The 71,857-nt window shown below is 46.3% G+C and overlaps 5 non-coding genes across 5 annotated transcripts; all 5 read left to right on the forward strand.

Moving 5' to 3' along the window:
* Positions 1–37,759: 37,759 nt before the first annotated feature.
* Positions 37,760–37,832, forward strand: Trnak-cuu (transfer RNA lysine (anticodon CUU)). The gene has a single exon. It is a non-coding gene; the product is annotated as a tRNA-Lys (tRNA).
* Positions 37,833–39,296: 1,464 nt separating this feature from the next.
* On the forward strand, positions 39,297–39,369 carry Trnak-cuu (transfer RNA lysine (anticodon CUU)). Its single transcript has one exon. It is a non-coding gene; the product is annotated as a tRNA-Lys (tRNA).
* A 4,495-nt stretch (positions 39,370–43,864) lies between these two features.
* On the forward strand, positions 43,865–43,937 carry Trnak-cuu (transfer RNA lysine (anticodon CUU)). The gene has a single exon. It is a non-coding gene; the product is annotated as a tRNA-Lys (tRNA).
* Positions 43,938–46,894: 2,957 nt separating this feature from the next.
* Trnak-cuu (transfer RNA lysine (anticodon CUU)) lies at positions 46,895–46,967 on the forward strand. Its single transcript has one exon. It is a non-coding gene; the product is annotated as a tRNA-Lys (tRNA).
* A 1,425-nt stretch (positions 46,968–48,392) lies between these two features.
* Trnak-cuu (transfer RNA lysine (anticodon CUU)) lies at positions 48,393–48,465 on the forward strand. The gene has a single exon. It is a non-coding gene; the product is annotated as a tRNA-Lys (tRNA).
* The last annotated feature ends 23,392 nt before the right edge of the window (positions 48,466–71,857 follow it).

A 71,857-nucleotide genomic window follows, 5' to 3' on the forward strand; every position in this document is an offset into this window, starting at 1 on the left:
GTTACTTTATAGCACAGATCTTCCCACTACCGAAAATGATTGGAAAAAAGATAATGTCTACCATTGCCAGCTATCTTTGGAGAGGGGATATATTCAGAGTCGACGCAAAAACTGCGACCTTAGATCCCAGGAATGGAGGTTTGGGGTTAGTTGACATCAGAAATAAGGCGTCTGCGCTTTTTATAAAAAGGACCGCCACTATCCTTAGCGACCACGCTGATAGCATTACAACTAAATTATTTGAAGTTGTCAGGCCTGCCAGTTTACAGGCGCCGGTGAATGTGCAAAAAATAAATAACCGGCTCCAGTACGTTCGTGTATATTTTGTGGAATTCAGCTATCTCGGCGGTGTCATCATCAACTCACGACGGATCACGGCCCGCGATATTCTGTCCCATCGAAAGAAAATGGAGGGGAGAAACAAATTGGAAAGTAAATACCCACACACTGATTGGGACGCCATATGGAAAAATATTAATATGCGTGGTCTACCATCGGACGTCAAGTCTGCGTGGTATAAAACAGTGAATGAGACCGTAAGCACCAATGAAAGGTTACATGCAATCGGCGTTAGCGACACGAACCTATGTCTCAAATGTAAATTGATCGACACGTTAGTGCACAGATTCACGTGCGGTGGCAATCTACAACTCTGTAATTGGATTAGGGAACAACTGGCTTTTCTTACGAGATCTTCGGTGGAAAATTTTCCCCCTGTTACATTCCTCAGGCCTCAGACTTGCTATTTTCCAGCAGCAAAAAACAACTCGGTCCATTGGTTAATGGGACACTATGTGAATTACGTAATTAATCACCTGGGAAATGACAATTCCACTGATTTTTACATGTACTTGAAGTGTGCTTTTTATAACGCCCTGAAATATAAAGACCACAAGAAAAACTACGGCAATATGCTTAAAATTGTATTCGAGCGACTGGGCATTGGTTGACAAGCCAACGAGATAAACAAAAATCGTTTATTTAAGCGAAACGACGCTTAAACAAAAACAATTGGGGAGAAGTACACTTTTACAGTTTCATATTACAATCACTTATCTTCTGCTGGCAAAGAAGGCTATTTTGTTTATTGCACAGAAGAAGCCGAAGCCGAAAGCCAGTATCGCAGGGTTAAAGATAAATTGTTTTCTTATACACTCATTTTATGACTGAGAAGGAAGTCTCATTTGTTTCCATGGAAGGGAACATACTTTTTTATTATTATTATTAATCTCAAGAAGGAAAGGAGGCTATGGAATTAGTGCCTTAACATAAAATTCCTTCTTCACATTCCATGAAGATTTTTCTTTTACAATAAAAAAATAACAAACAAACAAAAATAATAATAATAACAATAAAAAAACTAAACAGAAATTTAAAAAAATAATATACAGGTTCAGGGTCCACTACTTCCCACAACTTTATTATATATTACAAAGAAGTATGCTAGGTTGCCGAGAAGCAGTGGATGAGAAAAAAAAAAAAAAAAAAAAAGCACTAAAGCTATAACCTTCAATCTCTATTGCCTCGGTATGACATAAATTTTTTGTTTCAAATGAAGCATCTTTTGGTTCAGGATTTCGAAGGCAAAACAGCATAATCTACGTATACACAAGTTGTAAAATTTCTTATTGAAAACTATGATAAAGACACGCCTCAGCAATAGGACTGGGTGGAGACATCGCGGCCAGGACTCGAGATTTTGACCCCTGCCCGCTTTGCCGCCGCCTGCCTCATGCTGCCAAGTTCCTTACAAAAAAAAAAAAAAAAAAAAAAAAAAAAAAAAAAAAAAAAATGGATAAGGCGTCGGACTTCGGATCTGAAGATTACAGGTTCGAATGCTGTCACGCTCGTGTTTTCCAGTTCTGAAAAAGAAACATACCGTTTTAATGTAGCAATTGAGCAGTACGAAACCGTCTGAATGTTGCTGTTGACCATTTTTTGCTTGGAGATGCTCATGAGCTTGAAACACACACAGCAAGACCGGTGTTAACTAGCGAAATGGTCGGCAGAGTGCCGACACAGCGAGTATTGACTGGCACTTGCACATCTAAAAAAAAAAAAAAAAAAAAAAAAAAAATGGATAAGGCGTCGGACTTCGGATCTGAAGATTACAGGTTCGAATGCTGTCACGCTCTTGTTTTTCCAGTTCTGAAAAAGAAACATACCGTTTTCATGTAGCAATTGAGCAGTACGAAACCGTCTGAATGTTGCTGTTGACCATTTTTTGCTTGGAGATGCTCTTGAGCTTGAAACACACACAACAAGACCGGTGTTAACTAGCGAAATGGTCGGCAGAGTGCCGACACCACGAGTTTTGACTGGCACTTGCACATCTAAAACAACGTAGGAAAGTAACTCGTTCGGCTTTTGAGTCACATAAAGTATGTGTGTTAATTTTGACGCCACTAGCTCTGCATGTTGTCATGCAATTTCTTTACCTCTCAGAAATGATTATGACATAAAAGTGAAGTACGTGACGAGTGTGACGTTAGGAAAACATTAGGCAGCATGGAGAGATTCTGTATGGGACCACCCAACCCAAGCGAGTATTGTGTGACGTGCTACCCGGCAGGTATTCACCGAGGTAGCCGGCTAGCTCAGTCGGTAGAGCGTCAGACTCTTAATCCCAGCGTCGTGGGTTCGAGCCACACGCTGGGCGTAACGGAATTTTGTTCCGCTGCAGATGTAAATTACCGTTTTTCAGATTAACGAGATGTAATGGAAATAGCAACTTTAAACTTTGCCTCCGTCTCTGTCAGTCGCAATGAAACTGTATTTGAAGGTGAAGGAGATTTTGTAGACATGTGTGAAAGACATGTTCTGAAATGCAAGTGTTGTTGTTTGGAGAGCATATCGGTTACGTGTCAGATGTGTAGCCAAGCAGTAATGGGTCGCCATATCTGCAAATATTAGAAGCTAATATGAAGTGTTGTCAGCAGAAGTCTGATGATGCAGGCGACCGTAAGGCCGAAGTACGCAAGAGTACCGCTAGGCCCCGCCTCTTTAGTTCAGTGATAGAGCACTGCTCTAATAAACCAGGTGTCGTAAGTTCCATCCTCACAGGAGAAAGATGAATTTTGGAAATCAGTAGCGCGTCGTGGCCGTATAGCAAACAGTATCTGTGATGACGAACAATTAGCGACAGGCGTTTTTTTAAGAATTACTCTCAGATGTGATTAAGGCGAATGGCGCAGATAAAGCATTTGCCAAAGCGGTACAGCATAAGGTGGGACGAGGCAGTCTGAATTACATTTTATAGATGTATTTCTCACATATCTCCGAGCCTCTCGCGGTCGTCGTCGTCGTCGTCGTCGTCGTCGTCGTCGTCGTCGTCGCCGCCGCTGCTTCTGCAGAAGTAGCAAATGGCCATCGTAGCAAATGCGGCGAGGGACGCCCTGCCTTCGATTCCGAATGCACAAAGTGTGTGGTCTTGTTTCTCAGTCTATATTTGGTCGGTCTCGTAAGAGGTTGAATGTAACGAATGGGTGGGAAAGAGCAAGGGGCAGCGGATGTGTAGAACGAAAACACAAATCCTCAGGGGTGTGAGCGTTTCGGGATGAGTCGTATACATGTTATAGTTGGTCGTCATTGACCGTGTGGCCTAATGGATAAGGCGTCGGACTTCGGATCTGAAGATTACAGGTTCGAATGCTGTCACGCTCTTGTTTTTCCAGTTCTGAAAAAGAAACATACCGTTTTCATGTAGCAATTGAGCAGTACGAAACCGTCTGAATGTTGCTGTTGACCATTTTTTGCTTGGAGATGCTCTTGAGCTTGAAACACACACAAAAAGACCGGTGTTAACTAGCGAAATGGTCGGCAGAGTGCCGACACCACGAGTTTTGACTGGCACTTGCACATCTAAAACAACGTAGGAAAGTAACTCGTTCGGCTTTTGAGTCACATAAAGTATGTGTGTTAATTTTGACGCCACTAGCTCTGCATGTTGTCATGCAATTTCTTTACCTCTCAGAAATGATTATGACATAAAAGTGAAGTACGTGACGAGTGTGACGTTAGGAAAACATTAGGCAGCATGGAGAGATTCTGTATGGGACCACCCAACCCAAGCGAGTATTGTGTGACGTGCTACCCGGCAGGTATTCACCGAGGTAGCCGGCTAGCTCAGTCGGTAGAGCGTCAGACTCTTAATCCCAGCGTCGTGGGTTCGAGCCACACGCTGGGCGTAACGGAATTTTGTTCCGCTGCAGATGTAAATTACCGTTTTTCAGATTAACGAGATGTAATGGAAATAGCAACTTTAAACTTTGCCTCCGTCTCTGTCAGTCGCAATGAAACTGTATTTGAAGGTGAAGGAGATTTTGTAGACATGTGTGAAAGACATGTTCTGAAATGCAAGTGTTGTTGTTTGGAGAGCATATCGGTTACGTGTCAGATGTGTAGCCAAGCAGTAATGGGTCGCCATATCTGCAAATATTAGACGCTAACATGAAGTGTTGTCAGCAGAAGTCTGATGATGCAGGCGACCGTAAGGCCGAAGTACGCAAGAGTACCGCTAGGCCCCGCCTCTTTAGTTCAGTGGTAGAGCACTGCTCTAATAAACCAGGTGTCGTAAGTTCCATCCTCACAGGAGAAAGATGAATTTTGGAAATCAGTAGCGCGTCGTGGCCGTATAGCAAACAGTATCTGTGATGACGAACAATTAGCGACAGGCGTTTTTTTAAGAATTACTCTCAGATGTGATTAAGGCGAATGGCGCAGATAAAGCATTTGCCAAAGCGGTACAGCATAAGGCGGGACGAGGCAGTCTGAATTACATTTTATAGATGTATTTCTCACTTATCTCAGAGCCTCTCGCGGTCGTCGTCGTCGTCGTCGTCTTCGTCGTCGACGCCGCTGCTTCTGCAGAAGTAGCAAATGGCCATCGTAGCAAATGCGGCGAGGGACGCCCTGCCTTCGATTCCGAATGCACAAAGTGTGTGGTCTTGTTTCTCAGTCTATATTTGGTCGGTCTCGTAAGAGGTTGAATGTAACGAATGGGTGGGAAAGAGCAAGGGGCAGCGGATGTGTAGAACGAAAACACAAATCCTCAGGGGTGTGAGCGTTTCGGGATGAGTCGTATACATGTTATAGTTCGTCGTCATTGACCGTGTGGCCTAATGGATAAGGCGTCGGACTTCGGATCTGAAGATTACAGGTTCGAATGCTGTCACGCTCTTGTTTTTCCAGTTCTGAAAAAGAAACATACCGTTCTCATGTGGCAATTGAGCAGTACGAAACCGTCTGAATGTTGCTGTTGACCATTTTTTGCTTGGAGATGCTCTTGAGCTTGAAACACACACAACAAGACCGGTGTTAACTAGCGAAATGGTCGGCAGAGTGCCGACACCACGAGTTTTGACTGGCACTTGCACATCTAAAACAACGTAGGAAAGTATCTCGTTCGGCTTTTGAGTCACATAAAGTATGTGTGTTAATTTTGACGCCACTAGCTCTGCATGTTGTCATGCAATTTCTTTACCTCTCAGAAATGATTATGACATAAAAGTGAAGTACGTGACGAGTGTGACGTTAGGAAAACATTAGGCAGCATGGAGAGATTCTGTATGGGACCACCCAACCCAAACGAGTATTGTGTGACGTGCTACCCGGCAGGTATTCACCGAGGTAGCCGGCTAGCTCAGTCGGTAGAGCGTCAGACTCTTAGTCCCAGGGTCGTGGGTTCGAGCCACACGCTGGGCGTAACGGAATTTTGTTCCGCTGCAGATGTAAATTACCGTTTTTCTGATTAACGAGATGTAATGGAAATAGCAACTTTAAACTTTGCCTCCGTCTCTGTCAGTCGCAATGAAACTGTATTTGAAGGTGAAGGAGATTTTGTAGACATGTGTGAAAGACATGTTCTGAAATGCAAGTGTTGTTGTTTGGAGAGCATATCGGTTACGTGTCAGATGTGTAGCCAAGCAGTAATGGGTCGCCATATCTGCAAATATTAGAAGCTAATATGAAGTGTTGTCAGCAGAAGTCTGATGATGCAGGCGACCGTAAGGCCGAAGTACGCAAGAGTACCGCTAGGCCCCGCCTCTTTAGTTCAGTGGTAGAGCACTGCTCTAATAAACCAGGTGTCGTAAGTTCCATCCTCACAGGAGAAAGATGAATTTTGGAAATCAGTAGCGCGTCGTGGCCGTATAGCAAACAGTATCTGTGATGACGAACAATTAGCGACAGGCGTTTTTTTAAGAATTACTCTCAGATGTGATTAAGGCGAATGGCGCAGATAAAGCATTTTTTTTTTTTAAAAAAAAAAAATTCTTTATTTCCATAAACAATGTTAATTTTACATCTAGCCCACTGCCTTATTTGATTAGTGGGCCAAGTTAGTTATACAAGGATAATTAGCAGCTAATTCTAATTTCTATGTAGTAACTAGTTAGTATATAAGTGAACAGTAAGCAATGGGCAACATTATTGTTAGTCTACTACAAACATTTAATCTTTAGACTAGTTACTAATCCTACTGCGTTACAGTTGTGTCAGCTAATTTATATAAACCTACTATAGAGCCTTGCTCATTGAGCTAACCCCAATGAGCGTGCCCCTGACACTGGGCAGGCCGAGATGGTAATCGCTGCAGGTTACTAATAATAATATCTAAAAACTAAGTCCTACAACTAACTTATCCTAATGTCAAGTCCGGTGCGTTGTCTGGTTTGGTAAGGCTGCACCCCACCCCCCCAGAATCCTGTGGCGCGGCGGATTCAGACTGAGGAAGTCGGCCTTTCCGCGCCCAGGCGGTTTGGGAGTAGGGTATCAAACTCTATCTGTGTCCTGGTTTATCTCTTTCTTGTGCTACTATAGGTCTTTCGGGTAGTCCTTTAGGACTTTCTGAGATACCGCGTTAGCCAGTTTGTTTATGATGTCGAAAGTGTCGCGATGTCTGATTAGTCTAAAAGTGTCGTTGTGTGGTAGTTGGTCCCGAAGTACTGAGGCCACATCATTGAAAAGGGGGCACTCGTAGACTACATGGTCAGGAGTACCCTCCGGAACACCACAGTCACACGCAGTTGTCGCCTTTTTACCAAATCGACATAGATATGTCGAGTACGGTCCATGTCCAGTGAGGAAGTGGATGAGTCCCCGGGATGGATCGAAATGTGACATTTCCATCCTTTCCCTAACATCTGGTAGGAGCTCAAAGGTTCGACGCCCTGTTTCTTCGGTTTCCCACGAAAGTTGCCATAGCAGCTCCCCTTTTTTCCTAATTTCTACTTTATTTTCTGTCCTGCTGCCCAGAATTTCCTCGGTTTTTTCCAAATTCCCCTTTTTAGTCCAGTACCAAGCGGCCTGCTCCCGAATTTTGATATCCAGGGGGCAAAGCCCCATAATAACTAACAGGGCTCCTCCCGGTGTAGTTCTGTATGCCCCCACTGATCTCAGGATCGTATTTCTCTGCACTCTCCTCACTGTCATGGCGGGCACCACCCTCGTGAGCCTGTGTGCCCAGACTCCGGATCCGTAACCCACTATGGATGTTAGTATACTGTTATGATAGAGTTTGATGAGATGTGGTGGAAGATGAAACCGCTTATGCCCAATGGAGATGAGGTTGTTGAGTACCTGTAAAGCTCTTTGAGTTACGGTTTCGATGTGTCTACTAAAAGTCCACCTTTCATCAATGATGATACCTAGATAGCGTGTCTCACGTCGCCGGAGAACTGGTGATCCATCTATCCTAACAGTTGGGTTACGAGCTAATTGTCCCTTTAGAAGAAGATAGGTAGACTTGGCCGGTGAAATTGTCATTTTTGTCTTGCGGCACCACAGTTGGAGTGTGTTTATTGCTCTCTCGATCTTAGGCTCTATGTCCTCTCGGCTACGGCCGCCGACCAGTAGGAGGAGATCATCTGCGTAGGCTATCACCTCCAGCACTTCGTCACTTTGTTGTAATGTATCTAGTAAGGGTTCCATGTGGATGTCCCAGAACAGCGGACCCAGTACGGAACCCTGGGGACATCCCTTGGTGATAGTTTTCCTTACTCTTGTGCTAGCAGATGATAGCCAGACCTCCCGATCTTCACAATAGCTCCTCAGACAGCCATATAGCAGCCCTGGACACTCCTTCTCCCTTAAGCAGGAGAAGAGCGAAGGCCACCACAGGTTGTCGAAGGCGCCACTTATATCCACCATGATGCCAACAACGTACTTGTACGGGGTAGAGCCGCAGACCTCGGCCGCCAGGGCGATTGCATCAGATGCCGATCGTCCAGACCTGAAGCCAAACTGCCTGTTGCTCATTCCGCACAGCACTCGGTGTGCCGCCAGTCTATCAGCCAGAAGTCTCTCCAGAATCTTCCCAAGCAGATCAAGCAGGCAGATAGGTCTATAAGATTTAGTTTCTGCTGGGTCTTTGTCAGCCCCTTTCTTTATAATTACCACATTTGCCCTCTTCCATATTCGAGGGAACTTTTTCTGCCTGAGGCATTCGTTATATAAATGAGTTAGAGGGGCGACTATCTGGGGGGCCAGGAATTGCACCACTTCCGCCACAATACCGTCTGGCCCAGAAGCTTTTCCTCTCTTCAGGGAATTTATGTGGGCAGCTACCTCTTCTTCTGAGAATGGGTAGACTGCCATATCATTTTCATACGCATTGTTGTTATTCTCCCTCAGCTGCCGTTGTTCATCTGTCTCATCCGCTGTATCATCAGGCAACAGGGAGTGGAGAAGGACCTCAGCAGTTTCCTGCCAAGACCCCGTCATCCGGTCCCCATGCCTGACGGTTGAAAGCTCCATCGGAGAACGGATCTTTTCCCGGACAAGCCTGTAGGGAACTCCCCATGGGTCTAATGCTAGTTGGTTCAGAACAAAGTGTTCCCAACTTTTTGTTCTAACTTCCCGTAGCTGTTTTTGGAAGTTATCTTTGGCTTCCCGGTAAAGCTGCAGCCATCTTTGTCTTTCTTGCCAGACGACACTGCGCTGGTAGTGCCTCCTGAGCCTTCTGACCGACCGGCGCATCTCCTCTAGTTCAGCAGACCATGGTGATGGAGAGGCCGCCATGGCCCTCCTCCTAGTAGGTACGGCTGCTTTGACTGCTCGAGTTATTACTGAGACCAGTTCTTCGGCTCTGTTGTCAACGTCAAAGTCTCTGTGGTCGTCACCTTCTGATATCGGAGGAATGTCGCACTCCCCAGCAAGTCTCTCCCAGTCGGCTCTATTGTAATTGTATTGTATTTCCCACCCCATGGCCCAGCGGCTCTCGCCATCTCCTATGTTGAAAGTAATGAGATTGTGGTCACTTGTAGTGGCATTCTCAACTACTTTCCATTGCTGGATTAGGTATGCTGCGTTTGGCGTAGCCAGGGTCACGTCGATGTTTGTGCCTTGGCCCCCTCCCGCCGCATAGGTCGGAGGGTTGCCTGGCTTGTTAGCCACTACAAGCTGCAAGGCCATGATGGCTTCTTCTGCCTTCTCTCCATTGGGATCCCTGGTGCCGCTGTACCATAAGGGGGATTTGGCATTCATATCGGCAGTCACAAATGTTTTCCGCCCCCGCAACGCCGTGATAGCTGTGGTGAGATGAGCTAGGTGTCTTTCAATATCATCACCATATTGGAAGTATGTGTTGATCATAATAATAGCTCCTGCTGGAGATTGCAGCTCCACGACGTTGCAGTGGCTGGTTGTGAACTGCGTTAGAACTGTAGCCCTTATCAGTTTGTTAGTGATAATAATTGCCGCTTTTGGGTCTTCACCTCTGCAGACGACTTGCCAGGTCGCAGCTGTGAAAGCTATCTTCCCGTTTAGGGAGTACGGCTCCTGCAGGCAGACCACATCCAGTCTCCTCTCCTCCACTTCCCTTCGCAACTCCTGCATGACAAGTCTGCTGTTATGGGTGTTGAGTTGGCCAATGGTGATTTCCGTCATGTAGTTGTCTATGGAGTGTATGTGTGAATTCTGTCATGAGGCCATGTTTTGTTCCAGTCAAATGTGATACGTCCATTTGCCAGAACAGCTTGTCGATAAATTTCATTCAGGTCGAATTTTTCTCCACGTCTGTCAAAGACTTTCTTTAGTAGGTCACGCAGGGCTCCGAAGTCAGTGGGGAGATTCACTGACTTGAGTTGAATTCTGTCCACAGCCTCCATTACCGAGAAGGTGACTCTCTGTCCATATTCATGTCCCACCCGAACCACATGTCTCAAGGCAGTGGTCAGGGTAGTCGGCTGCTCCAGCCTCGCCAGTTGCATGGTGAGTTCAAGGTTTGGATAGACTCTGACTGGATCGACAGGTGGCAGTCTCACTACAGGATCTTTTATTGCATCTGGTTCACTTGAACTAGTTATTTTATTTTCTTGAACTGGTTGTTTTGTTGTTATATTTAATTCTGCTGAGACTGCCACCGTCTCTGGTACAGGATGCCGTTGCCGTAGGCCTTTAGTCGGCCTTGTTTCCCTGCTTGGGGAGGAGGGGAGCGTGACTGCCAGAGGCCTCGTTTGTGTCCCTCTATCCGTAGTGGTAGAGTCGGTTTGAGTGCTTTTATCTACGGTTCTGGTTGTGGTGCCCATGTGCAACCTCAAGAAAAGCTTGAAAGCACTCGCCCTCAGGGCATCCCTCCTCCTTTTGCTAGGGGATTTCCTTTTGGGCATCCTGTTGGCTTTGGTTTGATCAGCCATAGTCTATTCTTGAAATAAGCCTTTGTTCCAGAAATCTGTAGGTGGGGCAGCTACGTCCCGTGGTACCACAGGGCTTTTTACCCCGTCTCTTGCAGGGGATACAAACCGCCGCAGCCCTACAGTCCTTCCTGACGTGGCCATCCTCGCCACATTTCGAGCAGGCCGACCCCCTGGTACAGTGCCTCAAAACGTGGTCGAGATCTCCACAATTGTGGCAACGCGGTACGACCAGAAAGTCGCGTGTATTAATGGCGTGAAAGCCGACATATAGTCTGCCCATTGCTGTAATTCTTTTCCACATGTGAGCGGAGACCTCGGCAACGTGATGGACCACATCACGGTCCCGAGGCCCGGTTTTGAATCTCAAATTGAAGTTTGCTTTAAATTCTTCTTCTGTCATATCATCAAAATTCTGAGCCTTTATAGATTTTTGCAGTTCTTCATTCGTCATGAATGTTGGTACATCATACAAGATGACCAATGGGTTTCTTTTCCTCGGTGGCTCGCATTTGACCACCGAGTTTAGTTTTGCATTACTTAACAGTTTCTCTTTGTCTTCTTCTGAAGCTACTTCAACAATAACAGAGTTTCTGCTGGGTTTTACCTTATTTATTTTAATTTTGTCTTTTGCTGGATTGATAGTTGTCGTAAGCAATTCCTGGATTCTTTTTACGCTAGTGTCTTGACCTGGTAGGGTTCTTAGGAATACCGTTTTGTCAGATCTTTTAGTAACTTTTGCAATGGTATCCTTTGTAGTCTGCGGTTTTGGTGGCGCTTGTGCGACCACCGCCGCCCAGGTCTTTCCGGGTTGTTTCCTTAGTCTCTCATTTTCTTTTGTAAGTTCTTCCACTCGGCCCTCAAGCTTGGCGTTTGCGATAGCCCACGCCGCCAGTTCATTTTTGATTATAGTCAGAGCCGCTTGACTAATTTTACCATTTTTAATATGTTGCTCGAGGAGCAATGATATTCTCGTGTGTCTTTGTAGAACATTTTCCTCAGTTGCCTGTAAAAGCATTTGCCAAAGCGGTACAGCATAAGGTGGGACGAGGCAGTCTGAATTACATTTTATAGATGTATTTCTCACATATCTCAGAGCCTCTCGCGGTCGTCGTCGTCGTCGTCGTCGTCGTCGTCTTCGTCGTCGACGCCGCTGCTTCTGCAGAAGTAGCAAATGGCCATCGTAGCAAATGCGGCGAGGGACGCCCTGCCTTCGATTCCGAATGCACAAAGTGTGTGGTCTTGTTTCTCAGTCTATATTTGGTCGGTCTCGTAAGAGGTTGAATGTAACGAATGGGTGGGAAAGAGCAAGGGGCAGCGGATGTGTAGAACGAAAACACAAATCCTCAGGGGTGTGAGCGTTTCGGGATGAGTCGTATACATGGTATAGTTGGTCGTCATTGACCGTGTGGCCTAATGGATAAGGCGTCGGACTTCGGATCTGAAGATTACAGGTTCGAATGCTGTCACGCTCTTGTTTTTCCAGTTCTGAAAAAGAAACATACCGTTCTCATGTAGCAATTGAGCAGTACGAAACCGTCTGAATGTTGCTGTTGACCATTTTTTGCTTGGAGATGCTCTTGAGCTTGAAACACACACAACAAGACCGGTGTTAACTAGCGAAATGGTCGGCAGAGTGCCGACACCACGAGTTTTGACTGGCACTTGCACATCTAAAACAACGTAGGAAAGTAACTCGTTCGGCTTTTGAGTCACATAAAGTATGTGTGTTAATTTTGACGCCACTAGCTCTGCATGTTGTCATGCAATTTCTTTACCTCTCAGAAATGATTATGGCATAAAAGTGAAGTACGTGACGAGTGTGACGTTAGGAAAACATTAGGCAGCATGGAGAGATTCTGTATGGGACCACCCAACCCAAACGAGTATTGTGTGACGTGCTACCCGGCAGGTATTCACCGAGGTAGCCGGCTAGCTCAGTCGGTAGAGCGTCAGACTCTTAGTCCCAGGGTCGTGGGTTCGAGCCACACGCTGGGCGTAACGGAATTTTGTTCCGCTGCAGATGTAAATTACCGTTTTTCTGATTAACGAGATGTAATGGAAATAGCAACTTTAAACTTTGCCTCCGTCTCTGTCAGTCGCAATGAAACTGTATTTGAAGGTGAAGGAGATTTTGTAGACATGTGTGAAAGACATGTTCTGAAATGCAAGTGTTGTTGTTTGGAGAGCATATCGGTTACGTGTCAGATGTGTAGCCAAGCAGTAATGGGTCGCCATATCTGCAAATATTAGAAGCTAATATGAAGTGTTGTCAGCAGAAGTCTGATGATGCAGGCGACCGTAAGGCCGAAGTACGCTAGAGTACCGCTAGGCCCCGCCTCTTTAGTTCAGTGGTAGAGCACTGCTCTAATAAACCAGGTGTCGTAAGTTCCATCCTCACAGGAGAAAGATGAATTTTGGAAATCAGTAGCGCGTCGTGGCCGTATAGCAAACAGTATCTGTGATGACGAACAATTAGCGACAGGCGTTTTTTTAAGAATTACTCTCAGATGTGATTAAGGCGAATGGCGCAGATAAAGCATTTTTTTTTTAAAAAAAAAAAAAAATTCTTTATTTCCATAAACAATGTTAATTTTACATCTAGCCCACTGCCTTATTTGATTAGTGGGCCAAGTTAGTTATACAAGGATAATTAGCAGCTAATTCTAAGTTCTATGTAGTAACTAGTTAGTATATAAGTGAACAGTAAGCAATGGGCAACATTATTGTTAGTCTACTACAAACATTTAATCTTTAGACTAGTTACTAATCCTACTGCGTTACAGTTGTGTCAGCTAATTTATATAAACCTACTATAGAGCCTTGCTCATTGAGCTAACCCCAATGAGCGTGCCCCTGACACTGGGCAGGCCGAGATGGTAATCGCTGCAGGTTACTAATAATAATATCTAAAAACTAAGTCCTACAACTAACTTATCCTAATGTCAAGTCCGGTGCGTTGTCTGGTTTGGTAAGGCTGCACCCCACCCCCCCAGAATCCTGTGGCGCGGCGGATTCAGACTGAGGAAGTCGGCCTTTCCGCGCCCAGGCGGTTTGGGAGTAGGGTATCAAACTCTATCTGTGTCCTGGTTTATCTCTTTCTTGTGCTACTATAGGTCTTTCGGGTAGTCCTTTAGGACTTTCTGAGATACCGCGTTAGCCAGTTTGTTTATGATGTCGAAAGTGTCGCGATGTCTGATTAGTCTAAAAGTGTCGTTGTGTGGTAGTTGGTCCCGAAGTACTGAGGCCACATCATTGAAAAGGGGGCACTCGTAGACTACATGGTCAGGAGTACCCTCCGGAACACCACAGTCACACGCAGTTGTCGCCTTTTTACCAAATCGACATAGATATGTCGAGTACGGTCCATGTCCAGTGAGGAAGTGGATGAGTCCCCGGGATGGATCGAAATGTGACATTTCCATCCTTTCCCTAACATCTGGTAGGAGCTCAAAGGTTCGACGCCCTGTTTCTTCGGTTTCCCACGAAAGTTGCCATAGCAGCTCCCCTTTTTTCCTAATTTCTACTTTATTTTCTGTCCTGCTGCCCAGAATTTCCTCGGTTTTTTCCAAATTCCCCTTTTTAGTCCAGTACCAAGCGGCCTGCTCCCGAATTTTGATATCCAGGGGGCAAAGCCCCATAATAACTAACAGGGCTCCTCCCGGTGTAGTTCTGTATGCCCCCACTGATCTCAGGATCGTATTTCTCTGCACTCTCCTCACTGTCATGGCGGGCACCACCCTCGTGAGCCTGTGTGCCCAGACTCCGGATCCGTAACCCACTATGGATGTTAGTATACTGTTATGATAGAGTTTGATGAGATGTGGTGGAAGATGAAACCGCTTATGCCCAATGGAGATGAGGTTGTTGAGTACCTGTAAAGCTCTTTGAGTTACGGTTTCGATGTGTCTACTAAAAGTCCACCTTTCATCAATGATGATACCTAGATAGCGTGTCTCACGTCGCCGGAGAACTGGTGATCCATCTATCCTAACAGTTGGGTTACGAGCTAATTGTCCCTTTAGAAGAAGATAGGTAGACTTGGCCGGTGAAATTGTCATTTTTGTCTTGCGGCACCACAGTTGGAGTGTGTTTATTGCTCTCTCGATCTTAGGCTCTATGTCCTCTCGGCTACGGCCGCCGACCAGTAGGAGGAGATCATCTGCGTAGGCTATCACCTCCAGCACTTCGTCACTTTGTTGTAATGTATCTAGTAAGGGTTCCATGTGGATGTCCCAGAACAGCGGACCCAGTACGGAACCCTGGGGACATCCCTTGGTGATAGTTTTCCTTACTCTTGTGCTAGCAGATGATAGCCAGACCTCCCGATCTTCACAATAGCTCCTCAGACAGCCATATAGCAGCCCTGGACACTCCTTCTCCCTTAAGCAGGAGAAGAGCGAAGGCCACCACAGGTTGTCGAAGGCGCCACTTATATCCACCATGATGCCAACAACGTACTTGTACGGGGTAGAGCCGCAGACCTCGGCCGCCAGGGCGATTGCATCAGATGCCGATCGTCCAGACCTGAAGCCAAACTGCCTGTTGCTCATTCCGCACAGCACTCGGTGTGCCGCCAGTCTATCAGCCAGAAGTCTCTCCAGAATCTTCCCAAGCAGATCAAGCAGGCAGATAGGTCTATAAGATTTAGTTTCTGCTGGGTCTTTGTCAGCCCCTTTCTTTATAATTACCACATTTGCCCTCTTCCATATTCGAGGGAACTTTTTCTGCCTGAGGCATTCGTTATATAAATGAGTTAGAGGGGCGACTATCTGGGGGGCCAGGAATTGCACCACTTCCGCCACAATACCGTCTGGCCCAGGAGCTTTTCCTCTCTTCAGGGAATTTATGTGGGCAGCTACCTCTTCTTCTGAGAATGGGTAGACTGCCATATCATTTTCATACGCATTGTTGTTATTCTCCCTCAGCTGCCGTTGTTCATCTGTCTCATCCGCTGTATCATCAGGCAACAGGGAGTGGAGAAGGACCTCAGCAGTTTCCTGCCAAGACCCCGTCATCCGGTCCCCATGCCTGACGGTTGAAAGCTCCATCGGAGAACGGATCTTTTCCCGGACAAGCCTGTAGGGAACTCCCCATGGGTCTAATGCTAGTTGGTTCAGAACAAAGTGTTCCCAACTTTTTGTTCTAACTTCCCGTAGCTGTTTTTGGAAGTTATCTTTGGCTTCCCGGTAAAGCTGCAGCCATCTTTGTCTTTCTTGCCAGACGACACTGCGCTGGTAGTGCCTCCTGAGCCTTCTGACCGACCGGCGCATCTCCTCTAGTTCAGCAGACCATGGTGATGGAGAGGCCGCCATGGCCCTCCTCCTAGTAGGTACGGCTGCTTTGACTGCTCGAGTTATTACTGAGACCAGTTCTTCGGCTCTGTTGTCAACGTCAAAGTCTCTGTGGTCGTCACCTTCTGATATCGGAGGAATGTCGCACTCCCCAGCAAGTCTCTCCCAGTCGGCTCTATTGTAATTGTATTGTATTTCCCACCCCATGGCCCAGCGGCTCTCGCCATCTCCTATGTTGAAAGTAATGAGATTGTGGTCACTTGTAGTGGCATTCTCAACTACTTTCCATTGCTGGATTAGGTATGCTGCGTTTGGCGTAGCCAGGGTCACGTCGATGTTTGTGCCTTGGCCCCCTCCCGCCGCATAGGTCGGAGGGTTGCCTGGCTTGTTAGCCACTACAAGCTGCAAGGCCATGATGGCTTCTTCTGCCTTCTCTCCATTGGGATCCCTGGTGCCGCTGTACCATAAGGGGGATTTGGCATTCATATCGGCAGTCACAAATGTTTTCCGCCCCCGCAACGCCGTGATAGCTGTGGTGAGATGAGCTAGGTGTCTTTCAATATCATCACCATATTGGAAGTATGTGTTGATCATAATAATAGCTCCTGCTGGAGATTGCAGCTCCACGACGTTGCAGTGGCTGGTTGTGAACTGTGTTAGAACTGTAGCCCTTATCAGTTTGTTAGTGATAATAATTGCCGCTTTTGGGTCTTCACCTCTGCAGACGACTTGCCAGGTCGCAGCTGTGAAAGCTATCTTCCCGTTTAGGGAGTACGGCTCCTGCAGGCAGACCACATCCAGTCTCCTCTCCTCCACTTCCCTTCGCAACTCCTGCATGACAAGTCTGCTGTTATGGGTGTTGAGTTGGCCAATGGTGATTTCCGTCATGTAGTTGTCTATGGAGTGTATGTGTGAATTCTGTCATGAGGCCATGTTTTGTTCCAGTCAAATGTGATACGTCCATTTGCCAGAACAGCTTGTCGATAAATTTCATTCAGGTCGAATTTTTCTCCACGTCTGTCAAAGACTTTCTTTAGTAGGTCACGCAGGGCTCCGAAGTCAGTGGGGAGATTCACTGACTTGAGTTGAATTCTGTCCACAGCCTCCATTACCGAGAAGGTGACTCTCTGTCCATATTCATGTCCCACCCGAACCACATGTCTCAAGGCAGTGGTCAGGGTAGTCGGCTGCTCCAGCCTCGCCAGTTGCATGGTGAGTTCAAGGTTTGGATAGACTCTGACTGGATCGACAGGTGGCAGTCTCACTACAGGATCTTTTATTGCATCTGGTTCACTTGAACTAGTTATTTTATTTTCTTGAACTGGTTGTTTTGTTGTTATATTTAATTCTGCTGAGACTGCCACCGTCTCTGGTACAGGATGCCGTTGCCGTAGGTCTTTAGTCGGCCTTGTTTCCCTGCTTGGGGAGGAGGGGAGCGTGACTGCCAGAGGCCTCGTTTGTGTCCCTCTATCCGTAGTGGTAGAGTCGGTTTGAGTGCTTTTATCTACGGTTCTGGTTGTGGTGCCCATGTGCAACCTCAAGAAAAGCTTGAAAGCACTCGCCCTCAGGGCATCCCTCCTCCTTTTGCTAGGGGATTTCCTTTTGGGCATCCTGTTGGCTTTGGTTTGATCAGCCATAGTCTATTCTTGAAATAAGCCTTTGTTCCAGAAGTCTGTAGGTGGGGCAGCTACGTCCCGTGGTACCACAGGGCTTTTTACCCCGTCTCTTGCAGGGGATACAAACCGCCGCAGCCCTACAGTCCTTCCTGACGTGGCCATCCTCGCCACATTTCGAGCAGGCCGACCCCCTGGTACAGTGCCTCAAAACGTGGTCGAGATCTCCACAATTGTGGCAACGCGGTACGACCAGAAAGTCGCGTGTATTAATGGCGTGAAAGCCGACATATAGTCTGCCCATTGCTGTAATTCTTTTCCACATGTGAGCGGAGACCTCGGCAACGTGATGGACCACATCACGGTCCCGAGGCCCGGTTTTGAATCTCAAATTGAAGTTTGCTTTAAATTCTTCTTCTGTCATATCATCAAAATTCTGAGCCTTTATAGATTTTTGCAGTTCTTCATTCGTCATGAATGTTGGTACATCATACAAGATGACCAATGGGTTTCTTTTCCTCGGTGGCTCGCATTTGACCACCGAGTTTAGTTTTGCATTACTTAACAGTTTCTCTTTGTCTTCTTCTGAAGCTACTTCAACAATAACAGAGTTTCTGCTGGGTTTTACCTTATTTATTTTAATTTTGTCTTTTGCTGGATTGATAGTTGTCGTAAGCAATTCCTGGATTCTTTTTACGCTAGTGTCTTGACCTGGTAGGGTTCTTAGGAATACCGTTTTGTCAGATCTTTTAGTAACTTTTGCAATGGTATCCTTTGTAGTCTGCGGTTTTGGTGGCGCTTGTGCGACCACCGCCGCCCAGGTCTTTCCGGGTTGTTTCCTTAGTCTCTCATTTTCTTTTGTAAGTTCTTCCACTCGGCCCTCAAGCTTGGCGTTTGCGATAGCCCACGCCGCCAGTTCATTTTTGATTATAGTCAGAGCCGCTTGACTAATTTTACCATTTTTAATATGTTGCTCGAGGAGCAATGATATTCTCGTGTGTCTTTGTAGAACATTTTCCTCAGTTGCCTGTAAAAGCATTTGCCAAAGCGGTACAGCATAAGGTGGGACGAGGCAGTCTGAATTACATTTTATAGATGTATTTCTCACATATCTCAGAGCCTCTCGCGGTCGTCGTCGTCGTCGTCGTCGTCGTCGCCGCCGTCGCCGCCGCCGCTGCTTCTGCAGAAGTAGCAAATGGCCATCGTAGCAAATGCGGCGAGGGACGCCCTGCCTTCGATTCCGAATGCACAAAGTGTGTGGTCTTGTTTCTCAGTCTATATTTGGTCGGTCTCGTAAGAGGTTGAATGTAACGAATGGGTGGGAAAGAGCAAGGGGCAGCGGATGTGTAGAACGAAAACACAAATCCTCAGGGGTGTGAGCGTTTCGGGATGAGTCGTATACATGTTATAGTTGGTCGTCATTGACCGTGTGGCCTAATGGATAAGGCGTCGGACTTCGGATCTGAAGATTACAGGTTCGAATGCTGTCATGCTCTTGTTTTTCCAGTTCTGAAAAAGAAACATACCGTTTTCATGTAGCAATTGAGCAGTACGAAACCGTCTGAATGTTGCTGTTGACCATTTTTTGCTTGGAGATGCTCTTGAGCTTGAAACACACACAACAAGACCGGTGTTAACTAGCGAAATGGTCGGCAGAGTGCCGACACCACGAGTTTTGACTGGCAGTTGCACATCTGAAACAACGTAGGAAAGTAACTCGTTCGGCTTTTGAGTCACATAAAGTATGTGTGTTAATTTTGACGCCACTAGCTCTGCATGTTGTCATGCAATTTCTTTACCTCTCAGAAATGATTATGACATAAAAGTGAAGTACGTGACGAGTGTGACGTTAGGAAAACATTAGGCAGCATGGAGAGATTCTGTATGGGACCACCCAACCCAAACGAGTATTGTGTGACGTGCTACCCGGCAGGTATTCACCGAGGTAGCCGGCTAGCTCAGTCGGTAGAGCGTCAGACTCTTAGTCCCAGGGTCGTGGGTTCGAGCCACACGCTGGGCGTAACGGAATTTTGTTCCGCTGCAGATGTAAATTACCGTTTTTCTGATTAACGAGATGTAATGGAAATAGCAACTTTAAACTTTGCCTCCGTCTCTGTCAGTCGCAATGAAACTGTATTTGAAGGTGAAGGAGATTTTGTAGACATGTGTGAAAGACATGTTCTGAAATGCAAGTGTTGTTGTTTGGAGAGCATATCGGTTACGTGTCAGATGTGTAGCCAAGCAGTAATGGGTCGCCATATCTGCAAATATTAGAAGCTAATATGAAGTTTTGTCAGCAGAAGTCTGATGATGCAGGCGACCGAAAGGCCGAAGTACGCAAGAGTACCGCTAGGCCGCGCCTCTTTAGTTCAGTGGTAGAGCACTGCTCTAATAAACCAGGTGTCGTAAGTTCCATCCTCACAGGAGAAAGATGAATTTTGGAAATCAGTAGCGCGTCGTGGCCGTATAGCAAACAGTATCTGTGATGACGAACAATTAGCGACAGGCGTTTTTTTAAGAATTACTCTCAGATGTGATTAAGGCGAATGGCGTAGATAAAGCATTTGCCAAAGAGGTACAGCATAAGGTGGGACGAGGCAGTCTGAATTACATTTTATAGATGTATTTCTCACATATCTCAGAGCCTCTCGCGGTCGTCGTCGTCGTCGTCGTCGTCGCCGCCGCTGCTTCTGCAGAAGTAGCAAATGGCCATCGTAGCAAATGCGGCGAGGGACGCCCTGTCTTCGATTCCGAATGCACAAAGTGTGTGGTCTTGTTTCTCAGTCTATATTTGGTCGGTCTCGTAAGAGGTTGAATGTAACGAATGGGTGGGAAAGAGCAAGGGGCAGCGGATGTGTAGAACGAAAACACAAATCCTCAGGGGTGTGAGCGTTTCGGGATGAGTCGTATACAAGTTATAGTTGGTCGTCATTGACCGTGTGGCCTAATGGATAAGGCGTCGGACTTCGGATCTGAAGATTACAGGTTCGAATGCTGTCACGCTCTTGTTTTTCCAGTTCTGAAAAAGAAACATACCGTTTTCATGTAGCAATTGAGCAGTACGAAACCGTCTGAATGTTGCTGTTGACCATTTTTTGCTTGGAGATGCTCTTGAGCTTGAAACACACACAACAAGACCGGTGTTAACTAGCGAAATGGTCGGCAGAGTGCCGACACCACGAGTTTTGACTGGCACTTGCACATCTAAAACAACGTAGGAAAGTAACTCGTTCGGCTTTTGAGTCACATAAAGTATGTGTGTTAATTTTGACGCCACTAGCTCTGCATGTTGTCATGCAATTTCTTTACCTCTCAGAAATGATTATGACATAAAAGTGAAGTACGTGACGAGTGTGACGTTAGGAAAACATTAGGCAGCATGGAGAGATTCTGTATGGGACCACCCAACCCAAACGAGTATTGTGTGACGTGCTACCCGGCAGGTATTCACCGAGGTAGCCGGCTAGCTCAGTCGGTAGAGCGTGAGACTCTTAGTCCCAGGGTCGTGGGTTCGAGCCACACGCTGGGCGTAACGGAATTTTGTTCCGCTGCAGATGTAAATTACCGTTTTTCTGATTAACGAGATGTAATGGAAATAGCAACTTTAAACTTTGCCTCCGTCTCTGTCAGTCGCAATGAAACTGTATTTGAAGGTGAAGGAGATTTTGTAGACATGTGTGAAAGACATGTTCTGAAATGCAAGTGTTGTTGTTTGGAGAGCATATCGGTTACGTGTCAGATGTGTAGCCAAGCAGTAATGGGTCGCCATATCTGCAAATATTAGAAGCTAATATGAAGTGTTGTCAGCAGAAGTCTGATGATGCAGGCGACCGTAAGGCCGAAGTACGCAAGAGTACCGCTAGGCCGCGCCTCTTTAGCTCAGTGGTAGAGCACTGCTCTAATAAACCAGGTGTCGTAAGTTCCATCCTCAGAGGAGAAAGATGAATTTTGGAAATCAGTAGCGCGTCGTGGCCGTATAGCAAACAGTATCTGTGATGACGAACAATTAGCGACAGGCATTTTTTTTAAGAATTACTCTCAGATGTGATTAAGGCGAATGGCGCAGATAAAGCATTTGCCAAAGCGGTACAGCATAAGGTGGGACGAGGCAGTCTGAATTACATTTTATAGATGTATTTCTCTCATATCTCAGAGCCTCTCGCGGTCGCTGTCGTCGTCGTCGTCGTCATCGTCGTCGTCGTCGTCGTCGTCGCCGCCGCCGCTGCTTCTGCAGAAGTAGCAAATGGCCATCGTAGCAAATGCGGCGAGGGACGCCCTGCCTTCGATTCCGAATGCACAAAGTGTGTGGTCTTGTTTCTCAGTCTATATTTGGTCGGTCTCGTAAGAGGTTGAATGTAACGAATGGGTGGGAAAGAGCAAGGGGCAGCGGATGTGTAGAACGAAAACACAAATCCTCAGGGGTGTGAGCGTTTCGGGATGAGTCGTATACATGTTATAGTTGGTCGTCATTGACCGTGTGGCCTAATGGATAAGGCGTCGGACTTCGGATCTGAAGATTACAGGTTCGAATGCTGTCACGCTCTTGTTTTTCCAGTTCTGAAAAAGAAACATACCGTTTTCATGTAGCAATTGAGCAGTACGAAACAGTCTGAATGTTGCTGTTGACTATTTTTTGCTTGGAGATGCTCTTGAGCTTGAAACACACACAACAAGACCGGTGTTAACTAGCGAAATGGTCGGCAGAGTGCCGACACCACGAGTTTTGACTGGCACTTACACATCTAAAACAACGTAGGAAAGTAACTCGTTCGACTTTTGAGTCACATAAAGTATGTGTGTTAATTCTGACGCCACTAGCTCTGCATGTTGTCATGCAATTTCTTTACCTCCCAGAAATGATTATGGCATAAAAGTGAAGTACGTGACGAGTGTGACGTTAGGAAAACATTAGGCAGCATGGAGAGATTCTGTATGGGACCACCCAACCCAAACGAGTATTGTGTGACGTGCTACCCGGCAGGTATTCACCGAGGTAGCCGGCTAGCTCATTCGGTAGAGCGTCAGACTCTTAATCCCAGGGTCGTGGGTTCGAGCCACACGCTGGGCGTAACGGAATTTTGTTCCGCTGCAGATGTAAATTACCGTTTTTCTGATTAACGAGATGTAATGGAAATAGCAACTTTAAACTTTGCCTCCGTCTCTGTCAGTCGCAATGAAACTGTATTTGAAGGTGAAGGAGATTTTGTAGACATGTGTGAAAGACATGTTCTGAAATGCAAGTGTTGTTGTTTGGAGAGCATATCGGTTACGTGTCAGATGTGTAGCCAAGCAGTAATGGGTCGCCATATCTGCAAATATTAGAAGCTAACATGAAGTGTTGTCAGCAGAAGTCTAATGATGCAGGCGACCGTAAGGCCGAAGTACGCAAGAGTACCGCTAGGCCGCGCATCTTTAGCTCAGTGGTAGAGCACTGCTCTAATAAACCAGGTGTCGTAAGTTCCATCCTCACAGGAGAAAGATGAATTTTGGAAATCAGTAGCGCGTCGTGGCCGTATAGCAAACAGTATCTGTGATGACGAACAATTAGCGACAGGCGTTTTTTTAAGAATTACTCTCAGATGTGATTAAGGCGAATGGCGCAGATAAAGCATTTGCCAAAGAGGTACAGCATAAGGTGGGACGAGGCAGTCTGAATTACATTTTATAGATGTATTTCTCACATATCTCAGAGCCTCTCGCGGTCGTCGTCGTCGTCGTCGTCGCCGCCGCTGCTTCTGCAGAAGTAGCAAATGGCCATCGTAGCAAATGCGGCGAGGGACGCCCTGTCTTCGATTCCGAATGCACAAAGTGTGTGGTCTTGTTTCTCAGTCTATATTTGGTCGGTCTCGTAAGAGGTTGAATGTAACGAATGTGTGGGAAAGAGCAAGGGGCAGCGGATGTGTAGAACGAAAACACAAATCCTCAGGGGTGTGAGCGTTTCGGGATGAGTCGTATACATGTTATAGTTCGTCGTCATTGACCGTGTGGCCTAATGGATAAGGCGTCGGACTTCGGATCTGAAGATTACAGGTTCGAATGCTGTCACGCTCTTGTTTTTCCAGTTCTGAAAAAGAAACATACCGTTTTCATGTAGCAATTGAGCAGTACGAAACCGTCTGAATGTTGCTGTTGACCATTTTTTGCTTGGAGATGCTCTTGAGCTTGAAACACACACAACAAGACCGGTGTTAACTAGCGAAATGGTCGGCAGAGTGCCGACACCACGAGTTTTGACTGGCACTTGCACATCTAAAACAACGTAGGAAAGTAACTCGTTCGGCTTTTGAGTCACATAAAGTATGTGTGTTAATTTTGACGCCACTAGCTCTGCATGTTGTCATGCAATTTCTTTACCTCTCAGAAATGATTATGACATAAAAGTGAAGTACGTGACGAGTGTGACGTTAGGAAAACATTAGGCAGCATGGAGAGATTCTGTATGGGACCACCCAACCCAAACGAGTATTGTGTGACGTGCTACCCGGCAGGTATTCAACGAGGTAGCCGGCTAGCTCAGTCGGTAGAGCGTCAGACTCTTAGTCCCAGGGTCGTGGGTTCGAGCCACACGCTGGGCGTAACGGAATTTTGTTCCGCTGCAGATGTAAATTACCGTTTTTCTGATTAACGAGATGTAATGGAAATAGCAACTTTAAACTTTGCCTCCGTCTCTGTCAGTCGCAATGAAACTGTATTTGAAGGTGAAGGAGATTTTGTAGACATGTGTGAAAGACATGTTCTGAAATGCAAGTGTTGTTGTTTGGAGAGCATATCGGTTACGTGTCAGATGTGTAGCCAAGCAGTAATGGGTCGCCATATCTGCAAATATTAGAAGCTAATATGAAGTGTTGTCAGCAGAAGTCTGATGATGCAGGCGACCGTAAGGCCGAAGTACGCAAGAGTACCGCTAGGCCGCGCCTCTTTAGCTCAGTGGTAGAGCACTGCTCTAATAAACCAGGTGTCGTAAGTTCCATCCTCACAGGAAAAAGATGAATTTTGGAAATCAGTAGCGCGTCGTGGCCGTATAGCAAACAGTATCTGTGATGACGAACAATTAGCGACAGGCATTTTTTTTAAGAATTACTCTCAGATGTGATTAAGGCGAATGGCGCAGATAAAGCATTTGCCAAAGCGGTACAGCATAAGGTGGGACGAGGCAGTCTGAATTACATTTTATAGATGTATTTCTCTCATATCTCAGAGCCTCTCGCGGTCGCTGTCGTCGTCGTCGTCGTCATCGTCGTCGTCGTCGTCGTCGTCGTCGTCGTCATCGCCGCCGCCGCTGCTTCTGCAGAAGTAGCAAATGGCCATCGTAGCAAATGCGGCGAGGGACGCCCTGCCTTCGATTCCGAATGCACAAAGTGTGTGGTCTTGTTTCTCAGTCTATATTTGGTCGGTCTCGTAAGAGGTTGAATGTAACGAATGGGTGGGAAAGAGCAAGGGGCAGCGGATGTGTAGAACGAAAACACAAATCCTCAGGGGTGTGAGCGTTTCGGGATGAGTCGTATACATGTTATAGTTGGTCGTCATTGACCGTGTGGCCTAATGGATTAGGCATCGGACTTCGGATCTGAAGATTACAGGTTCGAATGCTGTCACGCTCTTGTTTTTCCAGTTCTGAAAAAGAAACATACCGTTTTCATGTAGCAATTGAGCAGTACGAAACCGTCTGAATGTTGCTGTTGACCATTTTTTGCTTGGAGATGCTCTTGAGCTTGAAACACACACAACAAGACCGGTGTTAACTAGCGAAATGGTCGGCAGAGTGCCGACACCACGAGTTTTGACTGGCACTTGCACATCTAAAACAACGTAGGAAAGTAACTCGTTCGGCTTTTGAGTCACATAAAGTATGTGTGTTAATTTTGACGCCACTAGCTCTGCATGTTGTCATGCAATTTCTTTACCTCTCAGAAATGATTATGACATAAAAGTGAAGTACGTGACGAGTGTGACGTTAGGAAAACATTAGGCAGCATGGAGAGATTCTGTATGGGACCACCCTACCCAAACGAGTATTGTGTGACGTGCTACCCGGCAAGTATTCACCGAGGTAGCCGGCTAGCTCAGTCGGTAGAGCGTCAGGCTCTTAATCCCAGGGTCGTGGGTTCGAGCCACACGCTGGGCGGAACGGAATTTTGTTCCGCTGCAGATGTAAATTACCGTTTTTCTGATTAACGAGATGTAATGGAAATAGCAACTTTAAACTTTGCCTCCGTCTCTGTCAGTCGCAATGAAACTGTATTTGAAGGTGAAGGAGATTCTGTAGACATGTGTGAAAGACATGTTCTGAAATGCAAGTGTTGTTGTTTGGAGAGCATATCGGTTACGTGTCAGATGTGTAGCCAAGCAGTAATGGGTCGCCATATCTGCAAATATCAGAAGCTAATATGAAGTGTTGTCAGCAGAAGTCTGATGATGCAGGCGACCGTAAGGCCGAAGTACGCAAGAGTACCGCTAGGCCGCGCCTCTTTAGCTCAGTGGTAGAGCACTGCTCTAATAAACCAGGTGTCGTAAGTTCCATCCTCAGAGGAGAAAGATGAATTTTGGAAATCAGTAGCGCGTCGTGGCCGTATAGCAAACAGTATCTGTGATGACGAACAATTAGCGACAGGCGTTTTTTTAAGAATTACTCTCAGATGTGATTAAGGCGAATGGCGCAGATAAAGCATTTGCCAAAGCGGTACAGCATAAGGTGGGACGAGGCAGTCTGAATTACATTTTATAGATGTATTTCTCTCATATCTCAGAGCCTCTCGCAGTCGTCGTCGTCGTCGTCGTCGTCGTCGTCGTCGTCGTCGTCGCCGCCGCTGCTTCTGCAGAAGTAGCAAATGGCCATCGTAGCAAATGCGGCGAGGGACGCCCTGCCTTCGATTCCGAATGCACAAAGTGTGTGGTCTTGTTTCTCAGTCTATATTTGGTCGGTCTCGTAAGAGGTTGAATGTAACGAATGGGTGGGAAAGAGCAAGGGGCAGCGGATGTGTAGAACGAAAACACAAATCCTCAGGGGTGTGAGCGTTTCGGGATGAGTCGTATACATGTTATAGTTGGTCGTCATTGACCGTGTGGCCTAATGGATAAGGCGTCGGACTTCGGATCTGAAGATTACAGGTTCGAATGCTGTCACACTCTTGTTTTTCCAGTTCTGAAAAAGAAACATACCGTTTTCATGTAGCAATTGAGCAGTACGAAACCGTCTGAATGTTGCTGTTGACCTTTTTTGCTTGGAGATGCTCTTGAGCTTGAAACACACACAACAAGACCGGTGTTAACTAGCGAAATGGTCGGCAGAGTGCCGACACCACGAGTTTTGACTGGCACTTGCACATCTAAAACAACGTAGGAAAGTAACTCGTTCGGCTTTTGAGTCACATAAAGTATGTGTGTTAATTTTGACGCCACTAGCTCTGCATGTTGTCATACAATTTCTTTACCTCTCAGAAATGATTATGACATAAAAGTGAAGTACGTGACGAGTGTGACGTTAGGAAAACATTAGGCAGCATGGAGAGATTCTGTATGGGACCACCCAACCCAAACGAGTATTGTGTGACGTGCTACCCGGCAGGTATTCACCGAGGTAGCCGGCTAGCTCAGTCGGTAGAGCGTCAGACTCTTAATCCCAGGGTCGTGGGTTCGAGCCACACGCTGGGCGTAACGGAATTTTGTTCCGCTGCAGATGTAAATTACCGTTCTTCTGATTAACGAGATGTAATGGAAATAGCAACTTTAAACTTTGCCTCCGTCTCTGTCAGTCGCAATGAAACTGTATTTGAAGGTGAAGGAGATTTTGTAGACATGTGTGAAAGACATGTTCTGAAATGCAAGTGTTGTTGTTTGGAGAGCATATCGGTTACGTGTCAGATGTGTAGCCAAGCAGTAATGGGTCGCCATATCTGCAAATATTAGAAGCTAATATGAAGTGTTGTCAGCAGACGTCTGATGATGCAGGCGACCGTAAGGCCGAAGTACGCAAGAGTACCACTAGGCCGCGCCTCTTTAGCTCAGTGGTAGAGCACTGCTCTAATAAACCAGGTGTCGTAAGTTCCATCCTCACAGGAGAAAGATGAATTTTGGAAATCAGTAGCGCGTCGTGGCCGTATAGCAAACAGTATCTGTGATGACGAACAATTAGCGACAGGCATTTTTTTTAAGAATTACTCTCAGATGTGATTAAGGCGAATGGCGCAGATAAAGCATTTGCCAAAGCGGTACAGCATAAGGTGGGACGAGGCAGTCTGAATTACATTTTATAGATGTATTTCTCTCATATCTCAGAGCCTCTCGCGGTCGTCGTCGTCGTCGTCGTCGTCGCCGCCGCTGCTTCTGCAGAAGTAGCAAATGGCCATCGTAGCAAATGCGGCGAGGGACGCCCTGCCTTCGATTCCGAATGCACAAAGTGTGTGGTCTTGTTCCTCAGTCTATATTTGGTCGGTCTCGTAAGAGGTTGAATGTAACGAATGGGTGGGAAAGAGCAAGGGGCAGCGGATGTGTAGAACGAAAACACAAATCCTCAGGGGTGTGAGCGTTTCGGGATGAGTCGTATACATGTTATAGTTGGTCGTCATTGACCGTGTGGCCTAATGGATAAGGCGTCGGACTTCGGATCTGAAGATTACAGGTTCGAATGCTGTCACACTCTTGTTTTTCCAGTTCTGAAAAAGAAACATACCGTTTTCATGTAGCAATTGAGCAGTACGAAACCGTCTGAATGTTGCTGTTGACCTTTTTTGCTTGGAGATGCTCTTGAGCTTGAAACACACACAACAAGACCGGTGTTAACTAGCGAAATGGTCGGCAGAGTGCCGACACCACGAGTTTTGACTGGCACTTGCACATCTAAAACAACGTAGGAAAGTAACTCGTTCGGCTTTTGAGTCACATAAAGTATGTGTGTTAATTTTGACGCCACTAGCTCTGCATGTTGTCATACAATTTCTTTACCTCTCAGAAATGATTATGACATAAAAGTGAAGTACGTGACGAGTGTGACGTTAGGAAAACATTAGGCAGCATGGAGAGATTCTGTATGGGACCACCCAACCCAAACGAGTATTGTGTGACGTGCTACCCGGCAGGTATTCACCGAGGTAGCCGGCTAGCTCAGTCGGTAGAGAGTCAGACTCTTAATCCCAGGGTCGTGGGTTCGAGCCACACGCTGGGCGTAACGGAATTTTGTTCCGCTGCAGATGTAAATTACCGTTCTTCTGATTAACGAGATGTAATGGAAATAGCAACTTTAAACTTTGCCTCCGTCTCTGTCAGTCGCAATGAAACTGTATTTGAAGGTGAAGGAGATTTTGTAGACATGTGTGAAAGACATGTTCTGAAATGCAAGTGTTGTTGTTTGGAGAGCATATCGGTTACGTGTCAGATGTGTAGCCAAGCAGTAATGGGTCGCCATATCTGCAAATATTAGAAGCTAATATGAAGTGTTGTCAGCAGACGTCTGATGATGCAGGCGACCGTAAGGCCGAAGTACGCAAGAGTACCACTAGGCCGCGCCTCTTTAGCTCAGTGGTAGAGCACTGCTCTAATAAACCAGGTGTCGTAAGTTCCATCCTCACAGGAGAAAGATGAATTTTGGAAATCAGTAGCGCGTCGTGGCCGTATAGCAAACAGTATCTGTGATGACGAACAATTAGCGACAGGCATTTTTTTTAAGAATTACTCTCAGATGTGATTAAGGCGAATGGCGCAGATAAAGCATTTGCCAAAGCGGTACAGCATAAGGTGGGACGAGGCAGTCTGAATTACATTTTATAGATGTATTTCTCTCATATCTCAGAGCCTCTCGCGGTCGTCGTCGTCGTCGTCGTCGTCGTCGTCGTCGTCGTCGTCGCCGCCGCCGCTGCTTCTGCAGAAGTAGCAAATGGCCATCGTAGCAAATGCGGCGAGGGACGCCCTGCCTTCGATTCCGAATGCACAAAGTGTGTGGTCTTGTTTCTCAGTCTATATTTGGTCGGTCTCGTAAGAGGTTGAATGTAACGAATGGGTGGGAAAGAGCAAGGGGCAGCGGATGTGTAGCACGAAAATACAAATCCTCAGAGGTGTGAGCGTTTCGGGATGAGTCGTATACATGTTATAGTTGGTCGTCATTGACCGTGTGGCCTAATGGATAAGGCGTCGGACTTCGGATCTGAAGATTACAGGTTCGAATGCTGTCACACTCTTGTTTTTCCAGTTCTGAAAAAGAAACATACCGTTTTCATGTAGCAATTGAGCAGTACGAAACCGTCTGAATGTTGCTGTTGACCATTTTTTGCTTGGAGATGCTCTTGAGCTTGAAACACACACAACAAGACCGGTGTTAACTAGCGAAATGGTCGGCAGAGTGCCGACACCACGAGTTTTGACTGGCACTTGCACATCTAAAACAACGTAGGAAAGTAACTCGTTCGGCTTTTGAGTCACATAAAGTATGTGTGTTAATTTTGACGCCACTAGCTCTGCATGTTGTCATGCAATTTCTTTACCTCTCAGAAATGATTATGGCATAAAAGTGAAGTACGTGACGAGTGTGACGTTAGGAAAACATTAGGCAGCATGGAGAGATTCTGTATGGGACCACCCAACCCAAACGAGTAATGTGTGACGTGCTACCCGGCAGGTATTCACCGAGGTAGCCGGCTAGCTCAGTCGGTAGAGCGTCAGACTCTTAATCCCAGGGTCGTGGGTTCGAGCCATACGCTGGGCGTAACGGAATTTTGTTCCGCTGCAGATGTAAATTACCGTTTTTCTGATTAACGAGATGTAATGGAAATAGCAACTTTAAACTTTGCCTACGTCTCTGTCAGTCGCAATGAAACTGTATTTGAAGGTGAAGGAGATTTTGTAGACATGTGTGAAAGACATGTTCTGAAATGCAAGTGTTGTTGTTTGGAGAGCATATCGGTTACGTGTCAGATGTGTAGCCAAGCAGTAATGGGTCGCCATAGCTGCAAATATTAGCCGGTAATATGAAGTGTTGTCAGCTGAAGTCTGATGATGCAGACGACCGTAAGGACGAAGTACCCAAAAGTACCACTAGGCCGCGCCTCTTTAGCTCAGTGGTAGAGCACTGCTCTAATAAACCAGGCATCGGAAGTTCCATCCTCACAGGAGAAAGATGAATTTTGGAAATCAGTAGCGCGTCGTGGCCGTATAGCAAACAGTATCTGTGATGACGAACAATTAGCGACAGGCATTTTTTTTAAGAATTACTCTCAGATGTGATTAAGGCGAATGGCGCAGATAAAGCATTTGCCAAAGCGGTACAGCATAAGGTGGGACGAGGCAGTCTGAATTACATTTTATAGATGTATTTCTCTCATATCTCAGAGCCTCTCGCGGTCGTCGTCGTCGTCGTCGTCGTCGCCGCCGCTGCTTCTGCAGAAGTAGCAAATGGCCATCGTAGCAAATGCGGCGAGGGACGCCCTGCCTTCGATTCCGAATGCACAAAGTGTGTGGTCTTGTTCCTCAGTCTATATTTGGTCGGTCTCGTAAGAGGTTGAATGTAACGAATGGGTGGGAAAGAGCAAGGGGCAGCGGCTGTGTAGAACGAAAACACAAATCCTCAGGGGTGTGAGCGTTTAGAGATGAGTCGTATACATGACATAGTTTGTAGTCAGTGACCATGTGGCCTAACGGATAAGGCGTCGGACTTCGGATCTGATGATTACAGGTTCGAATGTTGTCACGCTCGTTTTTTTCCAGTTCTGAAAAAGAAACATACCGTTTTAATGTAGCAATTGAGCAGTACAAAACCGTCTGAATGTTGCTGTTGACCATTTTTTGCTTGGAAATGCTCTTGAGCTTGAAACACACACAACAAGACCGGTGTTAAGTAGCGAAATGGTCAGCAGAGTGCCGACACCGCGAATTTTGACTGGCACTTGCACATCTAAAACAACGACGAGAAAGTAACTCGTTCGGCTTTTGAGTCACATAAAGTATGTGTGTTAATTTGTACGCCACTAGCTCTGCATGCTGTCATGCAATTTCTTTACCTCTCAGAAATGATTATGACATAAAAGTGAAGTACGTGACGAGTGTGACGTTAGGAAAACATTAGGCAGCATGGAGAGATTCTGTATGGGACCACCCAACCAAACGAGTACTGTGTGACGTGCTATCCGGCAGGTATTCAACGAGGTAGCCGGCTAGCTCAGTCGGTAGAGCGTCAGACTCTTAATCCTAGGGTCGTGAGTTCGAGCCACACGCTGGGCGGAACCGAATTTTGTTTCGCTGCAGATGTAAATTACCGTTTTTCAGATTAACGAGATGTAATGGAAATAGCAACTTTAAACTTTGCCTACGTCTCTGTCAGTCACAAGGAAACTGTATTTGAATGTGAAGGTGATTTTGTAGACATGTGTGGAAGACATGTTCTGAAATGCAAGTGTTGTTGTTTGGAGAGCACATCGGTTACGTGTCAGATGTGTAGCCAAGCAGTAATGGGTCGCCATAGCTGCAAATATTAGCCGGTAATATGAAGTGTTGTCAGCTGAAGTCTGATGATGCAGACGACCGTAAGGACGAAGTACCCAAAAGTACCACTAGGCCGCGCCTCTTTAGCTCAGTGGTAGAGCACTGCTCTAATAAACCAGGCATCGGAAGTTCCATTCTCACAGGAGAAAGATGAATTTTGGAAATCAGTAGCGCGTCGTGGCCGTATAGCAAACAGTATCTGTGATGACGAACAATTAGCGACAGGCGTTTTTTTAAGAAATACTCTCAGATGTGATTAAGGCGAATGGCGCAGATAAAGCATTTGCCAAAGCGGTACAGCATAAAGTGGGACGAGGCAGTCTCAATTACATTTTATAGATGTATTTCTCACATATCTCAGAGCCTCTCGCGGTCGTCGTCGTCGTCGTCGTCGTCGTCGTCGTCGCCGCCGCCGCCGCTTCTGCAGAAGTATCAAATGGCTATCGTAGCAAATGCGGCGAGGGACGCCCTGCCTTCGATTCCGAATGCACAAAGTGTGTGGTCTTGTTTCTCAGTCTATATTTGGTCGGTCTCGTAAGAGGTTGAATGTAACGAATGGGTGGGAAAGAGCAAGGGGCAGCGGCTGTGTAGAACGAAAACACAAATCCTCAGGGGTGTGAGCGTTTAGAGATGAGTCGTATACATGACATAGTTTGTAGTCAGTGACCATGTGGCCTAACGGATAAGGCGTCGGACTTCGGATCTGATGATTACAGGTTCGAATGTTGTCACGCTCGTTTTTTTCCAGTTCTGAAAAAGAAACATACCGTTTTAATGTAGCAATTGAGCAGTACAAAACCGTCTGAATGTTGCTGTTGACCATTTTTTGCTTGGAAATGCTCTTGAGCTTGAAACACACACAACAAGACCGGTGTTAAGTAGCGAAATGGTCAGCAGAGTGCCGACACCGCGAATTTTGACTGGCACTTGCACATCTAAAACAACGACGAGAAAGTAACTCGTTCGGCTTTTGAGTCACATAAAGTATGTGTGTTAATTTGTACGCCACTAGCTCTGCATGCTGTCATGCAATTTCTTTACCTCTCAGAAATGATTATGACATAAAAGTGAAGTACGTGACGAGTGTGACGTTAGGAAAACATTAGGCAGCATGGAGAGATTCTGTATGGGACCACCCAACCAAACGAGTACTGTGTGACGTGCTATCCGGCAGGTATTCAACGAGGTAGCCGGCTAGCTCAGTCGGTAGAGCGTCAGACTCTTAATCCTAGGGTCGTGAGTTCGAGCCACACGCTGGGCGGAACCGAATTTTGTTTCGCTGCAGATGTAAATTACCGTTTTTCAGATTAACGAGATGTAATGGAAATAGCAACTTTAAACTTTGCCTACGTCTCTGTCAGTCACAAGGAAACTGTATTTGAATGTGAAGGTGATTTTGTAGACATGTGTGGAAGACATGTTCTGAAATGCAAGTGTTGTTGTTTGGAGAGCACATCGGTTACGTGTCAGATGTGTAGCCAAGCAGTAATGGGTCGCCATAGCTGCAAATATTAGCCGGTAATATGAAGTGTTGTCAGCTGAAGTCTGATGATGCAGACGACCGTAAGGACGAAGTACCCAAAAGTACCACTAGGCCGCGCCTCTTTAGCTCAGTGGTAGAGCACTGCTCTAATAAACCAGGCATCGGAAGTTCCATCCTCACAGGAGAAAGATGAATTTTGGAAATCAGTAGCGCGTCGTAGCCGTATAGCAAACAGTATCTGTGATGACGAACAATTAGCGACAGGCGTTTTTTTAAGAAATACTCTCAGATGTGATTAAAGCGAATGGCGCAGATAACGCCTTAGCCAAAGCGGTACAGCATAAGGTGGGACGAGGCAGTCTGAATTAAATTTTATAGATGTATTTCTCACATATGTCAGAGCGTCTCCCGGTCGTCGTCGTCGTCGTCGTCGTCGTCGCCGCCGCTTCTGCAGAAGTAGCAAATGGCCATCGTATCAAATGCGGCGAGGGACGCCCTGCCTTCGGTTCCGTATGCACAAAGTGTGTGGTCTTGTTTCTCAGTCTATATTTGGTCGGTCTCGTAAGAGGTTGAATGTAACGAATGGGTGGGAAAGAGCAAGGGGCAGCGGCTGTGTAGAACGAAAACACAAATCCTCAGGGGTGTGAGCGTTTAGAGATGAGTCGTATACATGACATAGTTTGTAGTCAGTGACCATGTGGCCTAACGGATAAGGCGTCGGACTTCGGATCTGATGATTACAGGTTCGAATGTTGTCACGCTCATTTTTTTCCAGTTCTGAAAAAGAAACATACCGTTTTAATGTAGCAATTGAGCAGTACAAAACCGTCTGAATGTTGCTGTTGACCATTTTTTGCTTGGAAATGCTCTTGAGCTTGAAACACACACAACAAGACCGGTGTTAAGTAGCGAAATGGTCAGCAGAGTGCCGACACCGCGAATTTTGACTGGCACTTGCACATCTAAAACAACGACGACAAAGTAACTCGTTCGGCTTTTGAGTCACATAAAGTATGTGTGTTAATTTGTACGCCACTAGCTCTGCATGCTGTCATGCAATTTCTTTACCTCTCAGAAATGATTATGACATAAAAGTGAAGTACGTGACGAGTGTGACGTTAGGAAAACATTAGGCAGCATGGGGAGATTCTGTATGGGACCACCCAACCAAACGAGTACTGTGTGACGTGCTATCCGGCAGGTATTCAACGAGGTAGCCGGCTAGCTCAGTCGGTAGAGCGCCAGACTCTTAATCCTAGGGTCGTGGGTTCGAGCCACACGCTGGGCGGAACGGAATTTTGTTCCGCTGCAGATGTAAATTACCGTTTTTCAGATTAACGAGATGTAATGGAAATAGCAACTTTAAACTTTGCCTACGTCTCTGTCAGTCACAAGGAAACTGTATTTGAATGTGAAGGTGATTTTGTAGACATGTGTGGAAGACATGTTCTGAAATGCAAGTGTTGTTGTTTGGAGAGCACATCGGTTACGTGTCAGATGTGTAGCCAAGCAGTAATGGGTCGCCATAGCTGCAAATATTAGACGGTAATATGAAGTGTTGTCAGCTGAAGTCTGATGATGCAGACGACCGTAAGGACGAAGTACCCAAAAGTACCACTAGGCCGCGCCTCTTTAGCTCAGTGGTAGAGCACTGCTCTAATAAACCAGGCATCGGAAGTTCCATCCTCACAGGAGAAAGATGAATTTTGGAAATCAGTAGCGCGTCGTGGCCGTATAGCAAACAGTATCTGTGATGACGAACAATTAGCGACAGGCGTTTTTTTAAGAAATACTCTCATATGTGATTAAAGCGAATGGCGCAGATAACGCCTTAGCCAAAGCGGTACAGCATAAGGTGGGACGAGGCAGTCTGAATTAAATTTTATAGATGTATTTCTCACATATGTCAGAGCGTCTCCCGGTCGTCGTCGTCGTCGTCGTCGTCGTCGTCGTCGTCGTCGCCGCCGCTTCTGCAGAAGTAGCAAATGGCCATCGTATCAAATGCGGCGAGGGACGCCCTGCCTTCGGTTCCGTATGCACAAAGTGTGTGGTCTTGTTTCTCAGTCTATATTTGGTCGGTCTCGTAAGAGGTTGAATGTAACGAATGGGTGGGAAAGAGCAAGGGGCAGCGGCTGTGTAGAACGAAAACACAAATCCTCAGGGGTGTGAGCGTTTCGAGCTGAGTCGTATACATGACATAACTGGTCGTCAGTGACCATGTGGCCTAATGGATAAGGCGTCGGACTTCGGATCTGAGGATTACAGGTTCGAATGTTCTCATGGCCCTTTTTTTTCCAGTTCTGAAAAAGAAACATACCGTTTTAATGTAGCAATTGAGCAGTACGAAACCGTCTGAATGTTGCTGTTGACCATTTTTTGCTTGGAGATGCTCTTGAGCTTGAAACACACACAACAAGACCGGTGTTAACTAGCGAAATGGTCGGCAGAGTGCCGACACCACGAGTTTTGACTGGCACTTGCACATCTAAAACAACGTAGGAAAGTAACTCGTTCGGCTTTTGAGTCACATAAAGTATGTGTGTTAATTTTGACGCCACTAGCTCTGCATGTTGTCATGCAATTTCTTTACCTCTCAGAAATGATTATGGCATAAAAGTGAAGTACGTGACGAGTGTGACGTTAGGAAAACATTAGGCAGCATGGAGAGATTCTGTATGGGACCACCCAACCCAAACGAGTAATGTGTGACGTGCTATCCGGCAGGTATTCACCGAGGTAGCCGGCTAGCTCAGTCGGTAGAGCGTCAGACTCTTAATCCCAGGGTCGTGGGTTCGAGCCACACGCTGGGCGTAACGGAATTTTGTTCCGCTGCAGATGTAAATTACTGTTTTTCTGATTAACGAGATGTAATGGAAATAGCAACTTTAAACTTTGCCTACGTCTCTGTCAGTCACAAGGAAACTGTATTTGAATGTGAAGGTGATTTTGTAGACATGTGTGAAAGACATGTTCTGAAATGCAAGTGTTGTTGTTTGGAGAGCACATCGGTTACGTGTCAGATGTGTAGCCAAGCAGTAATGGGTCGCCATAGCTGCAAATATTAGCCGGTAATATGAAGTGTTGTCAGCTGAAGTCTGATGATGCAGACGACCGTAAGGACGAAGTACCCAAAAGTACCACTAGGCCGCGCCTCTTTAGCTCAGTGGTAGAGCACTGCTCTAATAAACCAGGCATCGGAAGTTCCATCCTCACAGGAGAAAGATGAATTTTGGAAATCAGTAGCGCGTCGTGGCCGTATAGCAAACAGTATCTGTGATGACGAACAATTAGCGACAGGCGTTTTTTTAAGAAATACTCTCAGATGTGATTAAGGCGAACGGCGCAGATAAAGCATTTGCCAAAGCGCTACAGCATAAAGTGGGACGAGGCAGTCTCAATTACATTTTATAGATGTATTTCTCACATATCTCAGAGCCTCTCGCGGTCGTCGTCGTCGTCGTCGCCGTCGTCGCCGCCGCCGCCGCCGCCGCCGCCGCCGCCGCTTCTGCAGAAGTATCAAATGGCTATCGTAGCAAATGCGGCGAGGGACGCCCTGCCTTCGATTCCGAATGCACAAAGTGTGTGGTCTTGTTTCTCAGTCTATATTTGGTCGGTCTCGTAAGAGGTTGAATGTAACGAATGGGTGGGAAAGAGCAAGGGGCAGCGGCTGTGTAGAACGAAAACACAAATCCTCAGGGGTGTGAGCGTTTAGAGATGAGTCGTATACATGACATAGTTTGTAGTCAGTGACCATGTGGCCTAACGGATAAGTCGTCGGACTTCGGATCTGATGATTACAGGTTCGAATGTTGTCACGCTCGTTTTTTTCCAGTTCTGAAAAAGAAACATACCGTTTTAATGTAGCAATTGAGCAGTACAAAACCGTCTGAATGTTGCTGTTGACCATTTTTTGCTTGGAAATGCTCTTGAGCTTGAAACACACACAACAAGACCGGTGTTAAGTAGCGAAATGGTCAGCAGAGTGCCGACACCGCGAATTTTGACTGGCACTTGCACATCTAAAACAACGACGAGAAAGTAACTCGTTCGGCTTTTGAGTCACATAAAGTATGTGTGTTAATTTGTACGCCACTAGCTCTGCATGCTGTCATGCAATTTCTTTACCTCTCAGAAATGATTATGACATAAAAGTGAAGTACGTGACGAGTGTGACGTTAGGAAAACATTAGGCAGCATGGAGAGATTCTGTATGGGACCACCCAACCAAACGAGTACTGTGTGACGTGCTAACCGGCAGGTATTCAACGAGGTAGCCGGCTAGCTCAGTCGGTAGAGCGTCAGACTCTTAATCCTAGGGTCGTGGGTTCGAGCCACACGCTGGGCGGAACGGAATTTTGTTCCGCTGCAGATGTAAATTACCGTTTTTCTGATTAACGAGATGTAATGGAAATAGCAACTTTAAACTTTGCCTACGTCTCTGTCAGTCACAAGGAAACTGTATTTGAATGTGAAGGTGATTTTGTAGACATGTGTGGAAGACATGTTCTGAAATGCAAGTGTTGTTGTTTGGAGAGCACATCGGTTACGTGTCAGATGTGTAGCCAAGCAGTAATGGGTCGCCATAGCTGCAAATATTAGCCGGTAATATGAAGTGTTGTCAGCTGAAGTCTGATGATGCAGACGACCGTAAGGACGAAGTACCCAAAAGTACCACTAGGCCGCGCCTCTTTAGCTCAGTGGTAGAGCACTGCTCTAATAAACCAGGTGTCGTAAGTTCCATCCTCACAGGAGAAAGATGAATTTTGGAAATCAGTAGCGCGTCGTGGCCGTATAGCAAACAGTATCTGTGATGACGAACAATTAGCGACAGGCGTTTTTTTAAGAATTACTCTCAGATGTGATTAAGGCGAATGGCGCAGATAAAGCATTTGCCAAAGCGGTACAGCATAAGGTGGGACGAGGCAGTCTGAATTAAATTTTATAGATGTATTTCTCACATATGTCAGAGCGTCTCCCGGTCGTCGTCGTCGTCGTCGTCGTCGCCGTCGTCGCCGCCGCCGCCGCCGCCGCCGCCGCCGCTTCTGCAGAAGTATCAAATGGCTATCGTAGCAAATGCGGCGAGGGACGCCCTGCCTTCGATTCCGAATGCACAAAGTGTGTGGTCTTGTTTCTCAGTCTATATTTGGTCGGTCTCGTAAGAGGTTGAATGTAACGAATGGGTGGGAAAGAGCAAGGGGCAGCGGCTGTGTAGAACGAAAACACAAATCCTCAGGGGTGTGAGCGTTTAGAGATGAGTCGTATACATGACATAGTTTGTAGTCAGTGACCATGTGGCCTAACGGATAAGTCGTCGGACTTCGGATCTGATGATTACAGGTTCGAATGTTGTCACGCTCGTTTTTTTCCAGTTCTGAAAAAGAAACATACCGTTTTAATGTAGCAATTGAGCAGTACAAAACCGTCTGAATGTTGCTGTTGACCATTTTTTGCTTGGAAATGCTCTTGAGCTTGAAACACACACAACAAGACCGGTGTTAAGTAGCGAAATGGTCAGCAGAGTGCCGACACCGCGAATTTTGACTGGCACTTGCACATCTAAAACAACGACGAGAAAGTAACTCGTTCGGCTTTTGAGTCACATAAAGTATGTGTGTTAATTTGTACGCCACTAGCTCTGCATGCTGTCATGCAATTTCTTTACCTCTCAGAAATGATTATGACATAAAAGTGAAGTACGTGACGAGTGTGACGTTAGGAAAACATTAGGCAGCATGGAGAGATTCTGTATGGGACCACCCAACCAAACGAGTACTGTGTGACGTGCTAACCGGCAGGTATTCAACGAGGTAGCCGGCTAGCTCAGTCGGTAGAGCGTCAGACTCTTAATCCTAGGGTCGTGGGTTCGAGCCACACGCTGGGCGGAACGGAATTTTGTTCCGCTGCAGATGTAAATTACCGTTTTTCTGATTAACGAGATGTAATGGAAATAGCAACTTTAAACTTTGCCTACGTCTCTGTCAGTCACAAGGAAACTGTATTTGAATGTGAAGGTGATTTTGTAGACATGTGTGGAAGACATGTTCTGAAATGCAAGTGTTGTTGTTTGGAGAGCACATCGGTTACGTGTCAGATGTGTAGCCAAGCAGTAATGGGTCGCCATAGCTGCAAATATTAGCCGGTAATATGAAGTGTTGTCAGCTGAAGTCTGATGATGCAGACGACCGTAAGGACGAAGTACCCAAAAGTACCACTAGGCCGCGCCTCTTTAGCTCAGTGGTAGAGCACTGCTCTAATAAACCAGGTGTCGTAAGTTCCATCCTCACAGGAGAAAGATGAATTTTGGAAATCAGTAGCGCGTCGTGGCCGTATAGCAAACAGTATCTGTGATGACGAACAATTAGCGACAGGCGTTTTTTTAAGAATTACTCTCAGATGTGATTAAGGCGAATGGCGCAGATAAAGCATTTGCCAAAGCGGTACAGCATAAGGTGGGACGAGGCAGTCTGAATTAAATTTTATAGATGTATTTCTCACATATGTCAGAGCGTCTCCCGGTCGTCGTCGTCGTCGTCGTCGTCGTCGTCGTCGTCGTCGTCGCCGCCGCTTCTGCAGAAGTAGCAAATGGCCATCGTAGCAAATGCGGCGAGGGACGCCCTGCCTTCGGTTCCGTATGCACAAAGTGTGTGGTCTTGTTTCTCAGTCTATATTTGGTCGGTCTCGTAAGAGGTTGAATGTAACGAATGGGTGGGAAAGAGCAAGGGGCAGCGGCTGTGTAGAACGAAAACACAAATCCTCAGGGGTGTGAGCGTTTCGAGCTGAGTCGTATACATGACATAGCTGGTCGTCAGTGACCATGTGGCCTAATGGATAAGGCGTCGGACTTCGGATCTGAGGATTACAGGTTCGAATGTTCTCATGGCCCTTTTTTTTCCAGTTCTGAAAAAGAAACATACCGTTTTAATGTAGCAATTGAGCAGTACGAAACCGTCTGAATGTTGCTGTTGACCATTTTTTGCTTGGAGATGCTCTTGAGCTTGAAACACACACAACAAGACCGGTGTTAACTAGCGAAATGGTCGGCAGAGTGCCGACACCACGAGTTTTGACTGGCACTTGCACATCTAAAACAACGTAGGAAAGTAACTCGTTCGGCTTTTGAGTCACATAAAGTATGTGTGTTAATTTTGACGCCACTAGCTCTGCATGTTGTCATGCAATTTCTTTACCTCTCAGAAGCGATTATGACATAAAAGTGAAGTACGTGACGAGTGTGACGTTAGGAAAACATTAGGCAGCATGGAGAGATTCTGTATGGGACCACCCAACCCAAACGAGTATTGTGTGACGTGCTACCCGGCAGGTATTCACCGAGGTAGCCGGCTAGCTCAGTCGGTAGAGCGTCAGACACTTAATCCCAGGATCGTGGGTTCGAGCCACACGCTGGGCGTAACGGAATTTTCTTCCGCTGCAGATGTAAATTACCGTTTTTCAGATTAACGAGATGTAATGGAAATAGCAACTTTAAACTTTGCCTCCGTCTCTGTCAGTCGCAATGAAACTGTATTTGAAGGTGAAGGAGATTTTGTAGACATGTGTGAAAGACATGTTCTGAAATGCAAGTGTTGTTGTTTGGAGAGCATATCGGTTACGTGTCAGATGTGTAGCCAAGCAGTAATGGGTCGCCATATCTGCAAATATTAGAAGCTAATATGAGGTGATGTCAGCAGAAGTCTGATGATGCAGGCGACCGTAAGGCCGAAGTACGCAATAGTACCGCTAGGCCGCGCCTCTTTAGCTCAGTGGTAGAGCACTGCTCTAATAAACCAGGTGTCGGAAGTTCCATCCTCACAGGAGAAAAATGAATTTTGGAAATCAGTAGCGCGTCGTGGCCGTATAGCAAACAGTATCTGTGATGACGAACAATTAGCGACAGGCGTTTTTTTAAGAATTACTCTCAGATGTGATTAAGGCGAATGGCGCAGATAAAGCATTTGCCAAAGCGGTACAGCATAAGGTGGGACGAGGCAGTCTGAATTACATTTTATAGATGTATTTCTCACATATCTCAGAGCCTCTCGCGGTCGTCGTCGTCGTCGTCGTCGTCGTCGTCGTCGTCGTCGTCGTCGCCGCCGCTTCTGCAGAAGTAGCAAATGGCTATCGTAGCAAATGCGGCGAGGGACGCCCTGCCTTCGATTCCGAATGCACAAAGTGTGTGGTCTTGTTTCTCAGTCTATATTTGGTCGGTCTCGTAAGAGGTTGAATGTAACGAATGGGTGGGAAAGAGCAAGGGGCAGCGGCTGTGTAGAACGAAAACACAAATCCTCAGGGGTGTGAGCGTTTCGACCTGAGTCGTATACATGACATAGCTGGTCGTCAGTGACCATGTGGCCTAATGGATAAGGCGTCGGACTTCGGATCTGAGGATTACAGGTTCGAATGTTCTCATGGCCCTTTTTTTTCCAGTTCTGAAAAAGAAACATACCGTTTTAATGTAGCAATTGAGCAGTACGAAACCGTCTGAATGTTTCTGTTGACCATTTTTTGCTTGGAGATGCTCTTGAGCTTGAAACACACACAACAAGACCGGTGTTAACTAGCGAAATGGTCGGCAGAGTGCCGACACCACGAGTTTTGACTGGCACTTGCACATCTAAAACAACGTAGGAAAGTAACTCGTTCGGCTTTTGAGGCACATAAAGTATGTGTGTTAATTTTGACGCCACTAGCTCTGCATGTTGTCATGCAATTTCTTTACCTCTCAGAAGCGATTATGACATAAAAGTGAAGTACGTGACGAGTGTGACGTTAGGAAAACATTAGGCAGAATGGAGAGATTCTGTATGGGACCACCCAACCCAAACGAGTATTGTGTGACGTGCTACCCGGCAGGTATTCACCGAAGTAGCCGGCTAGCTCAGTCGGTAGAGCGTCAGACACTTAATCCCAGGGTCGTGGGTTCGAGCCACACGCTGGGCGTAACGGAATTTTCTTCCGCTGCAGATGTAAATTACCGTTTTTCAGATTAACGAGATGTAATGGAAATAGCAACTTTAAACTTTGCCTCCGTCTCTGTCAGTCGCAATGAAACTGTATTTGAAGGTGAAGGAGATTTTGTAGACATGTGTGAAAGACATGTTCTGAAATGCAAGTGTTGTTGTTTGGAGAGCATATCGGTTACGTGTCAGATGTGTAGCCAAGCAGTAATGGGTCGCCATATCTGCAAATATTAGAAGCTAATATGAAGTGTTGTCAGCAGAAGTCTGATGATGCAGGCGACCGTAAGGCCGAAGTACGCAAGAGTACCGCTAGGCCGCGCCTCTTTAGCTCAGTGGCAGAGCACTGCTCTAATAAACCAGGTGTCGTAAGTTCCATCCTCAGAGGAGAAAGATGAATTTTGGAAATCAGTAGCGCGTCGTGGCCGTATAGCAAACAGTATCTGTGATGACGAACAATTAGCGACAGGCGTTTTTTTAAGAATTACTCTCAGATGTGATTAAGGCGAATGGCGCAGATAAAGCATTTGCCAAAGCGGTACAGCATAAGGTGGGACGAGGCAGTCTGAATTACATTTTATAGATGTATTTCTCACATATCTCAGAGCCTCTCGCGGTCGTCGTCGTCGTCGTCGTCGTCGTCGTCGCCGCCGCTTCTGCAGAAGTAGCAAATGGCTATCGTAGCAAATGCGGCGAGGGACGCCCTGCCTTCGATTCCGAATGCACAAAGTGTGTGGTCTTGTTTCTCAGTCTATATTTGGTCGGTCTCGTAAGAGGTTGAATGTAACGAATGGGTGGGAAAGAGCAAGGGGCAGCGGCTGTGTAGAACGAAAACACAAATCCTCAGGGGTGTGAGCGTTTAGAGATGAGTCGTATACATGACATAGTTTGTAGTCAGTGACCATGTGGCCTAACGGATAAGGCGTCGGACTTCGGATCTGATGATTACAGGTTCGAATGTTGTCACGCTCGTTTTTTTCCAGTTCTGAAAAAGAAACATACCGTTTTAATGTAGCAATTGAGCAGTACAAAACCGTCTGAATGTTGCTGTTGACCATTTTTTGCTTGGAAATGCTCTTGAGCTTGAAACACACACAACAAGACCGGTGTTAAGTAGCGAAATGGTCAGCAGAGTGCCGACACCGCGAATTTTGACTGGCACTTGCACATCTAAAACAACGACGAGAAAGTAACTCGTTCGGCTTTTGAGTCACATAAAGTATGTGTGTTAATTTGTACGCCACTAGCTCTGCATGCTGTCATGCAATTTCTTTACCTCTCAGAAATGATTATGACATAAAAGTGAAGTACGTTACGAGTGTGACGTTAGGAAAACATTAGGCAGCATGGAGAGATTCTGTATGGGACCACCCAACCAAACGAGTACTGTGTGACGTCCTTTCCGGCAGGTATTCAACGAGGTAGCCGGCTAGCTCAGTCGGTAGAGCGTCAGACTCTTAATCCTAGGGTCGTGGGTTCGAGCCACACGCTGGGCGGAACGGAATTTTGTTCCGCTGCAGATGTAAATTACCGTTTTTCAGATTAACGAGATGTAATGGAAATAGCAACTTTAAACTTTGCCTACGTCTCTGTCAGTCACAAGGAAACTGTATTTGAATGTGAAGGTGATTTTGTAGACATGTGTGGAAGACATGTTCTGAAATGCAAGTGTTGTTGTTTGGAGAGCACATCGGTTACGTGTCAGATGTGTAGCCAAGCAGTAATGGGTCGCCATAGCTGCAAATATTAGCCGGTAATATGAAGTGTTGTCAGCTGAAGTCTGACGATGCAGACGACCGTAAGGACGAAGTACCCAAAAGTACCACTAGGCCGCGCCTCTTTAGGTCAGTGGTAGAGCACTGCTCTAATAAACCAGGCATCGGAAGTTCCATCCTCACAGGAGAAAGATGAATTTTGGAAATCAGTAGCGCGTCGTGGCCGTATAGTAAACAGTATCTGTGATGACGAACAATTAGCGACAGGCGTTTTTTTAAGAAATACTCTCAGATGTGATTAAGGCGAATGGCGCAGATAACGCCTTAGCCAAAGCGGTACAGCATATGGTGGGACGAGGCAGTCTGAATTAAATTTTATAGATGTATTTCTCACATATGTCAGAGCGTCTCCCGGTCGTCGTCGTCGTCGTCGTCGTCGTCGTCGCCGCCGCCGCTTCTGCAGAAGTAGCAAATGGCCATCGTAGCAAATGCGGCGAGGGACGCCCTGCCTTCGGTTCCGTATGCACAAAGTGTGTGGTCTTGTTTCTCAGTCTATATTTGGTCGGTCTCGTAAGAGGTTGAATGTAACGAATGGGTGGGAAAGAGCAAGGGGCAGCGGCTGTGTAGAACGAAAACACAAATCCTCAGGGGTGTGAGCGTTTAGAGATGAGTCGTATACATGACATAGCTGGTCGTCAGTGACCATGTGGCCTAATGGATAAGGCGTCGGACTTCGGATCTGATGATTACAGGTTCGAATGTTCTCATGGCCCTTTTTTTTCCAGTTCTGAAAAAGAAACATACCGTTTTAATGTAGCAATTGAGCAGTACGAAACCGTCTGAATGTTGCTGTTGACCATTTTTTGCTTGGAGATGCTCTTGAGCTTGAAACACACACAACAAGACCGGTGTTAACTAGCGAAATGGTCGGCAGAGTGCCGACACCACGAGTTTTGACTGGCACTTGCACATCTAAAACAACGTAGGAAAGTAACTCGTTCGGCTTTTGAGTCACATAAAGTATGTGTGTTAATTTTGACGCCACTAGCTCTGCATGTTGTCATGCAATTTCTTTACCTCTCAGAAGCGATTATGACATAAAAGTGAAGTACGTGACGAGTGTGACGTTAGGAAAACATTAGGCAGCATGGAGAGATTCTGTATGGGACCACCCAACCCAAACGAGTATTGTGTGACGTGCTACCCGGCAGGTATTCACCGAGGTAGCCGGCTAGCTCAGTCGGTAGAGCGTCAGACACTTAATCCCAGGATCGTGGGTTCGAGCCACACGCTGGGCGTAACGGAATTTTCTTCCGCTGCAGATGTAAATTACCGTTTTTCAGATTAACGAGATGTAATGGAAATAGCAACTTTAAACTTTGCCTCCGTCTCTGTCAGTCGCAATGAAACTGTATTTGAAGGTGAAGGAGATTTTGTAGACATGTGTGAAAGACATGTTCTGAAATGCAAGTGTTGTTGTTTGGAGAGCATATCGGTTACGTGTCAGATGTGTAGCCAAGCAGTAATGGGTCGCCATATCTGCAAATATTAGAAGCTAATATGAAGTGTTGTCAGCAGAAGTCTGATGATGCAGGCGACCGTAAGGCCGAAGTACGCAAGAGTACCGCTAGGCCGCGCCTCTTTAGCTCAGTGGTAGAGCACTGCTCTAATAAACCAGGTGTCGTAAGTTCCATCCTCACAGGAGAAAGATGAATTTTGGAAATCAGTAGCGCGTCGTGGCCGTATAGCAAACAGTATCTGTGATGACGAACAATTAGCGACAGGCGTTTTTTTAAGAATTACTCTCAGATGTGATTAAGGCGAATGGCGCAGATAAAGCATTTGCCAAAGCGGTACAGCATAAGGTGGGACGAGGCAGTCTGAATTACATTTTATAGATGTATTTCTCACATATCTCAGAGCCTCTCGCGGTCGTCGTCGTCGTCGTCGTCGTCGTCGTCGCCGCCGCTTCTGCAGAAGTAGCAAATGGCTATCGTAGCAAATGCGGCGAGGGACGCCCTGCCTTCGATTCCGAATGCACAAAGTGTGTGGTCTTGTTTCTCAGTCTATATTTGGTCGGTCTCGTAAGAGGTTGAATGTAACGAATGGGTGGGAAAGAGCAAGGGGCAGCGGCTGTGTAGAACGAAAACACAAATCCTCAGGGGTGTGAGCGTTTAGAGATGAGTCGTATACATGACATAGTTTGTAGTCAGTGACCATGTGGCCTAACGGATAAGGCGTCGGACTTCGGATCTGATGATTACAGGTTCGAATGTTGTCACGCTCGTTTTTTTCCAGTTCTGAAAAAGAAACATACCGTTTTAATGTAGCAATTGAGCAGTACAAAACCGTCTGAATGTTGCTGTTGACCATTTTTTGCTTGGAAATGCTCTTGAGCTTGAAACACACACAACAAGACCGGTGTTAAGTAGCGAAATGGTCAGCAGAGTGCCGACACCGCGAATTTTGACTGGCACTTGCACATCTAAAACAACGACGAGAAAGTAACTCGTTCGGCTTTTGAGTCACATAAAGTATGTGTGTTAATTTGTACGCCACTAGCTCTGCATGCTGTCATGCAATTTCTTTACCTCTCAGAAATGATTATGACATAAAAGTGAAGTACGTTACGAGTGTGACGTTAGGAAAACATTAGGCAGCATGGAGAGATTCTGTATGGGACCACCCAACCAAACGAGTACTGTGTGACGTCCTTTCCGGCAGGTATTCAACGAGGTAGCCGGCTAGCTCAGTCGGTAGAGCGTCAGACTCTTAATCCTAGGGTCGTGGGTTCGAGCCACACGCTGGGCGGAACGGAATTTTGTTCCGCTGCAGATGTAAATTACCGTTTTTCAGATTAACGAGATGTAATGGAAATAGCAACTTTAAACTTTGCCTACGTCTCTGTCAGTCACAAGGAAACTGTATTTGAATGTGAAGGTGATTTTGTAGACATGTGTGGAAGACATGTTCTGAAATGCAAGTGTTGTTGTTTGGAGAGCACATCGGTTACGTGTCAGATGTGTAGCCAAGCAGTAATGGGTCGCCATAGCTGCAAATATTAGCCGGTAATATGAAGTGTTGTCAGCTGAAGTCTGACGATGCAGACGACCGTAAGGACGAAGTACCCAAAAGTACCACTAGGCCGCGCCTCTTTAGGTCAGTGGTAGAGCACTGCTCTAATAAACCAGGCATCGGAAGTTCCATCCTCACAGGAGAAAGATGAATTTTGGAAATCAGTAGCGCGTCGTGGCCGTATAGTAAACAGTATCTGTGATGACGAACAATTAGCGACAGGCGTTTTTTTAAGAAATACTCTCAGATGTGATTAAGGCGAATGGCGCAGATAACGCCTTAGCCAAAGCGGTACAGCATATGGTGGGACGAGGCAGTCTGAATTAAATTTTATAGATGTATTTCTCACATATGTCAGAGCGTCTCCCGGTCGTCGTCGTCGCCGCCGCCGCTTCTGCAGAAGTAGCAAATGGCCATCGTAGCAAATGCGGCGAGGGACGCCCTGCCTTCGGTTCCGTATGCACAAAGTGTGTGGTCTTGTTTCTCAGTCTATATTTGGTCGGTCTCGTAAGAGGTTGAATGTAACGAATGGGTGGGAAAGAGCAAGGGGCAGCGGCTGTGTAGAACGAAAACACAAATCCTCAGGGGTGTGAGCGTTTCGAGCTGAGTCGTATACATGACATAGCTGGTCGTCAGTGACCATGTGGCCTAATGGATAAGGCGTCGGACTTCGGATCTGAGGATTACAGGTTCGAATGTTCTCATGGCCCTTTTTTTTCCAGTTCTGAAAAAGAAACATACCGTTTTAATGTAGCAATTGAGCAGTACAAAACCGTCTGAATGTTGCTGTTGACCATTTTTTGCTTGGAGATGCTCTTGAGCTTGAAACACACACAACAAGACCGGTGTTAACTAGCGAAGTGGTCGGCAGAGTGCCGACACCACGAGTTTTGACTGGCACTTGCACATCTAAAACAACGTAGGAAAGTAACTCGTTCGGCTTTTGAGGCACATAAAGTATGTGTGTTAATTTTGACGCTACTAGCTCTGCATGTTGTCATGCAATTTCTTTACCTCTCAGAAATGATTATGGCATAAAAGTGAAGTACGTGACGAGTGTGACGTTAGGAAAACAATAGGCAGCATGGAGAGATTCTGTATGGGACCACCCAACCAAACGAGTACTGTGTGACGTGCTATCCGGCAGGTATTCAACGAGGTAGCCGGCTAGCTCAGTCGGTAGAGCGTCAGACTCTTAATCTCAGGGTCGTGGGTTCGAGCCACACGCTGGGCGTAACGGAATTTTGTTCCGCTGCAGATGTAAATTACCGTTTTTCTGATTAACGAGATGTAATGGAAATAGCAACTTTAAACTTTGCCTACGTCTCTGTCAGTCACAAGGAAACTGTATTTGAATGTGAAGGTGATTTTGTAGACATGTGTGGAAGACATGTTCTGAAATGCAAGTGTTGTTGTTTGGAGAGCACATCGGTTACGTGTCAGATGTGTAGCCAAGCAGTAATGGGTCGCCATAGCTGCAAATTTTAGCCGGTAATATGAAGTGTTGTCAGCTGAAGTCTGATGATGCAGACGACCGTAAGGACGAAGTACCCAAAAGTACCACTAGGCCGCGCCTCTTTAGCTCAGTGGTAGAGCACTGCTCTAATAAACCAGGCATCGGAAGTTCCATCCTCACAGGAGAAAGATGAATTTTGGAAATCAGTAGCGCGTCGTGGCCGTATAGCAAACAGTATCTGTGATGACGAACAATTAGCGACAGGCGTTTTTTTAAGAAATACTCTCAGATGTGAATAAGGCGAATGGCGCAGATAAAGCATTTGCCAAAGCGATACAGCATAAAGTGGGACGAGGCAGTCTGAATTACATTTTATAGATGTATTTCTCACATATCTCAGAGCCTCTCGCGGTCGTCGTCGTCGTCGTCGTCGTCGTCGTCGCCGCCGCCGCCGCTTCTGCAGAAGTAGCAAATGGCTATCGTAGCAAATGCGGCGAGGGACGCCCTGCCTGCGATTCCGAATGCACAAAGTGTGTGGTCTTGTTTCTCAGTCTATATTTGGTCGGTCTCGTAAGAGGTTGAATGTAACGAATGGGTGGGAAAGAGCAAGGGGCAGCGGCTGTGTAGAACGAAAACACAAATCCTCAGGGGTGTGAGCGTTTAGAGATGAGTCGTATACATGACATAGTTTGTAGTCAGTGACCATGTGGCCTAACGGATAAGGCGTCGGACTTCGGATCTGATGATTACAGGTTCGAAAGTTGTCACGCTCGTTTTTTTCCAGTTCTGAAAAAGAAACATACCGTTTTAATGTAGCAATTGAGCAGTACGAAACCGTCTGAATGTTGCTGTTGACCATTTTTTGCTTGGAAATGCTCTTGAGCTTGAAACACACACAACAAGACCGGTGTTAAGTAGCGAAATGGTCAGCAGAGTGCCGACACCGCGAATTTTGACTGGCACTTGCACTTCTAAAACAACGACGAGAAAGTAACTCGTTCGGCTTTTGAGTCACATAAAGTATGTGTGTTAATTTTGACGCTACTAGCTCTGCATTTTGTCATGCAATTTCTTTACCTCTCAGAAATGATTATGGCATAAAAGTGAAGTACGTGACGAGTGTGACGTTAGGAAAACATTAGGCAGCATGGAGAGATTCTGTATGGGACCACCCAACCCAAACGAGTAATGTGTGACGTGCTACCCGGCAGGTATTCACCGAGGTAGCCGGCTAGCTCAGTCGGTAGAGCGTCAGACTCTTAATCCCAGGGTCGTGGGTTCGAGCCACACGCTGGGCGTAACGGAATTTTGTTCCGCTGCAGATGTAAATTACCGTTTTTCTGATTAACGAGATGTAATGGAAATAGCAACTTTAAACTTTGCCTACGTCTCTGTCAGTCACAAGGAAACTGTATTTGAATGTGAAGGTGATTTTGTAGACATGTGTGGAAGACATGTTCTGAAATGTATGTGTTGTTGTTTGGAGAGCACATCGGTTACGTGTCAGATGTGTAGCCAAGCAGTAATGGGTCGCCATAGCTGCAAATATTAGCCGGTAATTTGAAGTGTTGTCAGCTTAAGTCTGATGATGCAGACGACCGTAAGGCCGAAGTACCCAAAAGTACCACTAGGCCGCGCCTCTTTAGCTCAGTGGTAGAGCACTGCTCTAATAAACCAGGCATCGGAAGTTCCATCCTCACAGGAGAAAGATGAATTTTGGAAATCAGTAGCGCGTCGTGGCCGTATAGCAAACAGTATCTGTGATGACGAACAATTAGCGACAGGCGTTTTTTTAAGAAATACTCTCAGATGTGAATAAGGCGAATGGCGCAGATAAAGCATTTGCCAAAGCGATACAGCATAAAGTGGGACGAGGCAGTCTGAATTACATTTTATAGATGTATTTCTCACATATCTCAGAGCCTCTCGCGGTCGTCGTCGTCGTCGTCGTCGTCGTCGCCGCCGCCGCCGCTTCTGCAGAAGTAGCAAATGGCTATCGTAGCAAATGCGGCGAGGGACGCCCTGCCTGCGATTCCGAATGCACAAAGTGTGTGGTCTTGTTTCTCAGTCTATATTTGGTCGGTCTCGTAAGAGGTTGAATGTAACGAATGGGTGGGAAAGAGCAAGGGGCAGCGGCTGTGTAGAACGAAAACACAAATCCTCAGGGGTGTGAGCGTTTAGAGATGAGTCGTATACATGACATAGTTTGTAGTCAGTGACCATGTGGCCTAACGGATAAGGCGTCGGACTTCGGATCTGATGATTACAGGTTCGAATGTTCTCATGGCCCTTTTTTTTCCAGTTCTGAAAAAGAAACATACCGTTTTAATGTAGCAATTGAGCAGTACGAAACCGTCTGAATGTTGCTGTTGACCATTTTTTGCTTGGAAATGCTCTTGAGCTTGAAACACACACAACAAGACCGGTGTTAACTAGCGAAATGGTCGGCAGAGTGCCGACACCACGAGTTTTGACTGGCACTTGCACATCTAAAACAACGTAGGAAAATAACTCGTTCGGCTTTTGAGTCACATAAAGTATGTGTGTTAATTTTGACGCCACTAGCTCTGCATGTTGTCATGCAATTTCTTTACCTCTCAGAAATGATTATGACATAAAAGTGAAGTACGTGACGAGTGTGACGTTAGGAAAACATTAGGCAGCATGGAGAGATTCTGTATGGGACCACCCAACCCAAACGAGTAATGTGTGACGTGCTACCCGGCAGGTATTCACCGAGGTAGCCGGCTAGCTCAGTCGGTAGAGCGTCAGACTCTTAATCCCAGGGTCGTGGGTTCGAGCCACACGCTGGGCGTAACGGAATTTTGTTCCGCTGCAGATGTAAATTACCGTTTTTCTGATTAACGAGATGTAATGGAAATAGCAACTTTAAACTTTGCCTACGTCTCTGTCAGTCACAAGGAAACTGTATTTGAATGTGAAGGTGATTTTGTAGACATGTGTGGAAGACATGTTCTGAAATGCAAGTGTTGTTGTTTGGAGAGCACATCGGTTACGTGTCAGATGTGTAGCCAAGCAGTAATGGGTCGCCATAGCTGCAAATATTAGCCGGTAATATGAAGTGTTGTCAGCTGAAGTCTGATGATGCAGACGACCGTAAGGACGAAGTACCCAAAAGTACCACTAGGCCGCGCCTCTTTAGCTCAGTGGTAGAGCACTGCTCTAATAAACCAGGCATCGGAAGTTCCATCCTCACAGGAGAAAGATGAATTTTGGAAATCAGTTGCGCGTCGTGGCCGTATAGCAAACAGTATCTGTGATGACGAACAATTAGCGACAGGCGTTTTTTTAAGAAATACTCTCAGATGTGATTAAGGCGAATGGCGCAGATAAAGCATTTGCCAAAGCGGTACAGCATAAAGTGGGACGAGGCAGTCTGAATTACATTTTATAGATGTATTTCTCACATATCTCAGAGCCTCTCGCGGTCGTCGTCGTCGTCGTCGTCGTCGTCGTCGTCGTCGCCGCCGCCGCCGCTTCTGCAGAAGTAGCAAATGGCCATCGTAACAAATGCGGTGAGGGACGCCCTGCCTTCGATTCCGAATGCACAAAGTGTGTGCTCTTGTTTCTCAGTCTATATTTGGTCGGTCTCGTAAGAGGTTGAATGTAACGAATGGGTGGGAAAGAGCAAGGGGCAGCGGATGTGTAGAACGAAAACACAAATCCTCAGGGGTGTGAGCGTTTCGGGATGAGTCGTATACATGTTATAGTTGGTAGTCATTGACCGTGTGGCCTAATGGATAAGGCGTCGGACTTCGGATCTGAAGATTACAGGTTCAATTACTGTCACGCTCTTGTTTTTCCAGTTTTGAAAAAGAAACATACCGTTTTCATGTAGCAATTGAGCAGTACGAAACCGTCTGAATGTTGCTGTTGACCATTTTTTGCTTGGAAATGCTCTTGAGCTTGAAACACACAACAAGACCGGTGTTAACTAGCGAAATGGTCAGCAGAGTGCCGACACCACGAGTTTTGACTGGCACTTGCACATCTAAAACAACGACGAGAAAGTAACTCGTTCGGCTTTTGAGTCACATAAAGTATGTGTGTTAATTTGTACGCCACTAGCTCTGCATGCTGTCATGCAATTTCTTTACCTCTCAGAAATGATTATGACATAAAAGTGAAGTACGTGACGAGTGTGACGTTAGGAAAACATTAGGCAGCATGGAGAGATTCTGCATGGGACCACCCAACCCAAACGAGTACTGTGTGACGTGCTATCCGGCAGGTATTCAACGAGGTAGCCGGCTAGCTCAGTCGGAAGAGCGTCAGACTCTTAATCCTAGGGTCGTGGGTTCGAGCCATACGCTGGGCGGAACGGAATTTTGTTCCGCTGCAGATGTAAATTACCGTTTTTCTGATTAACGAGATGTAATGGAAATAGCAACTTTAAACTTTGCCTACGTCTCTGTCAGTCACAAGGAAACTGTATTTGAATGTGAAGGTGATTTTGTAGACATGTGTGGAAGACATGTTCTGAAATGCAAGTGTTGTTGTTTGGAGAGCACATCGGTTACGTGTCAGATGTGTAGCCAAGCAGTAATGGGTCGCCATAGCTGCAAATATTAGCCGGTAATATGAAGTGTTGTCAGCTGAAGTCTGATGATGCAGACGACCGTAAGGACGAAGTACCCAAAAGTACCACTAGGCCGCGCCTCTTTAGCTCAGTGGTAGAGCACTGCTCTAATAAACCAGGCATCGGTAGTTCCATCCTCACAGGAGAAAGATGAATTTTGGAAATCAGTTGCGCGTCGTGGTCGTATAGCAAACAGTATCTGTGATGACGAACAATTAGCGACAGGCGTTTTTTTAAGAAATACTCTCAGATGTGATTAAGGCGAATGGCGCAGATAAAGCATTTGCCAAAGCGGTACAGCATATAAGGGGACGAGGCAGTCTGAATTACATTTTATAGATGTATTTCTCACATATCTCAGAACCTCTCGCGGTCGTCGTCGTCGACGTCGCCGCCGCCGCTTCTGCAGAAGTAGCAAATGGCTATCGTAGCAAATGCGGCGAGGGACGCCCTGCCTTCGATTCCGAATGCACAAAGTGTGTGGTCTTGTTTCTCAGTCTATATTTGGTCGGTCTCGTAATAGGTTGAATGTAACGAATGGGTGGGAAAGAGCAAGGGGCAGCGGCTGTGTAGAACGAAAACACAAATCCTCAGGGGTGTGAGCGTTTAGAGATGAGTCGTATACATGACATAGTTTGTAGTCAGTGACCATGTGGCCTAACGGATAAGGCGTCGGACTTCGGATCTGATGATTACAGGTTCGAATGTTGTCACGCTCGTTTTTTTCCAGTTCTGAAAAAGAAACATACCGTTTTAATGTAGCAATTGAGCAGTACGAAACCGTCTGAATGTTGCTGTTGACCATTTTTTGCTTGGAAATGCTCTTGAGCTTGAAACACACACAACAAGACCGGTGTTAACTAGCGAAATGGTCAGCAGAGTGCCGACACCGCGAGTTTTGACTGGCACTTGCACATCTAAAACAACGTCGGAAAGTAACTCGTTCGGCTTTTGAGTCACATAAAGTATGTGTGTTAATTTTGACGCCACTAGCTCTGCATGCTGTCATGCAATTTCTTTACCTCTCAGAAATGATTATGACATAAAAGTGAAGTACGTGACGAGTGTGACGTTAGGAAAACATTAGGCAGCATGGAGAGAATCTGTATGGGACCACCCAACCCAAACGAGTACTGTGTGACGTGCTATCCGGCAGGTATTCAACGAGGTAGCCGGCTAGCTCAGTCGGTAGAGCGTCAGACTCTTAATCCTAGGATAGTGGGTTCGAGCCACACGCTGGGCGGAACGGAATTTTGTTCCGCTGCAGATGTAAATTACCGTTTTTCTGATTAACGAGATGTAATGGAAATAGCAACTTTAAACTTTGCCTACGTCTCTGTCAGTCACAAGGAAACTGTATTTGAATGTGAAGGTGATTTTGTAGACATGTGTGGAAGACATGTTCTGAAATGCAAGTGTTGTTGTTTGGAGAGCACATCGGTTACGTGTCAGATGTGTAGCCAAGCAGTAATGGGTCGCCATAGCTGCAAATATTAGCCGGTAATATGAAGTGTTGTCAGCTGAAGTCTGATGATGCAGACGACCGTAAGGACGAAGTATCCAAGAGTACCGCTAGGCCGCGCCTCCTTAGCTCAGTGGTAGAGCACTGCTCTAAGAAACCAGGCATCGGAAGTTCCATCCTCACAGGAGAAAGATGAATTTTGGAAATCAGTTGCGCGTCGTGGCCGTATAGCAAACAGTATCTGTGATGACGAACAATTAGCGACAGGCGTTTTTTTAAGAATTACTCTCAGATGTGATTAAGGCGAATGGCACAGATAAAGCATTTGCCAAAGCGGTACAGCATAAAGTGGGACGAGGCAGTCTCAATTACATTTTATAGATGTATTTCTCACATATCTCAGAGCCTCTCGCGGTCGTCGTCGTCGTCGTCGTCGTCGTCGACGTCGCCGCCGCCGCTTCTGCAGAAGTAGCAAATGGCTATCGTAGCAAATGCGGCGAGGGACGCCCTGCCTTCGATTCCGAATGCACAAAGTGTGTGGTCTTGTTTCTCAGTCTATATTTGGTCGGTCTCGTAAGAGGTTGAATGTAACGAATGGGTGGGAAAGAGCAAGGGGCAGCGGCTGTGTAGAACGAAAACACAAATCCTCAGGGGTGTGAGCGTTTCGAGATGAGTCGTATACATGACATAGTTTGTAGTCAGTGACCATGTGGCCTAACGGATAAGGCGTCGGACTTCGGATCTGATGATTACAGGTTCGAATGTTGTCACGCTCGTTTTTTTCCAGTTCTGAAAAAGAAACATACCGTTTTAATGTAGCAATTGAGCAGTACGAAACCCTCTGAATGTTGCTGTTGACCATTTTTTGCTCGGAAATGCTCTTGAGCTTGAAACACACAACAAGACCGGTGTTAACTAGCGAAATGGTCAGCAGAGTGCCGACACCGCGAGTTTTGACTGGCACTTGCACATCTAAAACAACGTCGGAAAGTAACTCGTTCGGCTTTTGAGTCACATAAAGTATGTGTGTTAATTTTGACGCCACTAGCTCTGCATGCTGTCATGCAATTTCTTTACCTCTCAGAAATGATTATGACATAAAAGTGAAGTACGTGACGAGTGTGACGTTAGGAAAACATTAGGCAGCGTGGAGAGATTCTGTATGGGACCACCCAACCCAAACGAGTACTGTGTGACGTGCTATCCGGCAGGTATTCAGCGAGGTAGCCGGCTAGCTCAGTCGGTAGAGCGTCAGACTCTTAATCCTAGGATAGTGGGTTCGAGCCACACGCTGGGCGGAACGGAATTTTGTTCCGCTGCAGATGTAAATTACCGTTTTTCTGATTAACGAGATGTAATGGAAATAGCAACTTTAAACTTTGCCTACGTCTCTGTCAGTCACAAGGAAACTGTATTTGAATGTGAAGGTGATTTTGTAGACATGTGTGGAAGACATGTTCTGAAATGCAAGTGTTGTTGTTTGGAGAGCACATCGGTTACGTGTCAGATGTGTAGCCAAGCAGTAATGGGTCGCCATAGCTGCAAATATTAGCCGGTAATATGAAGTGTTGTCAGCTGAAGTCTGATGATGCAGACGACCGTAAGGACGAAGTATCCAAGAGTACCGCTAGGCCGCGCCTCCTTAGCTCAGTGGTAGAGCACTGCTCTAATAAACCAGGCATCGGAAGTTCCATCCTCACAGGAGAAAGATGAATTTTGGAAATCAGTTGCGCGTCGTGGCCGTATAGCAAACAGTATCTGTGATGACGAACAATTAGCGACAGGCGTTTTTTTAAGAATTACTCTCAGATGTGATTAAGGCGAATGGCACAGATAAAGCATTTGCCAAAGCGGTACAGCATAAAGTGGGACGAGGCAGTCTGAATTACATTTTATAGATGTATTTCTCACATATCTCTGAGCCTCTCGCGGTCGTCGTCGTCGTCGTCGTCGTCGTCGACGACGTCGTCGTCGTCGTCGTCGTCGTCGTCGTCGTCGTCGCCGCCGCCGCTTCTGCAGAAGTAGCAAATGGCTATCGTAGCAAATGCGGCGAGGGACGCCCTGCCTTCGATTCCGAATGCACAAAGTGTGTGGTCTTGTTTCTCAGTCTATATTTGGTCGGTCTCGTAAGAGGTTGAATGTAACGAATGGGTGGGAAAGAGCAAGGGGCAGCGGCTGTGTAGAACGAAAACACAAATCCTCAGGGGTGTGAGCGTTTCGAGATGAGTCGTATACATGACATAGTTGGTCGTCAGAGACCATGTGGCCTAATGGATAAGGCGTTGGACTTCGGAACTGATGATTACAGGTTCGAATGTTGTCACGCTCGTTTTTATCCAGTTCTGAAAAAGAAACATACCGTTTTAATGTAGCAATTGAGCAGTACGAAACCGTCTGAATGTTGCTGTTGACCATTTTTTGCTTGGAAATGCTCTTGAGCTTGAAACACACACAACAAGGCCGGCGTCAGACTCTTAATCCTAGGATTGTGGGTTCGAGCCACACGCTGGGCGGAACGGAATTTTGTTCCGCTGCAGATGTAAATTACCGTTTTTCTGATTAACGATATGTAATGGAAATAGCAACTTTAAACTTTGCCTACGTCTCTGTCACTCACAAGGAAACTGTATTTGAATGTGAAGGTGATTTTGTAGACATGTGTGGAAGACATGTTCTGAAATGCAAGTGTTGTTGTTTGGAGAGCACATCGGTTACGTGTCAGATGTGTAGCCAAGCAGTAATGGGTCGCCATAGCCGCAAATATTAGCCGGTAATATGAAGTGTTGTCAGCTGAAGTCTGATGATGCAGACGACCGTAAGGACGAAGTAGCCAAGAGTACCGCTAGGCCGCGCCTCCTTAGCTCAGTGGTAGAGCACTGCTCTAATAAGGAAGTTCCATCCTCACGGGAGAAAGATGAATTTTGGAAATCAGTTGCGCGTCGTGGCCGTATAGCAAACAGTATCTGTGATGACGAACAATTAGCGACAGGCGTTTTCTTAAGAATTACTCTCAGATGTGATTAAGGCGAATGGCACAGATAAAGCATTTGCCAAAGCGGTACAGCATAAAGTGGGCGAGGCAGTCTGAATTACATTTTATAGATGTATTTCTCACATATCTCAGAGCCTCTCCCGGTCGTCGTCGTCGTCGTCGACGTCGTCGTCGTCGTCGTCGTCGTAGTCGCCGCCGCCGCGGCCGCCGCTTCTGCAGAAGTAGCAAATGGCTATCGTAGCAAATGCGGCGAGGGACGCCCTGCCTTCGATTCCGAATGCACAAAGTGTGTGGTCTTGTTTCTCAGTCTATATTTGGTCGGTCTCGTAAGAGGTTGAATGTAACGAATGGGTGGGAAAGAGCAAGGGGCAGCGGCTGTGTAGAACGAAAACACAAATCCTCAGGGGTGTGAGCGTTTCGAGATGAGTCGTATACATGACACAGTTGGTCGTCAGTGACCATGTGGCCTAATGGATAAGGCGTTGGACTTCGGATCTGATGATTACAGGTTCGAATTTTGTCACGCTCGTTTTTTTCCAGTTCTGAAAAAGAAACATACCGTTTTAATGTAGCAATTGAGCAGTACGAAACCGTCTAAATGTTGCTGTTGACCATTTTTTGCTTGGAAATGCTCTTGAGCTTGAAACACACACAACAAGGCCGGTGTTAACTAGCGAAATGGTCAGCAGAGTGCCGACACCGCGAGTTTTGACTGGCACTTGCACATCTAAAACAACGTCGGAAAGTAACTCGTTCGGCTTTTGAGTCACATAAAGTATGTGTGTTAATTTTGACGCCACTAGCTCTGCATGCTGTCATGCAACTTCTTTACCTCTCAGAAATGATTATGACATAAAAGTGAAGTACGTGACGAGTGTGACGTTAGGAAAACATTAGGCAGCATGGAGAGATTCTGTATGGGACCACCCAACCCAAACGAGTACTGTGTGACGTGCTATCCGGCAGGTATTCAACGAGGTAGCCGGCTAGCTCAGTCGGTAGAGCGTCAGACTCTTAATCCTAGGATCGTGGGTTCGAGCCACACGCTGGGCGGAACGGAATTTTGTTCCGCTGCAGATGTAAATTACCGTTTTTCTGATTAACGAGATGTAATGGAAATAGCAACTTTAAACTTTGCCTACGTCTCTGTCACTCACAAGGAAACTGTATTTGAATGTGAAGGTGATTTTGTAGACATGTGTGGAAGACATGTTCTGAAATGCAAGTGTTGTTGTTTGGAGAGCACATCGGTTACGTGTCAGATGTGTAGCCAAGCAGTAATGGGTCGCCATAGCCGCAAATATTAGCCGGTAATATGAAGTGTTGTCAGCTGAAGTCTGATGATGCAGACGACCGTAAGGACGAAGTAGCCAAGAGTACCGCTAGGCCGCGCCTCCTTAGCTCAGTGGTAGAGCACTGCTCTAATAAACCAGGCATCGGAAGTTCCATCCTCACAGGAGAAAGATGAATTTTGGAAATCAGTTGCGCGTCGTGGCCGTATAGCAAACAGTATCTGTGATGACGAACAATTAGCGACAGGCGTTTTCTTATGAATTACTCTCAGATGTGATTAAGGCGAATGGCACACATAAAGCATTTGCCAAAGCGGTACAGCATAAAGTGGGACGAGGCAGTCTGAATTACATTTTATAGATGTATTTCTCACATATCTCAGAGCCTCTCGCGGTCGTCGACGTCGTCGTCGTCGTCGTCGTCGTCGTCGTCGTCGTCGTCGTCGCCGCCGCCGCGGCCGCCGCTTCTGCAGAAGTAGCAAATGGCTATCGTAGCAAATGCGGCGAGGGACGCCCTGCCTTCGATTCCGAATGCACAAAGTGTGTGGTCTTGTTTCTCAGTCTATATTTGGTCGGTCTCGTAAGAGGTTGAATGTAACGAATGGGTGGGAAAGAGCAAGGGGCAGCGGCTGTGTAGAACGAAAACACAAATCCTCAGGGGTGTGAGCGTTTCGAGATGAGTCGTATACATGACATAGTTGGTCGTCAGTGACCATGTGGCCTAATGGATAAGGCGTTGGACTTCGGATCTGATGATTACAGGTTCGAATGTTGTCACGCTCGTTTTTTTCCAGTTCTGAAAAAGAAACATAGCGTTTTCATGTGGCAATTGAGCAGTACGAAACCGTCTGAATGTTGCTGTTGACCATTTTTTGCTTGGAAATGCTCTTGAGCTTGAAACACACACAACAAGGCCGGTGTTAACTAGCGAAATGGTCAGCAGAGTGCCGACACCGCGAGTTTTGACTGGCACTTGCACATCTAAAACAACGTCGGAAAGTAACTCGTTCGGCTTTTGAGTCACATAAAGTATGTGTGTTAATTTTGACGCCACTAGCTCTGCATGCTGTCATGCAATTTCTTTACCTCTCAGAAATGATTATGACATAAAAGTGAAGTACGTGACGAGTGTGACGTTAGGAAAACATTAGGCAGCATGGAGAGATTCTGTATGGGACCACCCAACCCAAACGAGTACTGTGTGACGTGCTATCCGGCAGGTATTCAACGAGGTAGCCGGCTAGCTCAGTCGGTATAGCGTCAGACTCTTAATCCTAGGATCGTGGGTTCGAGCCACACGCTGGGCGGAACGGAATTTTGTTCCGCTGCAGATGTAAATTACCGTTTTTCAGATTAACGAGATGTAATGGAAATAGCAACTTTAAACTTTGCCTACGTCTCTGTCACTCACAAGGAAACTGTATTTGAATGTGAAGGTGATTTTGTAGACATGTGTGGAAGACATGTTCTGAAATGCGAGTGTTGTTGTTTGGAGAGCATATCGGTTACGTGTCAGATGTGTAGCCAAGCAGTAATGGGTCGCCATAGCCGCAAATATTAGCCGGTAATATGAAGTGTTGTCAGCTGAAGTCTGATGATGCAGACGACTGTAAGGACGAAGTAGCCAAGAGTACCGCTAGGCCGCGCCCCCTTAGCTCAGTGGTAGAGCACTGCTCTAATAAACCAGACATCGGAAGTTCCATCCTCACAGGAGAAAGATGAATTTTGGAAATCAGTTGCGCGTCGTGGCCGTATAGCAAACAGTATCTGTGATGACGAACAATTAGCGACAGGCGTTTTTTTAAGAATTACTCTCAGATGTGATTAAGGCGAATGGCACAGATAAAGCATTTGCCAAAGCGGTACAGCATAAAGTGGGACGAGGCAGTCTGAATTACATTTTATAGATGTATTTCTCACATATCTCAGAGCCTCTCGCGGTCGTCGTCGTCGTCGTCGTCGTCGTCGTCGTCGTCGTCGTCGTCGTCGCCGCCGCCGCCGCTTCTGCAGAAGTAGCAAATGGCTATCGTAGCAAATGCGGCGAGGGACGCCCTGCCTTCGATTCCGAATGCACAAAGTGTGTGGTCTTGTTTCTCAGTCTATATTTGGTCGGTCTCGTAAGAGGTTGAATGTAACGAATGGGTGGGAAAGAGCAAGGGGCAGCGGCTGTGTAGAACGAAAACACAAATCCTCAGGGGTGTGAGCGCTTCGAGATGAGACGTATACATGACATAGTTTGTAGTCAGAGACCATGTGGCCTAACGGATAAGGCGTCGGACTTCGGATCTGATGATTACAGGTTCGAATGTTGTCACGCTCGTTTTTTTCCAGTTCTGAAAAAGAAACATACCGTTTTAATGTAGCAATTGAGCAGTACGAAACCGTCTGAATGTTGCTGTTGACCATTTTTTGCTCGGAAATGCTCTTGAGCTTGAAACACAGAACAAGACCGGTGTTAACTAGCGAAATGGTCAGCAGAGTGCCGACACCGCGAGTTTTGACTGGCACTTGCACATCTAAAACAACGTCGGAAAGTAACTCGTTCGGCTTTTGAGTCACATAAAGTATGTGTGTTAATTTTGACGCCACTAGCTCTGCATGCTGTCATGCAATTTCTTTACCTCTCAGAAATGATTATGACATAAAAGTGAAGTACGTGACGAGTGTGACGTTAGGAAAACATTAGGCAGCGTGGAGAGATTCTGTATGGGACCACCCAACCCAAACGAGTACTGTGTGACGTGCTATCCGGCAGGTATTCAACGAGGTAGCCGGCTAGCTCAGTCGATAGAGCGTCAGACTCTTAATCTTAGGATAGTGGGTACGTGCCACACGCTGGGCGGAAGGGAATTTTGTTCCGCTACAGATGTAAATTACCGTTTTTCTGATTAACGAGATGTAATGGAAATAGCAACTTTAAACTTTGCCTACGTCTCTGTCAGTCACAAGGAAACTGTATTTGAATGTGAAGGTGATTTTGTAGACATGTGTGGAAGACATGTTCTGAAATGCAAGTGTTGTTGTTTGGAGAGCACATCGGTTACGTGTCAGATGTGTAGCCAAGCAGTAATGGGTCGCCATAGCTGCAAATATTAGCCGGTAATATGAAGTGTTGTCAGCTGAAGTCTGATGATGCAGACGACCGTAAGGACGAAGTATCCAAGAGTACCGCTAGGCCGCGCCTCCTTAGCTCAGTGGTAGAGCACTGCTCTAATAAACCAGGCATCGGAAATTCCATCCTCACAGGAGAAAGATGAATTTTGGAAATCAGTTGCGCGTCGTGGCCGTATAGCAAACAGTATCTGTGATGACGAACAATTAGCGACAGGCGTTTTTTTAAGAATTACTCTCAGATGTGATTAAGGCGAATGGCACAGATAAAGCATTTGCCAAAGCGGTACAGCATAAAGTGGGACGAGGCAGTCTGAATTACATTTTATAGATGTATTTCTCACATATCTCAGAGCCTCTCGCGGTCGTCGTCGTCGTCGTCGTCGTCGTCGTCGTCGCCGCCGCCGCTTCTGCAGAAGTAGCAAATGGCTATCGTAGCAAATGCGGCGAGGGACGCCCTGCCTTCGATTCCGAATGCACAAAGTGTGTGGTCTTGTTTCTCAGTCTATATTTGGTCGGTCTCGTAAGAGGTTGAATGTAACGAATGGGTGGGAAAGAGCAAGGGGCAGCGGCTGTGTAGAACGAAAACACAAATCCTCAGGGGTGTGAGCGTTTCGAGATGAGTCGTATACATGACATAGTTGGTCGTCAGTGACCATGTAGCCTAATGGATAAGGCGTTGGACTTGGGATCTGATGATTACAGGTTCGAATGTTGTCACGCTCGTTTTTTTCCAGTTCTGAAAAAGAAACATACCGTTTTAATGTAGCAATTGATCAGTACGAAACCGTCTGAATGTTGCTGTTGACCATTTTTTGCTTGGAAATGCTCTTGAGCTTGAAACACACACAACAAGACCAGTGTTAACTAGCGAAATGGTCAGCAGAGTGCCGACACCGCGAGTTTTGACTGGCACTTGCACATCTAAAACAACGTCGGAAAGTATCTCGTTCGGCTTTTGAGTCACATAAAGTATGTGTGTTAATTTTGACGCCACTAGCTCTGCATGCTGTCATGCAATTTCTTTACCTCTCAGAAATGATTATGACATAAAAGTGAAGTACGTGACGAGTGTGACGTTAGGAAAACATTAGGCAGCATGGAGAGATTCTGTATGGGACCACCCAACCCAAACGAGTACTGTGTGACGTGCTACCCGGCAGGTATTCACCGAGGTAGCGGGCTAGCTCAGTCGGTAGAGCGTCAGACTTTTAATCCTAGGATAGTGGGTTCGAGCCACACGCTGGGCGGAACGGAATTTTGTTCCGCTGCAGATGTAAATTACCGTTTTTCTGATTAACGAGATGTAATGGAAATAGCAACTTTAAACTTTGCCTACGTCTCTGTCAGTCACAAGGAAACTGTATTTGAATGTGAAGGTGATTTTGTAGACATGTGTGGAAGACATGTTCTGAAATGCAAGTGTTGTTGTTTGGAGAGCACATCGGTTACGTGTCAGATGTGTAGCCAAGCAGTAATGGGTCGCCATAGCTGCAAATATTAGCCGGTAATATGAAGTGTTGTCAGCTGAAGTCTGATGATGCAGACGACCGTAAGGACGAAGTATCCAAGAGTACCGCTAGGCCGCGCCTCCTTAGCTCAGTGGTAGAGCACTGCTCTAATAAACCACGCATCGGAAGTTCCATCCTCACAGGAGAAAGATGAATTTTGGAAATCAGTTGCGCGTCGTGGCCGTATAGCAAACAGTATCTGTGATGACGAACAATTAGCGACAGGCGTTTTTTTAAGAATTACTCTCAGATGTGATTAAGGCGAATGGCACAGATAAAGCATTTGCCAAAGCGGTACAGCATAAAGTGGGACGAGGCAGTCTGAATTACATTTTATAGATGTATTTCTCACATATCTCAGAGCCTCTCGCGGTCGTCGTCGTCGTCGTCGTCGTCGTCGTCGTCGTCGCCGCCGCCGCTTCTGCAGAAGTAGCAAATGGCTATCGCAGCAAATGCGGCGAGGGACGCCCTGCCTTCGATTCCGAATGCACAAAGTGTGTGGTCTTGTTTCTCAGTCTATATTTGGTCGGTCTCGTAAGAGGTTGAATGTAACGAATGGGTGGGAAAGAGCAAGGGGCAGCGGCTGTGTAGAACGAAAACACAAATCCTCAGGGGTGTGAGCGTTTCGAGATGAGTCGTACACATGACATAGTTGGTCGTCAGTGACCATGTAGCCTAATGGATAAGGCGTTGGACTTGGGATCTGATGATTACAGGTTCGAATGTTGTCACGCTCGTTTTTTTCCAGTTCTGAAAAAGAAACATACCGTTTTAATGTAGCAATTGAGCAGTACGAAACCGTCTGAATGTTGCTGTTGACCATTTTTTGCTTGGAAATGCTCTTGAGCTTGAAACACACACAACAAGACCGGTGTTAACTAGCGAAATGGTCAGCAGAGTGCCGACACCGCGAGTTTTGACTGGCACTTGCACATCTAAAACAACGTCGGAAAGTATCTCGTTCGGCTTTTGAGTCACATAAAGTATGTGTGTTAATTTTGACGCCACTAGCTCTGCATGCTGTCATGCAATTTCTTTACCTCTCAGAAATGATTATGACATAAAAGTGAAGTACGTGACGAGTGTGACGTTAGGAAAACATTAGGCAGCATGGAGAGATTCTGTATGGGACCACCCAACCCAAACGAGTACTGTGTGACGTGCTATCCGGCAGGTATTCAACGAGGTAGCCGGCTAGCTCAGTCGGTAGAGCGTCAGACTTTTAATCCTAGGATAGTGGGTTCGAGCCACACGCTGGGCGGAACGGAATTTTGTTCCGCTGCAGATGTAAATTACCGTTTTTCTGATTAACGAGATGTAATGGAAATAGCAACTTTAAACTTTGCCTACGTCTCTGTCAGTCACAAGGAAACTGTATTTGAATGTGAAGGTGATTTTGTAGACATGTGTGGAAGACATGTTCTGAAATGCAAGTGTTGTTGTTTGGAGAGCACATCGGTTACGTGTCAGATGTGTAGCCAAGCAGTAATGGGTCGCCATAGCTGCAAATATTAGCCGGTAATATCAAGTGTTGTCAGCTGAAGTCTGATGATGCAGACGACCGTAAGGACGAAGTATCCAAGAGTACCGCTAGGCCGCGCCTCCTTAGCTCAGTGGTAGAGCACTGCTCTAATAAACCAGGCATCGGAAGTTCCATCCTCACAGGAGAAAGATGAATTTTGGAAATCAGTTGCGCGTCGTGGCCGTATAGCAAACAGTATCTGTGATGACGAACAATTAGCGACAGGCGTTTTTTTAAGAATTACTCTCAGATGTGATTAAGGCGAATGGCACAGATAAAGCATTTGCCAAAGCGGTACAGCATAAAGTGGGACGAGGCAGTCTGAATTACATTTTATAGATGTATTTCTCACATATCTCAGAGCCTCTCGCGGTCGTCGTCGACGTCGTCGTCGTCGTCGTCGTCGTCGTCGTCGTCGTCGTCGTCGCCGCCGCCGCTTCTGCAGAAGTAGCAAATGGCTATCGTAGCAAATGCGGCGAGGGACGCCCTGCCTTCGATTCCGAATGCACAAAGTGTGTGGTCTTGTTTCTCAGTCTATATTTGGTCGGTCTCGTAAGAGGTTGAATGTAACGAATGGGTGGGAAAGAGCAAGGGGCAGCGGCTGTGTAGAACGAAAACACAAATCCTCAGGGGTGTGAGCGTTTCGAGATGAGTCGTATACATGACATACTTGGTCGTCAGTGACCATGTAGCCTAATGGATAAGGCGTTGGACTTGGGATCTGATGATTACAGGTTCGAATGTTGTCACGCTCGTTTTTTTCCAGTTCTGAAAAAGAAACATACCGTTTTAATGTAGCAATTGATCAGTACGAAACCGTCTGAATGTTGCTGTTGACCATTTTTTGCTTGGAAATGCTCTTGAGCTTGAAACACACACAACAAGACCAGTGTTAACTAGCGAAATGGTCAGCAGAGTGCCGACACCGCGAGTTTTGACTGGCACTTGCACATCTAAAACAACGTCGGAAAGTATCTCGTTCGGCTTTTGAGTCACATAAAGTATGTGTGTTAATTTTGACGCCACTAGCTCTGCATGCTGTCATGCAATTTCTTTACCTCTCAGAAATGATTATGACATAAAAGTGAAGTACGTGACGAGTGTGACGTTAGGAAAACATTAGGCAGCATGGAGAGATTCTGTATGGGACCACCCAACCCAAACGAGTACTGTGTGACGTGCTATCCGGCAGGTATTCAACGAGGTAGCCGGCTAGCTCAGTCGGTAGAGCGTCAGACTTTTAATCCTAGGATAGTGGGTTCGAGCCACACGCTGGGCGGAACGGAATTTTGTTCCGCTGCAGATGTAAATTACCGTTTTTCTGATTAACGAGATGTAATGGAAATAGCAACTTTAAACTTTGCCTACGTCTCTGTCAGTCACAAGGAAACTGTATTTGAATGTGAAGGTGATTTTGTAGACATGTGTGGAAGACATGTTCTGAAATGCAAGTGTTGTTGTTTGGAGAGCACATCGGTTACGTGTCAGATGTGTAGCCAAGCAGTAATGGGTCGCCATAGCTGCAAATATTAGCCGGTAATATCAAGTGTTGTCAGCTGAAGTCTGATGATGCAGACGACCGTAAGGACGAAGTATCCAAGAGTACCGCTAGGCCGCGCCTCCTTAGCTCAGTGGTAGAGCACTGCTCTAATAAACCACGCATCGGAAGTTCCATCCTCACAGGAGAAAGATGAATTTTGGAAATCAGTTGCGCGTCGTGGCCGTATAGCAAACAGTATCTGTGATGACGAACAATTAGCGACAGGCGTTTTTTTAAGAATTACTCTCAGATGTGATTAAGGCGAATGGCACAGATAAAGCATTTGCCAAAGCGGTACAGCATAAAGTGGGACGAGGCAGTCTGAATTACATTTTATAGATGTATTTCTCACATATCTCAGAGCCTCTCGCGGTCGTCGTCGTCGTCGTCGTCGTCGTCGTCGCCGCCGCCGCTTCTGCAGAAGTAGCAAATGGCTATCGCAGCAAATGCGGCGAGGGACGCCCTGCCTTCGATTCCGAATGCACAAAGTGTGTGGTCTTGTTTCTCAGTCTATATTTGGTCGGTCTCGTAAGAGGTTGAATGTAACGAATGGGTGGGAAAGAGCAAGGGGCAGCGGCTGTGTAGAACGAAAACACAAATCCTCAGGGGTGTGAGCGTTTCGAGATGAGTCGTACACATGACATAGTTGGTCGTCAGTGACCATGTAGCCTAATGGATAAGGCGTTGGACTTGGGATCTGATGATTACAGGTTCGAATGTTGTCACGCTCGTTTTTTTCCAGTTCTGAAAAAGAAACATACCGTTTTAATGTAGCAATTGAGCAGTACGAAACCGTCTGAATGTTGCTGTTGACCATTTTTTGCTTGGAAATGCTCTTGAGCTTGAAACACACACAACAAGACCGGTGTTAACTAGCGAAATGGTCAGCAGAGTGCCGACACCGCGAGTTTTGACTGGCACTTGCACATCTAAAACAACGTCGGAAAGTATCTCGTTCGGCTTTTGAGTCACATAAAGTATGTGTGTTAATTTTGACGCCACTAGCTCTGCATGCTGTCATGCAATTTCTTTACCTCTCAGAAATGATTATGACATAAAAGTGAAGTACGTGACGAGTGTGACGTTAGGAAAACATTAGGCAGCATGGAGAGATTCTGTATGGGACCACCCAACCCAAACGAGTACTGTGTGACGTGCTATCCGGCAGGTATTCAACGAGGTAGCCGGCTAGCTCAGTCGGTAGAGCGTCAGACTTTTAATCCTAGGATAGTGGGTTCGAGCCACACGCTGGGCGGAACGGAATTTTGTTCCGCTGCAGATGTAAATTACCGTTTTTCTGATTAACGAGATGTAATGGAAATAGCAACTTTAAACTTTGCCTACGTCTCTGTCAGTCACAAGGAAACTGTATTTGAATGTGAAGGTGATTTTGTAGACATGTGTGGAAGACATGTTCTGAAATGCAAGTGTTGTTGTTTGGAGAGCACATCGGTTACGTGTCAGATGTGTAGCCAAGCAGTAATGGGTCGCCATAGCTGCAAATATTAGCCGGTAATATCAAGTGTTGTCAGCTGAAGTCTGATGATGCAGACGACCGTAAGGACGAAGTATCCAAGAGTACCGCTAGGCCGCGCCTCCTTAGCTCAGTGGTAGAGCACTGCTCTAATAAACCAGGCATCGGAAGTTCCATCCTCACAGGAGAAAGATGAATTTTGGAAATCAGTTGCGCGTCGTGGCCGTATAGCAAACAGTATCTGTGATGACGAACAATTAGCGACAGGCGTTTTTTTAAGAATTACTCTCAGATGTGATTAAGGCGAATGGCACAGATAAAGCATTTGCCAAAGCGGTACAGCATAAAGTGGGACGAGGCAGTCTGAATTACATTTTATAGATGTATTTCTCACATATCTCAGAGCCTCTCGCGGTCGTCGTCGACGTCGTCGTCGTCGTCGTCGTCGTCGTCGTCGCCGCCGCCGCTTCTGCAGAAGTAGCAAATGGCTATCGTAGCAAATGCGGCGAGGGACGCCCTGCCTTCGATTCCGAATGCACAAAGTGTGTGGTCTTGTTTCTCAGTCTATATTTGCTCGGTCTCGTAAGAGGTTGAATGTAACGAATGGGTGGGAAAGAGCAAGGGGCAGCGGCTGTGTAGAACGAAAACACAAATCCTCAGGGGTGTGAGCGTTTCGAGATGAGTCGTATACATGACATAGTTGGTCGTCAGTGACCATGTAGCCTAATGGATAAGGCGTTGGACTTGGGATCTGATGATTACAGGTTCGAATGTTGTCACGCTCGTTTTTTTCCAGTTCTGAAAAAGAAACATACCGTTTTAATGTAGCAATTGAGCAGTACGAAACCGTCTGAATGTTGCTGTTGACCATTTTTTGCTTGGAAATGCTCTTGAGCTTGAAACACACACAACAAGACCGGTGTTAACTAGCGAAATGGTCAGCAGAGTGCCGACACCGCGAGTTTTGACTGGCACTTGCACATCTAAAACAACGTCGGAAAGTAACTCGTTCGGCTTTTGAGTCACATAAAGTATGTGTGTTAATTTTGACGCCACTAGCTCTGCATGCTGTCATGCAATTTCTTTACCTCTCAGAAATGATTATGACATAAAAGTGAAGTACGTGACGAGTGTGACGTTAGGAAAACATTAGGCAGCATGGAGAGATTCTGTATGGGACCACCCAACCCAAACGAGTACTGTGTGACGTGCTATCCGGCAGGTATTCAACGAGGTAGCCGGCTAGCTCAGTCGGTAGAGCGTCAGACTTTTAATCCTAGGATAGTGGGTTCGAGCCACACGCTGGGCGGAACGGAATTTTGTTCCGCTGCAGATGTAAATTACCGTTTTTCTGATTAACGAGATGTAATGGAAATAGCAACTTTAAACTTTGCCTACGTCTCTGTCAGTCACAAGGAAACTGTATTTGAATGTGAAGGTGATTTTGTAGACATGTGTGGAAGACATGTTCTGAAATGCAAGTGTTGTTGTTTGGAGAGCACATCGGTTACGTGTCAGATGTGTAGCCAAGCAGTAATGGGTCGCCATAGCTGCAAATATTAGCCGGTAATATCAAGTGTTGTCAGCTGAAGTCTGATGATGCAGACGACCGTAAGGACGAAGTATCCAAGAGTACCGCTAGGCCGCGCCTCCTTAGCTCAGTGGTAGAGCACTGCTCTAATAAACCAGGCATCGCAAGTTCCATCCTCACAGGAGAAAGATGAATTTTGGAAATCAGTTGCGCGTCGTGGCCGTATAGCAAACAGTATCTGTGATGACGAACAATTAGCGACAGGCGTTTTTTTAAGAATTACTCTCAGATGTGATTAAGGCGAATGGCACAGATAAAGCATTTGCCAAAGCGGTACAGCATAAAGTGGGACGAGGCAGTCTGAATTACATTTTATAGATGTATTTCTCACATATCTCAGAGCCTCTCGCGGTCGTCGTCGACGTCGTCGTCGTCGTCGTCGTCGTCGTCGTCGTCGTCGCCGCCGCCGCCGCCGCCGCTTCTGCAGAAGTAGCAAATGGCTATCGTAGCAAATGCGGCGAGGGACGCCCTGCCTTCGATTCCGAATGCACAAAGTGTGTGGTCTTGTTTCTCAGTCTATATTTGGTCGGTCTCGTAAGAGGTTGAATGTAACGAATGGGTGGGAAAGAGCAAGGGGCAGCGGCTGTGTAGAACGAAAACACAAATCCTCAGGGGTGTGAGCGTTTCGAGATGAGTCGTATACATGACATAGTTGGTCGTCAGTGACCATGTAGCCTAATGGATAAGGCGTTGGACTTGGGATCTGATGATTACAGGTTCGAATGTTGTCACGCTCGTTTTTTTCCAGTTCTGAAAAAGAAACATACCGTTTTAATGTAGCAATTGAGCAGTACGAAACCGTCTGAATGTTGCTGTTGACCATTTTTTGCTTGGAAATGCTCTTGAGCTTGAAACACACACAACAAGACCGGTGTTAACTAGCGAAATGGTCAGCAGAGTGCCGACACCGCGAGTTTTGACTGGCACTTGCACATCTAAAACAACGTCGGAAAGTAACTCGTTCGGCTTTTGAGTCACATAAAGTATGTGTGTTAATTTTGACGCCACTAGCTCTGCATGCTGTCATGCAATTTCTTTACCTCTCAGAAATGATTATGACATAAAAGTGAAGTACGTGACGAGTGTGACGTTAGGAAAACATTAGGCAGCATGGAGAGATTCTGTATGGGACCACCCAACCCAAACGAGTACTGTGTGACGTGCTATCCGGCAGGTATTCAACGAGGTAGCCGGCTAGCTCAGTCGGTAGAGCGTCAGACTTTTAATCCTAGGATAGTGGGTTCGAGCCACACGCTGGGCGGAACGGAATTTTGTTCCGCTGCAGATGTAAATTACCGTTTTTCTGATTAACGAGATGTAATGGAAATAGCAACTTTAAACTTTGCCTACGTCTCTGTCAGTCACAAGGAAACTGTATTTGAATGTGAAGGTGATTTTGTAGACATGTGTGGAAGACATGTTCTGAAATGCAAGTGTTGTTGTTTGGAGAGCACATCGGTTACGTGTCAGATGTGTAGCCAAGCAGTAATGGGTCGCCATAGCTGCAAATATTAGCCGGTAATATCAAGTGTTGTCAGCTGAAGTCTGATGATGCAGACGACCGTAAGGACGAAGTATCCAAGAGTACCGCTAGGCCGCGCCTCCTTAGCTCAGTGGTAGAGCACTGCTCTAATAAACCAGGCATCGCAAGTTCCATCCTCACAGGAGAAAGATGAATTTTGGAAATCAGTTGCGCGTCGTGGCCGTATAGCAAACAGTATCTGTGATGACGAACAATTAGCGACAGGCGTTTTTTTAAGAATTACTCTCAGATGTGATTAAGGCGAATGGCACAGATAAAGCATTTGCCAAAGCGGTACAGCATAAAGTGGGACGAGGCAGTCTGAATTACATTTTATAGATGTATTTCTCACATATCTCAGAGCCTCTCGCGGTCGTCGTCGACGTCGTCGTCGTCGTCGTCGTCGTCGTCGTCGTCGTCGTCGCCGCCGCCGCCGCTTCTGCAGAAGTAGCAAATGGCTATCGTAGCAAATGCGGCGAGGGACGCCCTGCCTTCGATTCCGAATGCACAAAGTGTGTGGTCTTGTTTCTCAGTCTATATTTGGTCGGTCTCG

Source organism: Schistocerca gregaria, chromosome 6, assembly GCF_023897955.1.
Source record: "Schistocerca gregaria isolate iqSchGreg1 chromosome 6, iqSchGreg1.2, whole genome shotgun sequence".
NCBI classification, from domain to species: Eukaryota; Metazoa; Arthropoda; class Insecta; order Orthoptera; family Acrididae; genus Schistocerca; species Schistocerca gregaria.